Raw genomic sequence first — 70,713 nt, forward strand, 5'->3', positions numbered from 1 at the left:
CAAGCAAATCTGCTGAGGTGGGTGACAGAGCCCAGCCCCAAAGGGTGCCTGAAGGCAACAAAGGGCACACTCCTGTGGAAGTTTAGCCAAGGCAGGGTATTGGGGATACCATCCATCCACCCTTCCCCATATCTCATTAGCTGAGGGCTTCTTGCACTCTAATTCCTCAGCCCAAAGCTAAAGCACTGGAAGCTTTCAGGAGAGTCATGGGTGTTTGCAGAAGGCTTCTCAGTCATGGAAAGGTAAACATCGAGGGGATCAAGGTGTGACAGATACCGTGTGCACCATGGGAGACAGACTGGAGCGAGAGGCATGGCAGAAGAGGAAAGCCCTGGTCCACACACCTAATGAATAAGGAAGTAGACAGGCCCCTCTGGGAAGCCAAGTGTGTGTGTGGTGGCAGGGAGGCAAGTCTGTTACATCCTGGGCCCAAGACATCCTAGGACCTCTGTGGAGCTGTCCAGATAAGTGCATGAAATGTCTGCAGAGGTGTCACGTAATTCTCAACTATAGGTGGACCTGTACTGAGCAAGTATTATTAAATGAATGGATGGGTGAATGAATGAATGAATGAATGAATGAATGAATGAAATACTATACGCCCTAGCCAACTCACTCCAGTCTTCTATAGGCTTCTCCTGTTACCTCTCCTGGATGCCCCCACAGCCCTGGATTCTAAAACTCAAGTGACTTTATGAAAATTCCTTCTTTTCTAGTCTACCTGTGCACCGCCTGAAGGTTCCTGACATCATCCTCAACCTCAACCAGTCTCTGCCTCAGTGAGTGCTGGGTAATGAGCGAATGAACACAACAACCCAACTGCTCACACCAGTAAATGTGAGGCAGGAGACCTTGGACCCAGTATGCATGCTACAACTCACGAGACCTACCATTCGTCCTTGCCGCCTGAACATTACATGTACGCATGAAATGGTTTGTTTACCCTTAACAAGCTAACCCCTCGTACAGGTGTTGTGATCATAACCCTTGACTGTCAACTTGATGGACTTGGAATCACCATGGAAACAAGCCTCGGACATATCTGTGGAAGGATTTCTGGGTTAATTGGGGTGAGGGAGCCTACCCTAAACATGAATGGTATTATCCCGTGGGCTGGGTCCCACACCGAATAAAAGGAAGAAAGCAAAGTGAGTGCCATGGTTCGCTCTCCCAACTGCAGATGACATGTGACCAGCTCCCTCCAGCTCCCTAGCTTCTCTGTCAAGGACTATACCTTCAAACTGTGAGTTGCTTCTATCAGGCATTGCTGGCAGCAACAGGAAAAACGACTGACACACCTGTCACTCCCCAGGAACCACGTGTATTAGCCAATTTAAGCTTCAGTACACAATTTCCATCTGCATTTTAAAGATGAGGAGACTGAAGCTCTAAGTGATTCTGCAGTTTGCTAAAGTTGCATAAGTGAAAGGCGCAGCCCACAGGCTCGACTCCAGCTTTTGTGGCTCACCGAACTATCCTGCCACCTCACCGGCAGTGGTCATAAAAACGACAAAGGGAGACTTTGTTCTTTCCTGCTTCTGCTCAGCCATCTTGTCCTTGGGCAGGTATCGGTGACTGACCCCAGATTGGGAGACACACAGCAGCTCGTGGGCTTGCTCCTCCAGAGCCAGGACACAGAGGTTTTTCTCCTCGCTTCCACGGGCTCAGCTCTCCACCCCTGTCCCCTTCTATCCTTCACTCTTCAGTACAAAGACTGGCAGCCACATTCAGGCTCCACATGCCTGTCCCCCATCCACCATGATCTACTGTCCCCTCCTGATGGAAAACTTTTCAATCCATCTCTTCTCTCCTCAGTCAATTACCAAGGGATCAACTTGACTGTGAACATATTTTGGAAATATTTTCACTGTTGTTTTTCCATTTCGCCCTTTGTTTGAAAGAATGTCACAACTTCTAACAGCAGAAGGGGGAAAAAAAAACCACACTACCCCAGGCTGGACACAAAACCAGAAATGACTTGTTCAATAATCGAAACTGAAAACCACCCAGACAATAGCTCACGTCATCACGCTGGCTTCAGAAGACTTAGACCTTTGGGGACTCTTCTCCTTGGGGTACGCCTGGGAGTTGCAAACCCAGGAGGTGAAACAGGGTCCTACTTGTGTGATGGCTTCTGAATCTTTCCCTGACACCTGGACCTTTTCCAAGGAATGTTCAATCTTCTGGTTCACTGCTTCCTGGACAGATGAGCTAACCCTGGGGGAAGATGGGTGGCAGGAGAGGTGGCATCTAAGTCAGAGGTCCCCAATGTGCTTAGACAGTGGCTGCAGTTAGCACTCAGCATGGTGCCAAGCTCTAGAGTCAACATGGGGTCAGTGTTAGATTCAGTCTGTCTCAAGGATTAGGGATCAGTGTACCATAAATATCAAAGCCCATTCTGGGACTGGCGTCAAGGGTCAGTGAAAAATAGCATTCGAGGTTCTGAGTTCCACCTAAGATTGGGATTCTTAGCATGACTTCAGTCTATAATTAATAATGCGGCCAGAACTCTCCCTTGGAGCGTGTTCACTGCAGTAATGTGATGGCTAATTTTGCTTGTCAGCTTGACATACCTGGAAAGCCAGAACCCAAGCTGGGGAATTGCTTCTATGAAACAGAGTGTGTGAGCGTGTCTATGGAGCTCCTTCTTGATTACTAATTGATGTAAGAGGGACCAGCTCACTATGGGCTGGTGATACCATCCCTGGCCAGGCAGCCTGGGCTATATAAGAAACACAGTTAACATGAACACAGAACACAGAACACAGAGCAAAACCAGTAATCAGTGTTCCTCCATGGTTTCTGCTTGAAGCTCCTGCCTTGAGTTTCTGCCCAAATGTTGGTTATGACCTGTAAGATTAAATAAACTGTCCCTCTGCCAAGCCGCCTTGGACATGACATCCAGCACAGCAGCAGGAAGCAAACTGGGACATTCTGGATAGGATTGGGTTCAAGCTTCAATGTTTGACAAGGCTCAGGATCCATCCTGGGTCCCCAGTCAAAATGGAGCCCGACTCTTGTCCTTTTGAGACCATGAGCCAGTTTGCCTGCCAGATGCTAGTTCATTGTGACCCTGGAGAAGAGTTGGAATGTCACTTAGGTTTGCCTCATTCCTTAAAGCTTCTGCTTCCTCTTCTACCTGTGAAACTAGCAGTAGCTTAAGTCCCATAGCATGGTCCGGGGCTGCCCTCTACGAACTTTGTTATATATTTAGCCAATGTGATTTTCTCCTACCATTTTTTTCTGAAGGTTCTGGGGCTCAAAGTCAGGTTATCAGGCATTCACAGCGAAGACTTAACCCACTGAGCCATTTCATCTGTCCATTACTGCAACCTCATGGACTGATACTATCCTTGTTTTCTGTGGAGAAACCGAGGCAGAGATCAGTTAAGTCACTTGTTTGAAGCCATACATACATACATAGGGAACCTTTGCTTCAATGGGGGAGCCTGGCTTCTGAGCCTATGCTGACTGTGGGAACCGAGAAAGGAGGTGGGAAGTGGGCCTTGGGGATCCTTCATAGCACAGAGGGTAGACATGAATCAACGAGAGCCCTAGAGGTGACCATGGCTCCTCGCAGTCTGTCTTTGTCTGAGAGGCCATGTCAAGGCAGACTCCACACCAACACAGGACACTAAAGTTTAAGAGAGTCTGAGGGTGGTACTAAGGCATCTCATCAAACTTGTTTGTTTATGGAAAGAAATTTCAAGTAAGATGCTCAAAACCTGTATTTTGTGGGTAATTTTTCAATTTATTTCACACTGGTATTAAAATAACAACAAGCGAATCAATGGCGGGTGGAGGCTGGGATTCCTCAGGGGTTAGCACAGGAGGGGCAGGCTGGCTTGAAGCTATGTGCTTGAATACCCCATAAGGAGGGCCTGGCTCTTTCTCCCTCCCTACCCCCGAAAAGTTAGACACAGGGAATGAAGATGGCGGTTGAGGGTGTTGGTTGAATAGGGACTGCCATGAAGTCCTGAAGAGAGGTGGGAGGTCCGATGTCTCTGTTTACAGACTTTGAGCAGATAAAGGTAAGGACCATACACAGTGAGGTCCTTCCCTGGGCTGGCAGTTGCTCCCAGCTCACCTGCACTACCTGTCACTTATCCTGAGAACTACTCTCGTTCTGCCTTGGTCTAGATCTGGAAGCAGATCCTGACTTCAAGAGTTGGGGGTCAAGTTCATGTGGAAACCAATCCCCTAAAACATGGCGCAGGACAGGAAACAGGCCCGAGACAGAAAGGAAGTTGACCCTTGAAGGTCAGCTGCTCAGTGAGAACCACCTGCAGCCAAGCTCAAAATTCTCAGTTCCTCCTGGCTTTGGCGGACGGGAGACAGTGGCTGGGAAATGCCTTGGGCCACCCTGTCCCTTGGGAGAGGGACCTGGGGTTTGTCCATCACTGCTCATTACTACTCTATTACTGGGTCTATTAGCAAGTTGTTTTTTCCAATTATCATTATTTTTTTTCAGCTTCGTAACTTCTTTTTGGTTCCTTTTTTTTTTTCTTTGTCATGGTTTTCTATGCTTTTATTTGTTTCAAGAGAATTTGTAATTTCCTACGAGAACATTGTTATGATGGTTGCTTGAAAATCCTCGTCAGATGATTTCAACATCTTAATTATCTTGATATTAGCATCAGTTGAGTGTACTTTCTCGTTAAAATTGTGGTTATCCTGATTCTCGTTATGACAAATAATTCTCTATTATATCCTAGACATTTGGGCTTTTATGTCAGGAAGCTTCAAGTCTTATTACATCTTTGCTTTTTATGTATTCGTGTATTTGTTTGTTTGCTCTTATGTGCTGGGGATCAAAACCAGGACGTTAGGACACACTGGGTAAGTGGTACTCCATCATCAAGTCACCACTTCAGCCTTTATGCCTCTCGATTTAACAGTCTTCGCTGCTGGAGTGGAGCACAGGGATCCTGTTGACCTTCAGGTACTGAGTTACAATGACGGGGTAAAGCCAGAGTGGCTGTGCACACCTTTAATCCCAGCACTTTCGGAGGCAAGTGGATCTCTGTGAGTTCAAAGACAGCGTGCTCTACATAGTGAGTTCCAGAACACCTGGGGCTACATGGAGAGACTCGGTTTTGAATAACCTAATTAATCAATCCATCGATCAATTAAACCATAAAGGTCAGGGTGGCCATCAGAGCCTGTGCAATTCCATTCTGTCTGCTTTGCTCTTCTGGGGTTTCCAAGACTGTGTTAAGCAATGGATCAGATCAAGAGAGAACACAAAGAAAAGCTACAGGCACTACCCTTAATAAATATACTCACAGAAGTTCTTAAAAAACATTCAGAAAAAGGGACTAAGAAAACCATGCGCAAGTGGGGCTTGTGCCACTTCAGGAGGTAATGTATGGTATCTATCGGTATTTTTTAAAAAACTGAATGAATATCAGTGTACACAAAAAAATGAAAATTCAAAAAAATCCATTCATAATTTTAACAACCAGTAAACAGCATCCAGAAGACTTTCCACAACTTGATGAAAAACATCCCCAAAGGCCTGACTGGTCATATCGTACTCACTGGTAAGGACTGGATGCCTTCCCACTCAGACTGGGAACAAGACAGGGATGTGTATTCTCCTCTGTCCTCTTCGGCCTCGTGCTAGAAGTCCCCACCAGTTCAGTAAGGCAAAAACAAAGGAAGAGAGGGCACTGCATTCAGAAAGAAAGGGAAGTGCTCCCTAGTTGGAGGCAACACAACTGTCTGTAAAAAAGAGTGTATATGCAGAATACTTGTGTGTGTGTGTGTGTGTGTGTGTGTGTGTGTGTTAGCTCTGTGAGTATATACACACTCATGGATCTAATAAAGCAAGTTTAACAAGGGAAAAGATATAAGACCAACACACAAAATTGTCTATATTTCTACATGTTAGTAATGAGGATGGAGACAGCAAAATAAAAATCCAACAGGTGGGGCTGGAGGGATGGCTCAGTGGTTAAGAGCACTGACTGCTCTTCCAGAGGTCCTGAGTTCAATTCCCAGCAAACATATGGTGGTTCACAACCATCTGTAATGGGATCTGATGCTCTCTTCTGCTGTGTCTGAAAAGAATGATGGTGTGCTCACATACATAAAATAAATACATTTTTTAAAAAAAATCCAACAGCATTTAAATTTGTCAATAGAACAAAGCAATGGAATAGCCTTGAACCTGACAAAACATGGATGTGAACACTATGCTGAAATAATGGAATCTGACTTAAGAAACCAAAGGCTGGACCGGGAAACACAAACTTTCAATGCCAGGGTGGAGGCAGAGGCAAGTGGATCTCTGCGAGTTCAAAGCCAGCCTGGTCTACCAAGTGCTCCCAAAAGCCATGACTCTGCTACACAAAGAAACCCTATCTCAAAAAACAAAACAAAGCAAAACAGAAGCAAAAAAAAAAAAAAGGAAAGAATAAAAAAAAGAAAAGAAACCAAAGGATGCGATGTAGACAGAGACTCGTGCCATGTTTGTGGATGAGACAACTCAGTAGATTGAAGATATTTCTCCCAAAAGTAATATGATTCTCAGTAAGACTTTTTATGGATACAAATAAGCACATTGTAAGAGTCTGTTTCCATGCATGCAGGAAGACAAAAGAAACAAAATAGCTAAAATAATTTTGAAAAAAGCATTAAGAGGATTGGACCTAACTAAATTTAAGACTTACATATAGCCACAGTAATCAAGACAATATAGTAGTACTAGTAGAGAGTGTGTGTGTGTGTGTGTGTGTGTGTGTGAGTGTGTGTGTGAGTGAGTGAGTGTGTATGTGTGTGTGAGTGTGTGTGAGTGTGTGGGTGTGTGAGTGTATGTGTATGTGCGTATGTGTGAGTGGGAGTGAGTGTGAGTGTGTGTGAGTGAGTGAGTGTGTATGTGTATGTGTGAGTGGGAGTGTGTGTGTGTATGTGTGAGTGGGAGTGAGTGTGTGTGAGTGTGAGTGTGTGAGTGTGTGTGTGAGTCTAAGTGAGTGTGTGTGTGTATGTGTGAGTGTGTGTGTGAGTATGTGTGTATGTGTGAGTGTGTGTGAGAGTGTGTGTATGTGTTTGTGTGAGTGTGTGTGTGAGTCTGAGTGAGTGTGTGTGTGTATGTGTGAGTGTGTGTGTGAGTATGTGTGTATGTGTAGTGTGTGTGAGAGTGTGTGTATGTGTTTGTGTGTGAGTGTGTGTGAGTGAGTGTATGTGAGTATGTGAGTGTGTGAGTGTGTGTGAGTGTGTGGGTATGTGTGAGAGTGTGAGTGTGAGTGTGTGTGAGTGTGTATGTGAGTGTGTATGTGAGAGTGTGTGTGTGTGTGTAAGTGTGAGTGAGTGTGTGTGTGTGTACTTTGCATGTAGAGACCAGGGGTTAATGGTTTGGGGTCTTAAACCTAAGCATACTGACTGGGCTGAATCCCCAGGGAACTGCCTCCACTTCCCCAGCTCTGCAATTACAGACATGCTGAGTTCAGCTTCATACACGGATGCTGAGGATCTGAACTCAGGACCACACGCTTGTACTGAAAGCCCAAATTGATTTAGCCCCCTCCCAAGCCCCAACAATGTAGTGTTGCTAGGCACAAAGATATCCTGTCCGCAGAACGGGACGGAAAATTCCAAAATAGATCCATGTGAATGTCCAATTATTTCTGATAAAAGAGTTAAAGAAGTCCAACGGAGGCGGAATGCTGAATCACATAGCATATGGGAGCAACTGGATGTCCCCGAACGGAAGATGAACCTTGACCTAAACCCCAGACTTCTCACAAAAACAAACTCAAAATGAATCATGAACGTAAATAAAGGCATAATGTTTTCATTTTTTGTTTTTGTTATTCCAGTCAGAGTTTCTTTGTGTAGGATTGGCTGTCCACCTGGTACTAGCTCTGTAGACCAGGCTGGCCCCGAAGTCAGAAAGATCCTCCTGCCTCTGCCTACTGCATGCTGGGATTAAAGGCACATGCCACCACCAGGTGTCACATCATTTCTAGGAAATCATAGGAGAAAGCCCTTGACACTTGGCATTAGAAAAGGTTCTTGGACTTGAGTGTTAAAATAAAGATTAGTGATTAGTGATAGCTAATCTCGGTTGTCAACTGGACACACCTAGGAGGAGGGAAGCTCAGTTGAGGAGTTGCCTCCATGAGATTGGACATTTTCTTAGTCATTAATTGATGTAAGAGGGCCTAGCTCTCTATGGCAATACCATCCCTCCATTGTACAACAAAGCTAGCATGGCAAGCCAATAAGTGGTGTTCCTCCATGGTTTTTCTTCAAGCTCCTGCTTTGAGCTTCTGCCCTGATCCCCTTCAGCACTGGATTGTAACCTATACAGTTGAAATAAATAAACCCTTTCTTCCCCAGGTTGCTTTTGAAAGGTCATGGGGTCTGTCACAGCAATAGGAATGCAAACTAGAACACAAAGTATAATTTACGACAAGGAAAAGTTGATAAAGTAGACCCACTGAAGTTAAAAACCTTTGCTCTGTCAGAGAGTCTGGTAATGAAATGAAAAGACAAATTACAGAGCAGGGGAAAACATTTGACAATCACGATAGCCAACACAGCACTTTTTATCTGGTATTTTTTTTTAAGGCAGTGAGTGACTTTATTCTTAATAAGCAAGTTTTGGAAAATGTTACAAATGTTTCTAACAGAGGGAACGGCTAGACGGCTACATCTAATGTCCATCACCATGGAAGACACTCAGCAGTAAACAGCGACTGATTGTAGCACATGGGCAAAAACGGGGTGACTCTCAAGGAAATTATGCTGAGTGCGGAAAGCCTCTCTCAAACTGTACACACTTCACAATCCCATTACATAATATTTGTGTAACAACATAATTACAGAGATGGAGAACAGATGAGTGGTTGCTAGGGATTAGTGCTGAGGAGGGAGAGGACGGGCAGAGCCATGAGGGTACCATGTGGGAGTCCTGTGGTGGTGGCTCTGTTAAGAATCTCGACTGTGGTGATGCTGAAACCAAGCCCCATGCGGTGAGATAACACAGCATTCTGGAAACAATACAGTCACTGGCAAACCTGGGCTGCTGGCCATCTGAGCAGGAGCCATCTGAGCTCTGGGGAGCCTGGACTTGACCTGATGGAAAGCCCAGGTGTTCTGGTTGCAGATGTCCTCCCACTCTTCCTGTTCCTACTATGCGGACTCCAGCTACTGGACTAGACTACGTTTCCCAGCAACCCCTGCACAGAAGCAGAGTTCCAGTCAACAGAACATAAATGAACACCTCTGTCCACTCCATAAACCCTTGCCCATCTCAAGAAACTTGAAACCACGTAGAGTAGTGACTTCCCCACGATGCCTATCCGAAAGATGCCTAGTGCACATCTGAAACAAGATATACCACACCTATATATACTGTTTTTTCTATACACCCAACCCATGATAAAGTTTCATGTCTAAGTTAGGCACAGTACAAGATTAACAATACCAGCTAATAAAAAGGCAAAAAACATGTAAAACTATACTTTAATAAGTTACATGAATAAAATATACTCTCCATCTCAAGATATCCTATATTACGTTTGCCTCTCTACTTAAAGGAAGTGCTTCCTGGCTTCTCTCTGGCATATGTGAATCACTAGTGTCATTACTTGGGACCATTAACAAATGGCACGAGGCTGACTTGAGCACAAGCACGAAATGTTTAACAGGAAGCTGATGTACACTGAAGGGATATACTAGAAAATGGCATTATTCAAGTCCAGGACCAGGTTTAACAGGAGGTGGGCACTACGTAAAACAGGCTACAACTTAAAAGTTATGAATACCTGTTTCTATAATTTTCCATTTTATATTTGCAGACCCTCTCAACCGGCATAACCCGAAACCATGGAAAAGAAAACCATGGTCGGGAAGGGACTCCTGTGTGGAAGAGGGGAAGCCTGAGCCCATAGGTCTGAGGAGATTTAGTCTGGAGCATGTGCTGTAAGTCACTGTCCTTGACAGGGCCCAGAATCCCCTCACTAATATCCTCGGGCCCACAGTTCCTACACAGACCATCAGCATCCGCAGCCTCAATGTCTTCCCTGGGTAGCTGGTTCCAGATGGCAGGCTAAAGTGTCCAGACTAGCCCTCAAGAAACTGCAGCCCCCCTGAGCACCTAAGGGAGGGAAAAGTTCCTGAGTTTTGGACCTTAAATCCTCAAAAGCAGACTCTGGGGGTCCCAGAAAGTCCACAGGGCTCACAAGATTAGAAAATCTTTGAGGTTTTGCTTTTCTATAGCTGTGATAAAACACCATGGCAGAGACGACTTACAAAAGGAAGGGTTTATTTGGTCGTAGGGATCCAGAATCTAATCCATAACAGTGGAAACAAGATGGCAGAAATGGTGGCCACGCTGGAAGTTGAGCACTGAGGACTCACATTACAGAGAGTGAGCAGAAGCTTGGAGTGGTGCCTGGTTTTTAAACCCAAGGGCTAACCCCAGTGGTACAGCCCTCAACATGGCCACACCTCCTAAACCTACTCAAACAGCACCACCAGCTGGGGACCAAGTACTCGAACATCTGAGTCCATGGGGTCATTCTCATTTTTAAAAAAAAGCAGGTCCCACAATAAATCTGGGGGTTAGTGAATGCTCGGTCACTCACTCATTCATCTCACTCACTCATACATTCATTCATTTCAAAAGTATGGAGCACTCATTTCATGCCCTGGGCACATGGAGAATACACAGATGATAGCTCACACGCAGGCAAGCGGCAGCCCAAAGCAAGCCAGTGGTGCACGACACTGTGGCGAGCGGAAGGGAGTGAGGTAACAAGCAGAAATGAGTGTTCAGTATGTCTGCCATGACGGGAGTGGGTCTGGGGTAGGCCATGCTGGAGCCAAGTCCTGGGGAGATGGAGAGAATTTCTAGACAGAGCCACAGCAAAGCCCTGTAAAGGACCTGTACCTTAAGAGTGGGAAGCAAGGGGAGGCATAGATAACTGGGGCAAAGAGGGAGACAGAAGTAACTATGCTTACCAATGTGTTAAGAGGAAATGTGGGTGCCCAGGAGAGGTAAGGAACTGAGAAAAAGGAAGAACTTCCTGGAAGAGGGTCAAATTATGACTGACTTCTGAAAGAGTCAGTGGAGGAATGGAACTAGGCTGCCAATCCATGGAGAGGCCAGGACAAAATAAAATGCTCAGGATATGAGAGGAAGCAGGAAGTGGTATTACACACCTGGAAGGTCAGCACTGGGAAAATGGAGGGAAGACACAGTTCAATGTCATCCTTAGCTACATAACGAGTTCCTAAGATACATAAGATATTGTCTCTGAAACACAGACACAAACAAACAACCCATAGAAGGGGCTTGGAAAGCTTGCAAAATACTGTAAAATACCGTGAGAAGTTGGAGACTTGGGCTGAAAGGGAGAAGACAGACACCAGAGACGTCAGAACCTGGCTGGTCACAGTGCCCGTGGGCTGGGGGTGTGGAATGGGCAGGACAGCAGCTTCAGGACCCCTATCGAGTCACACGTGTAGCAAACAGGAAGCGAGATTGTCCTTTGGGCTTCCAAGGCTCTCTTCCACCCCTCTCTGATGAGACTGTGTACTGAGCTGAGAAAGGGTCTGCTGTGCAACTTTGGGCAAATTACTTGGTCTCTCTGGATATCCCGTCCCGCTTCGAATGAACAATTAGTGAAAATAAACGTCAGTTACTCTGAAGCTTATGTAACGTAATTAGCAGAAGGCCAAGTTCATGGCTCTCAAACATTCTCTGAGGCAGCATCACTGAGATTGGGCTTGGTTCACAGGGTAACAGGAGGCAGGAGAATAGTTTTATTGGAGGAGCAATTTGGCACTGAAAAGGTTAAAAACAACCCAATCCTGGAGATAAGGCTGGAAGAAATACACCCAGGGGCCCAGGCCCCTAAGTAAGAAAATGTATGAGATGTTGGACACCGGGTCCAAGAGTAGGGGCTCCCCAAGGCTGCAGCAGGGAAAGTTCTGAATCTGCGACTAGAAAGTGTTCGGGATACCTAGAAAGAAAAGGAAACAGAGCGGAGCAGCATACTCAACACTTCCACCCTGAAGAGAGAGGAGGAGAAGGCCAGACACTAGAGAACCCAAGCCTAGACAGGTGGGGACAGTGAGCCAGAGCGAGGCAAGAGTCCGGTGTTGGAGGTGAGGCAGTCAGATTAGCAGAAAAACAAGCCAGGAGGGTCCTGGGGGCAGGAGGAAGGAGAAGAGCAGAAGTGGCAAAGGGAGGGTCTGTCCCGGTGAGTGTACAGTACTGCGTGTGCCGGTGTGTACCTAGAGCCGGCCTGTGCACGTGCGCGGCGGGCGGCGTGGGGCGGCGTGGGGCGGCGTGGAGCCGGCAGGACCGCTAGCACCCGCACTGGCCCCCCGAGGGTTAAGCACCGCCCAGCGTCCGGCTCCTCCCCGCCCGGGCCGCGCGGCCGCGCTGACGCCCTCACTCGACCCACCGCGCCCTGGGCGCACCGGCGGGTCCCTGGTGACTGCAGCGACCAGCGACCAGCGACCCGCGGATGCTCAACGCGTGCCAGAAGCTGTCGCCTCACAGGGGCTGCCGGGCCGTCGGGGAGCCAGGAGCACCAGACTGCCCAGATGCGGGCGCCACTCTGCCTGCTGCTGCTCCTCGCCCACGCAGTGGACATGCTCGCCCTGTACCGAAGGAAGAAGCAAGGTACAGATGTGGCCGGGCTGGTGATGGGTAGGCACTACGAGGCAGACTCGTGGTAGCCTAGTGGATATGGGCATTTGTCTGGTGCCTGACGCCTGGACTCAGGGTCAGCATGGGGAGCTGTCGAGCAACCTGGACCTAGGAAACACTACCAGGAAGGGACTAGAGGTAGGGCTCACTGGCCCCAGCCTCCCAGCTGCGTCCCAAGAGTAACTCCACAGACACCAAAAACCCAAGGAAACATCCTTGGGAACAGTGTACTAAAAGACAGGGCTAGTGACTTAGAAGCCAGCCCAGGCATCCACGTTGGGCCAGGGGAGGTCACATGAAAATCAATGACTCCAGGGCCCATGTGGGGCTCTATCACTATTTTTAACCCCTGCTGTCACCCCCAGAATTGATCTGGGTAAACCTCTCTGGAGGTCTCAGCCTGACTGAGACTTATGTTCAAGTTGCAGTCTTCCGGGGATGACCCGGAAGACGTTTGTCCTCTCTCACAGCTTTGAGATTTTTCCTTTGGGAACTCCTGGAGCCATTAGGAAACTTAAACCTGAGACTAACTGTGCCTGGGCCCTGTAAACATTGGGGTCTATGCCACAGTTCCTCAGTACCACAGTCAGATGTATTTTGGAGGTGAGTTGCGACTGCCCCTGCAGAGCCAGAGTTGACAGAACCTTAGCTGGTGGGGAGGGCCAGAGGACCAGCAAGCCCTATGTCTGAACATGGCAGGTCCTGGGACTCCAGATGTATGTGAATCAACAGCCAAAGCCTGACCGCCGTGCCAAGAGTCTGCCATACACGCTTTCCTCAGATCCCTATGATGCCCTAATGACAGTGGCTAGCTCACTCTGTAGAGCAGGAACCCAACATTCATGCAGGTGTTTTTGCTGATCTGTCCCACAGGCAGGTGGAAGCTCTGATTTGGTCTGGCTGAGAGCCTGGGTCTGAGAATACTGAATGGTAGATTTCAGGAGTGGCCTTACCCATAGGGACTTCTAGTCCATCTGCATAGAAAGCCTTTCCTACTCCTGTAAGGAAGCAGGGAACATGGGCAAGCAGGTATGGGTGGGGTGGGATAGCAGGCCATGGTCTAGGGATCCAACTGCCAAGGGAGTTGGACAAAGAACAGAGAGAATGGAGGTGTAGGGGGACCTCAGGCAAGCTGCAGGGACTTGGGGGTCCTGAAGGTGGAAGGAAACCTTGAATGACTTTCACTCTGCTGTCCAGAGCCGGTCACTGGAGCCAGCCTAGCTGGATCCATGGCCCTCCTTTGAAGGCTCCAGCTAAGTGACCTCCAGGAATGACCTCAGACTTCCGTTTGACCTATATGAGATCCTTTACTTTAGTCCTCCAAGATACTTCTCCATTCCGAAACGATGTTTTAAATCCCTTCTTTTTGCCAACTTGTCTTTAAGGTGGAAGCCATATACTTCGGTCTTCCACTCATCAGGAGAACCATAGCTAAGATGAAGTAAACCGTTAGCTGCCTTTGCAGGTGCCTTGGGGTGCCTGTTGCTATTAACCATCCCAGCTTCTTGGCGGGAATGTCGTTCACTGCTTACAAAAGCCCAGCGAGTGCAGAGGAGTGTGCTTACATTTCAGAGAGGAAGCAAGTTCATTGTCTACGCTCGCACAGCAGATAAGCAAAACAGCGGGCTCAGCTCTTACCTGGTAGGTGTTGTGAGAGCCTATGAGCTGGGTTAGTCTTCTTTTCTTGGAACCTCAGTTTGGAGGGAAGCAGAGTTAGCTTTCTAAGAGGACAAGGGGGCAGGGGACATGAAAACCATTTGTCCTTCCCCTTAGCCCTGCTCGCCAGCACCTCCTAAGGAATTTGAGAGCAGAGTGTTGCTCCTTGCATTGGCCCAGTTAGATGACGAGGCTGCTTTCGGGCCTCAGGTGTGCACACCTGCCTAGCGTCTTCAGCGAGGTTGTGACTGTTCATAGGATACAAAGGAGACGACAGCCTTGGGCTTCATTCCCTCTCCTGAACCATTCGTGCCGTGTGACCTTGGACGAAAGGGTTTCTTCTCTGCTTCTGCCCATAGCCTCAGTTTCCCTGTTAGTGCTGATATGGAGGCTATATGTCCGTAGAGCCTGTTCTGCAAGGCGATCACAGTTCTTGTGGGCAAATGTTCTGGGGCAGTGCTGGGTTTGGCTGAGTTCTTGGCTTATCTAGGGCTTTGAGAATTGGGAGGCTGTGCATGTGGTCCCCGGGGTCCTTTCGACACTGTCCCTCTGATCTGACGTTGGCTAGAGAATGTGTCCTTGAGATGCATGGATACTAGCACAGCCTTACTCGCTTGCTTACTCATTTGTCTGTTTATGTAGCGTCACAGGGCAGCCTCCTTCCCTGCCAGGTTGTGTTGAAGCCTGGGGGATGCTAAGCTGAGACATCCAAGCCAACACGGACTCACCTTCCCCTGCTTTCCTCCTCCACACCCCGCCCTCGACCTCAGCCTTTGGCCCAATATCCTGCCTGCCCCAGACATGCCTGGTCTGCGCTGCCTCCCTTGGGGTCTGCTTCTCATGGACCTGGGCTCCTCTGACTCCAGCGTCATCACTGGTTTTTGATGAAACCTAATTTTTCTGTTTCTACAAAATAGAATGAAAGGAAAGGGCTTGAAAGGGGTTCTTGGACCTCAAGGGTCTCTTACAAAACACTCTGATTAATTAAGTATAAATTAGAACCAGATGGGGACATTTCTCTTGAAATGAGCTGGTGTGCCTGGCAGTGGGGCAGTGGAGCAAAATGAGGGGACTTTAAGTTGTGTCCCCAGTTCAGAGATCTGGAGCTTCCTGTAGGTGAAGCTGAGGTTCAAAGCCTCTGTGAAGTGGGAACCACAGAACCCGTCTCCTCGGGCCGCAGGAGAAATGTACTGCCGTCCCAGAGGAAAAGTGCAAAGGCCTTAAGGCAGAGAGGCTCAGTAGAGGATACCTCCTGAACATTGGCTTCCCTGAGACATTTTGCTTGCTCCCCTGAGCCCATTTGATTACTATGAAATCACAAGGGGGTGGCATCCACTCCAGGTGCCCCTCAGGTGGGTGCAAGAAATGTCCTGTGCAAAGTGCGAATGGAAGCTCTGGCCCTACACGCAGATCCAGAGGCGAGGCCGACACTTGGACAGACAAGGGATTCGCAGAGGCTACCTGCGCCTCCTGTCTGCAGGTTGGAGCAGTGACTGGGTGCAGAGCAAGGGGTGTCCCCAAGAGCTGGTGTGCAGATGGAGCCAGGCTCAGATGGACATTGTGATGGCTCTAAAAGGGAAGCCAGTTCCCTTGAGGCGGAGGAGGGCGGTCCCTTAGTATGTGCTGAGGAATGGTGTGGGGGAGTCTTGACCAGACCTCTTGGTGAAACAGCAGCCGGTTGAATCTAGAAAGCAGAAGCCTGCACAGAAAGGCAAGCAGGCAGCTTTCTGAGCTCTGCACCTGGCCTGTCCCTTCTCGGCCTCTGTGAAACCAGCCTGGGTACAAAGAGAGGTGTTTTCCACTTACCCTGCCATGGCACTGGGAAGCCATCCAGCCACCCTCTCCATCCCCAGGGATTCAGAGACCACAGAGATGAGGGTTGGCCATGTACCAGAGCACTGCACAGGGGACTTCTTCTGCCGTGCCTTGTGGAATACCCATTTCTCAGGCAAGGAAGTTGAGGTCAAGTGGCCTATGGAAAACTCCCAGCAGCTGAGTTGGGGCACAGAACCGTAGCCTTGGAGAGACCCTGGCCTGTGCCTAGAGCTAGCAAGGGACTCTATTGGGACTGACGGCCATGTCTAGGAGGAGCCTCATCAAGTCAGCAAGTAGGACATCAGTGTGGCAAGCTGTAGGAGAAGGGAGCCCGGCCACTCTAGGGAGCACGTGATGGGGAGAAGATGGAAATCACACTGTGGTCAGGGCCAGTGTGGGTCATGGAGGGATTTTGGATACCACATTTGCTGGGCTCCCCTGTCCAGGCTCTGATGGGTCCAAAGGACCGCATGTCACTGATGCCACAATACCCAGCATGTCCCTGAAGAATGCCACAACAGGACCTTCAGTACTCTTCAGCCCAGCCTTTGATAGGCAGGCTGTGTGTCGTTCTAATCTCAGCTGAGGACTCCATGAAGGGACACTGCTGAGTTGGGTGTGACAGGTATGAGGTTTGCTGTGTCTTATGAGGGTGCTCATACCGAGACCTGAAGCCCTTGGCAGTCACAGTCAGCTGAGTAAGGTACAGTCAGAGTTTTTAATGGAATGACATGGAATGGGATGGGATGGAAGAAAGGAGAGTGGAGTTCCGGGTGTTTCTGTAAAGAACCAGAGTAAATATTCTAGGTTCTGTGGACCACATGGGATCATGTCAGAAGCCGTGGCATACCATCCCCCTCGAAAAGAACAGAGTGCTTCTTAAGTATTAAGAAGTATATTACTGCTTGCCTGTGTGTAGGGGTGTGTGCACAGGTATGAGAGCATGCATGCAAATATGTGTAATGGCACATGTATGTGAGTATAATATGTGGTGTGGGTACCCGTGAGTTTGGGTGTGGGTACAATGCAAATATATTTCGTGTGTGTGTGTGTGTGTGTGTGTGTGTGTGTGTGTTCATGTATGTATAGTATACATGCCTTCGTGGTGTGCATGTATATCTGTATGCATACTCACGTGTGTGCATGAGTGTGAAGGCCTGAAGCTGATGCCAGGTGTCTTGCACAATGATTCTCCTTTATTGGAGCAGAGTCTCTCTCCAAAAGTCTAGCTTGCTTGGAGGAGCCCCTGTTTCTACTTCCTGAGTGCTGGGATTATAAGCTGGCTGCCTCACCTGCCTGGGTTTTCCATCGGTTTAAAGACCTGAACCCGGTCACTAGACTTGCACACCAACTGCTTCATCTATCTTACTAGCTTCTGAACATGTATTCTTCCTGTTACTGGAATCTGAATGCCATTCCCCAAGCTCTGCCTGTCTGAAACACTCGACCCTTTCGATCTGGCCTAATATAGGACAGATGTAAGACACAGGACCTTATGAAGGTAACAGGTCTCTATTTTCCCAGGGGGCGCTGAGGGCAGTGAGCCACACAGCACTAATCTTTTGCTTCTAGTCGCCCTGAGCCTGGTGCTGTGCCCTCCACAGTGTACTTGGATGTTAGCTCCTGGAAGGTTGGAGTCATCTGTCTGGGCGCTGGGGGTCTTTCTGCATTAGATACCCCAAAGCTGTGACAAACACCATCATGTTCTCTTCACACTGGCCTTCATCCCAGCCCTGTCTGGTGGATACAGTTCCTCCTCCCTACTGTACACAGGAAGAAAACTGATTCAGAGGGGATCGAGTCACATAGTGTGTGTGTGTGTGTGTGTGTGTGTGTGTGTGTGTGTGTGTGTGTGTGTGTCTTGGATCTTTCTGGTTCCAAAATTCAATTCACAGGATCAAATCCCACTTACTGTGGAGTGCCGAGTGCTGTCATTAACTAGCCTCTTGCACAGAATTTTACAGTTTGCAGAGCAGTCCATGCTTAACCCTCTCTCTGGAGTTCCTGATTGTAATTATAGAATTTTGGAGGGTGGGGACGCAAAAAAAGGAAACCTGGGATCAACACGTGTAAAAATGGAGGTGTCAGCCGGGAAAGGCCAGCGTCAGGTCATCAGCTAACGATGGTTATGGAGGTCAGGAGGACAAGTGCCAAGGACATCATAAGACAACCTGCTCCAGAGTCTGGGGAGACTAAGATGGCTTCTTAGAGCCTCTGTTGCCACTGTGTAGCTGAGGGCTGCTAGCCTGCTCTGGCCTTCCCCAGGCAGCATCAGTGTCAGAAGGCATCAGGAGACCTCCCACAGAGGGAGGGAGGCAGCCAGCAGCCAGGGTCAGGAGCCTTCCCAGGGTTTCCCAGTGATCTGGGGGTGTGCAGCTACCACACGGGGTCTGGGGGCTTGGTTAAGGTCTGCGTTAAAGGTGTCATAATTTCAGGGCTGGTCATTCATCCAGAGCCACGTCTGTGGACACTGTCGCGACGTGAAATGGCCTGGCGTGGTAACTCCTAGAACATGCACCTTGCCCAGCACTTTCCACACAAAATCTGCCCATTGCCAAACATCACATGGTCCTTAGTCTCCTTGAGGGACTGCCTAATTTTTTGACCTACGGGAATGACAATTTCTAATGCTTCAACCAGTGATCCTCTCCACTGCATTCTGCCTCTGCAGACGGGGTAAGAGCAGTTCCTTCTCAAGCCCTCAACAACGCTGGGAGACTGTTCACTGAGCCATGTTGAGAGGACAAGCCAGAGGCTGAGAGACCTTGACTCCAAGGTGCTCATGGGATTAATAACCCCGTGACATGTGATATAATTACATAAAGGAGAAAATATGTGACCCAGAGAGGCTGGGTAACTTATCCAAGGCCACACAGTTAAGGTTCAGATCCTTCGTGGCCCTGGCACCTAAGCTCTAACTCCTGAGCACAGCAGCCTCACAGCCACCACTCACGGAGATTGAGTTACCCACATCCCACAGAGCAGCAAACAGAATTAGAGCAGGGGCACTAATTGCAGCATATGCAGTTGCCATTTTTGTAGGTTGAAAACAGCCAAATACCAGCAAATTTCATGTTTCAAAACAATAGCTTGACAAAGTAAGGTTTGCCAAACCGGACTTAAATCCAGATGATTGATGGCTGAGCTCAGGTCCGGTGCCAGCATGCCAGCCCTCTCCTGGCCCGATCATAGTATGGCTTCTGAGATGAGTTGGTCCTGCAGACCTCTTTGCTTGAGGAACAGGGGGCAGGCATCTGGTAGCCAAGGCCACACACAGATAGGGAGAGATGGGATATCCCCAGGCAATCTGAGAATCCAAGCCTTCTTTCTTAGGCTAAGTCACGTATCCCGCCCCAGATCCCTCTGCTCATGTCTGGCCTCTGCTGTGGAGACCTGCTCCCTTAGGTGCTGATGCCCAAGCTGGACCACCACCATAGCCTGGATTGATTTCTTCTAGGGCCCAGACTCCACTCTGTGACTCTTGGGGAGGCTTTGAGGCCTGTTTCAGAAGGGGCTGTACCCTAGCAATGCAAGAGGAAATCAAGCTAAGTCTGAGACCCCAGACCACATGGGGGATCATCCGTGTCTCCTCCACCTTCCCTGCAGCTGATGGCAGAAACAGAGAGACATGTTGGAAGGGGTTCTGGCGTTGAGTGGCACAGCTGTCCAGTGAGTTCAGGCAAGCTCTAGGGCTAATAGCAAGGGGGACATAGATGCTGCTACTCTTGATGCCCTGCCCAGTTCATGCCCTCTTCTGTGGCTGTCTCTGTGGCTGTTTCACAAGGCAGACTTGCAATGAAGTGAGCACACTAGCACACAGGGCTGTTCAACAGAATGGCCAGTGTCAGACCCAGGCAAGGACCTGGGTTCACATCCTCCTGAATGTCACTGCTGTCCATCAGGATAACAGGGCCAGTGAGAGCACCTGACAGTTCTGAGGGTCACTGGCTGTGGCCCATCTGGAAGACACAGAGCACTCAGCTACTGCTGATGGCAGCCATATATCCCAGGAGGTTGGCTTCTCTAGTGTTTGGAATGCTCAAAACTAATGCCGTGCAGGGCTCTAACTCTGGCTGAAGATCTTAAACGGATCTGATGAGTCAAAGGGAGGTAACTTTGAGAAACCCAGGTTCTGAGGATAAAGTTGGTGCTTAATGATGCGCCTTAGTGAGCCACCCTCGAGGAGCTTCTGTGTAGGGATCTGGAGGGTGGTAGTGAGTTTAGTGACACACACTAGGGGCAGGGCTCATCCCAGACCTGCAAGGCATGCGCTCTGCACACCTCATCCACACAGACGAGAGGGGCTCAGAGTGGTCAAGGGCTGATCAGAGCATGCACAGAAAACAGACAGGTGGGATGCAGATCGGAGTAAAGACTCCCAACCTCTCCCTGTCCATTTCTGCCTGGTGGTCCCCTAAAAGAGGAGACTGCAACAAAAAAAAATGGACTGGGAGGAGTGAGAGTGGCTGGGGCACGGAAGAATGGTCATGAGTATCTTAGTTAGGGTTCCTGTTGTTGTGATGAAACACTGCGACCCAGCAGCATACAGTTCCATATCAGTTGGTCATTGAAGGAAGTCAGGACAGGAACTCAAGCAGGGCAGGAACCTGGAGGCAGGAGCTGATACAGAAGCCATAGAGGAGTGCTCACCTACAGCCTCTAATGGGGACATTTTGTTAATTGAGCTTCTTTCCTCTCAGATGACTTTAGCTCTGTCAAGCTGAGGTGAAACTAGCTAGCGCAGTGGATTTCAAAGTCCATTTGAAGCTGAGGACAAGAGGTAAAAGATCTGTCATCTGTTGGGTATGACACTGGACAGAGCCATATGCCCTTTCATTCTTTTGACACACAAGCAGACTTGATGGTTCCTCTTCCCTGAGTCTGCTGTTCCTCCCAGCTACATGGATAACCACCATGTCTGCTGGGGCTCTCAGTCTCCCTCCCCACGTCACCTCTCCTGTCCCTTCTCCTCAATGCCTGGGGTAGAGGGTGGGGTGTGTGCTTGGGATAGCAGACTGGTTTGAGCGTGCCTGGCCAGTGACTTCCGAGCTCAGGAAAATTAAAATGATCCTGGCGTATTGTCTTAAGGTCATATACAAGGCCACATACGATGTAACTGTTTGTAGCTAGATCTGTTTTATTGTTTAGGGAATAGCAAAAAGTCCCTGCCTGCTTTGTCAACACGTTGTGTGTGTGTGTGTGTGTGTGTGTGTGTGTGTGTGTGTGTGTGTGTGTGTGTATGTGTGTGTGTGTGTGTGTCTGTCTGTCTGTCTGTGTGTGTAATATATTTAATGCAAAACCTAGACAAGTCAATTACAGGAAGCCCATTCTAATGCTCTGCGCCTCTGACCTCTGACCTCAGCATCCATTCCTCCTCTCCTGGTCACTGCTGTCTGATTCCTCCAGCCTGAGGACCTTTATACTTGCTGATCCCTCTACCAAGAATGTATATTCCAAAGAGGTGTGGGAATCCCACTTCCTTCAGGATGGAAACCTTCACTGTGAATTGGCTATCGTGTTCACTAAGGTCTCTCTCTGCCTTGTACAGTATTTGACACAAAACAATCGCTCTGTGCTATTCCACCACCTCGAGACCCCAGTCTGCAGGTGTTAAGCCTCTTGCATAACATAGCATATGGACCTATTTGGTGGTTTGAGTGAGAATAGCCACTGTAGGTTCATGGATTTGAATGCTTGGTCCCTAGTTAGTGGAACTGTTTGGAAAGGATTGGGAGGTGTGGCTTTGGGGGAGGTGTGCCATAGAGGCAGGCTTGGAGGTTTCCAAAAGCCCACACTATTTCCAGTTAGTTCTCTCTGCCCCGCGCTTATGAATAAAAATGTAAGTAGGTTCTCAGTTACTGCTCCTGTGCCGAGCCTTCCTGCCTGCTGCCATGCTCCCCACCATGATGGTCATGGACTCAACACTCTCAAACCATGGGCCACACATTAAACGCCTTGTTTGTAAGTTGCTTTGGTCATTGTGTTTTGTCACAGCAATTGAAACGTAACTAAGACACCATATAAGCTTGAGGTCACAGAGGAGGCCACAGACAACGTAACTGTTTGTAAATAATCCCATTGTGTTCTTTATGGGGTAACAAGGGGAGACTCCCGGTGTGTTCTGTGCAGGGGTATTTTTTTTCTTAATGTTTTTAGTGCAGGACCTGAACAAGTCAACTACAGTAAGTCCTCTGGAGACATCTACATGTGGCCTGCCTCTTCTGCATGTCCACACATTGAGGTCAGGCTGGAGTGGCAAAGCCTCAATCTTTGTTAGTTCCAACAGGCAATGGGTGTGGCAGTGCTGGCCTCTGAGTCAGGGGATGTGCCTGTGTCCAGATGGGGAGACAACGGTAGCTGGAAGATGAAAAGCAAGAAGAAGCACGTGTTCAGATCCAAGGTCCCAACCCTGGACTCCAAGGACTCACCGTGTGCCTCTGAAACGTTCCCCTCCTCCACTGAGGACCCTTTACTGAAGGGTCGCCCTCAGTAAAATGCTGTTTCCTGCCAGGCTGCCCACCTCCTAGCATAGAGTGGCAGGTGTTGCTGGTCATTTTCAGTTTGCCTGCACAATAGATCACAGTAATATTCTGTCTGTTTTGATTTTTTTAACATGTGTGTGCATGGTCTATGGAGACCCCTGGTTGGGTACAGAGCAGCAATAGTGGAGAAGCCCATGATAGGGGAAACTGTTCACAGGAGAAGCTGAAGAGAAAGATGGAGAGGCCAAACGTGTGCTCCAGTAACTGACAACTTTGCATTAGGCCCTGCCCCCAAACGGCTCCCCCACCTCTCATTAGAGGACGGAGTCTTTCACATACATACACCTCGGCGTTCTTCTTCACATGCTTACCCACCTTCTTCTCCAAGACTGTGCTCCTCACTGACTTGAACTCACCAGGGATCCTCTTGTCTCGACCTCTGCAGCACCAGGAACAAAAGCTTATGCCTTCATCTGTGACCATTTAAAACGTAGATTCTGGAGATCAAGTGCAGGTCCTGAGGTGTGTGAGGTCGGCGCTCACCAGCTGAGCCATCTTTCCAGCCTTTGTCCTGGTTCTAATCTTCAGCTTGAAAACTGGCAGGGATAGAGAGCCACTTGCTATGTAGGAACTGTCCTGTTGGTCATCTTTCCTTGAGTTGCTTGGAATCTCTTTGCTGCCCTTTGAGTTGTATTCCCCTTATTGATTTATAAAAGCTGTTCATAGTCAGATGGTGGTGACGAATGCCTTTAAGCCCAACACTCAGAGGCAGAGGCAGGCAGATCACTGAGTTAAAGGCCAGCCTGGTCTACAGAGCAAGTTCCAGGATAGCCAAGACTATGCAAAGTAACCCTGTCTTGGAAAAACTGTGTTTTTAAAGTTGTTTGTGTACTACAGATGGCTGTCCGTGGCCTGCTCTGAAGCTGGTTTCATGACCAGGCTGAGCATGCAATAGGAAATTTTCACTTCTTTTTCTCTCTAATTCAATTTCACTCTAAAACCCAATCTTTGGTAACTGAGCAGTTCTCAAAACTTTCTGGTAAATTTAAGGTTAACCAAAACAAAACAACAAAACAGGACCCAGACCGGTGCTTACATTTTAAAGCATGGGTCTGATTCAGAGTTCTCTCCTGTGCAGGAGGCCAGATGCCAAACTCCGGTTCTCTTCCCCACATACCAGTGCCCCTTGTCACAGGCAGGCCCCATCCCATGGGGACCTAGCTGGATCAGGCTGGTTTTTCCCGTAACCACAGGGAAATACCTGAGATAAATGACTTACAACTGAAAAGTTTAGGTCACAGTTCTGGAGGTCCCAGTCCCCTCTGGGCAGCTCCACTGTGCTCCTGGTGGGGTATGTGACAGTTATGGTGGAGAGGTAGGGAAAACTATTCCCCTCACAAGGGAGAAGCTGAGAAAGAGGCCAAACATGTGCCCCAGTAACCTAGATCTTGCTTCCAAAAGGCTCCCCCACATCTCATTAGGGGACTGGGTCTCTCACATACAGGTCTTTGGAGGTGATGTCCGAACTGTTATTGCCTGTGCATTGTGAGCAGAAATAGTGGGGACCAAATTAGCTACAGCTGTCATGTCAAAATTCCCAGAGCTCGAAAACTCAGTGCCTGTCCCAGGGAGTAGAGAGGAAGAGCTGTCCCAGGTGTACCTGTGCTGTGTGGACGGCAGGTGCCCCATTGTGGGACCCCAAAGCCTTGAACCCCTCCGGGTAGAAACCTTCAGCTTAAACCAATCAGTCACCTCCATTGGCGTCCCTACACTGGGGTGATAAATTAGTCAAATGATGACAATATGGCTGTTCCACCTGCCCCATCCCTTTCTTCTCTCTCTAGTTTGCTTGTCCTCAGTGGATCAAGTTCGACAACAGATGTGGGTGTAGTTGGGGTGTGGTGTTCCAGACACCCCATCCTCCAGACCCCTCCAAACCAGAAGCCCACCTGCATGTGGGAGCAGGGGCCATGGCTGCTGCCACAGTCACAGTGGGGCTGTCCTTCAGTGCTCTGTGGAAGGCACCCCAAGCTAGAGAGGTACAAGGGAAGGGATGAAAGGTACTAAAGAGAGCTGGTCCCCTCCCAGGAGGGGGTGGACCCCAATTCTAGACTAAGGGAAGAGCACAGGGAGTTTAGTTTTACTTTTTAGAGGACCGAGGTTATTCAACGGAATACCCACAAAGCATGCTCGCACAGCAGGCTCTGTGGGGGCTGGGGTGGGGGCGAGGGCCACTGGTAAACAAAGTGGAGTCTGGCGGAAGCTTACATTTCTAGTCTAGTACTGTTTCATGTAATGTTTTCAAAATCTGTTTTGCCTCTACCTTTCTTTAATAAATCCAGTATAAACAAGGGAGGGCCTTGTTTCTTGTTTTCACACCCACCCCCTGGATTCCTATAGCCTAGAAACAGTATTCAGGTATGGAGGAAGTGTTCAAGAAATACTGAATGGACAAATGCATGGACGCACGGATGAGTGGATGAGTGGACAGATGGGTAGAAGGGTGGGTAGATGTGTGGATGGATGAACAGATGTGTAAATGGAAGGACAGTAATATGAATGGATGGGGGGATGGATGACGGATGGACGGACGGACGGATGGATGGATGGATGGATGGATGGATGGATAGGTGGATGGATAAGTGGACCTCGTCCTTAGAAGCATAGTTTAACTATCAGGCAGGGACTTGCCCAAGAACACACAGCCCTAGAAAAGAGGTCACATCAAGGCTTTTCCTAATTCCAGGATTTGAGAGGAGGAGGGAGCCCACAGGGAGAGGTCAGATAAAAATCAGATTCTAAATGTGCTCCCAGGAGCGGGTGTGGTGCGGAGCCAAGTGTGGCTCTCAGCTCTGCCACCCTTTGCCGTCTCCCCAGGCCTGATGGACAGGGTCCACCCTTGGCTCACCCTGGGCCTGACAGACAGGGTCCACCCTGGCATCAACCTGGGCCTGACCATGAGGCTTTCCCTGCCGCTCACTGGCAGTGGGGCCAGATTCCCTCAACACTGAAAGCAAATGCTCCAAAGCCGCCTTCTGCCTCACGAGGGGCGGATGTTCAGATAGAAGCTACATGGGGTCTGCATTCTCAGCACCTAAAATAGTGACCTCCGGTTTCTAAGACTGCCTGGCTCCACACCCACTCACTATGTAGCCCCCAGCAACTCGCTCTCCGGTGTGCCTTAGCCTCCTTGTCTGTGAGTTAATAAAACCCAAGTACAAGGGTTATGTTCACAGCTCCCATTGCCGGCCGCCTGCCAGATGTTCTGAGCGTAGGCTCACATAGGCCGCCACGCTGGACCTCGCATATGGGGACAGGGATCCCTCTTTTACAGGAAGGGAAACCGAGACTTAGGGAGACTCATCTGGGTCGTCTGCCTCTGCAGCCTATGCCCCTGGCTGCCCTGAGCACAGCCCTCCTCTGCTCCTGCCATCAGCCCAGCTGGATTTCAGCTCAACCTCTGGGCTGCTCTAGAGATAGATGGAAGGAACCGAAGGGCTCGGCATGAGCTCCTCCCTTTCCCCACCCTGCCCTCAGCATCTCATGGCTGGGAAAGGCCAGTGGAGTCAATGCCCACAGTGAGCAGCTGGAGGGCTCTGGCCCCCGAGTTGCTGAGCCCCATGCAACAGCTGCTGCAGTCTGTGATGACCTAGGGCCACGCGCATACTCATACGGGTTCCCAAGTGGGTGTGCAGGTACACACACGTGTCTGTGTATGGGGAGGGTATAGGTCAACCTCGTATCATTCCTCAAGAGGCATCCATCTTGGCTTTTTGACACAGGGTCTCTAAAGGAACCTGGGTTTCTCCAGTTAGACTAGGCTGGTTGACCAGCATGCTCCTGGGATCCGTCCCCCTGTCTGTCTCCACTTGTCAACACTTTATAAGATTACAAGCTTGCACCATGTCCTACTTTTTATGTGGGTTCTAGGATTAGCCTGCGTCTCCATGCTTATGCCTCGGGCACTTTACTGACCAAGCTGTCTCCGTGGCCCATTTTTCAGTTCCTTCTTACACATTTGACATGTAGGGCAGGCTGGTGGATTCTCCAACAGTTTCCCCTCAGGGCAGCTCTCTGATGATTCCGCACTGGCGGCTAACAAAAGGCTGGGCTTCGGGGAGACAATCTGGGAGAAGCCTGCTGGTGGCTCCCATATTACCCACCTTCCTATCTCAGTATGTCCACACCAGTGAGGCCCCAAGAAGAGGGATCCGGTCTCTACATTGCTGGTTCCGAGGATGACTGGCTCTGCTGCAAACCTCCCACCCTTCCCACCAGGGACACCAATCTAGCTTCTCCTATTGAGCAGCAAACAGGGCAGAACACATCTGGTGGTCCAGGCTGGGTCTGCAGAGATGGGAGAAGAAATAGGCTTCGGTGTTGGGTATAAGCAGCCTCTTCTAGTCTATATCCTGCACCCCACCAGAAGGCCAGGCAGGGGCACCGCTGAGCAAAGGCCAAAGGCTTTTCTCCATGCTGCATCCAGGGTCATCTCAGTCTGTTAGAGGTGGTCACAGATACACCAACTGGGAGAACACAGGGACCCAACTAACCCTTTTCTTTCCTGTAATATGAGGCATGGGAGGAACTGTCCACAACTGAAGTTCCTCTTGTAGACAGAGTGATCCCAAGCCACTGTCCCCTCATTTCAGAAGCCCTTACCGACCTGTTCCATGGCTCCTGGGAGAGACTGAGATTAGAAAGGCAGATGTTGGGTCAGGCCTGAGGTAGCCAGAACTGTCCCTTCCCTCATTTGGCAGGTTTTCTACCTCCATTAAGGTCAGGTTAACACTGGAGAAGACAGTCAACTTAGCATGCCATTAGGAAGGCTCTCAGGACCTTAGTGAAGGGCCTGCGGCTCTCACTGAGTGTTGACTTGAAGGAGCAGGTGATGGACTGACACCAGGGTTAAGCCCTTGGATTCTGCTGAGTGTGTAACCTCTAGATGTCCCATCCTGGTGCTGAGAAGGGACTTAGAAGCCTCTAAGCCTGCACTCTTTGGGAGCCTCCAAGCCGGGAGCTATCTCCAGAGTCTGGATGGTGCAATCTTCCCCCCAGGCTGGAATGTGCTGGCCCTGGGAGCCAGCCTCCAGCGGTGGCAACTGCCTCCCATATGTGGCAGTCAGAGCGGGCAGGCGGGCGCCCAGATGTTGTTCATTTCCCTTGGTCATCAATGACATGCATCCCTCATTGCCAGGGGAATAACTGAGATGTGCTAACCAACCCTCTCTTTGCAGCTCCTCTTTTGGGGTTCTGGACCCTTCCCAAGGGCAGGGGAGGGGCAAGGACCACGATCTTTCTCTGCCTGCCCTCCTCCCCCACCTTCTCGCCCTGGGAGTCCTGAGGACGGCTGTATTAAATCTTTTATCCACCATGACAAACCATGTTCTCATGCAAGGCGTACTTCACTGGGCACACCCAAATTATGAAGAAACTCTGCCCCCAAAACCATTGGCGTTGAAATAAACAGCTCTGCAGTGATTGTCAGAAACAGGAGCCACAGTTGGTGGAGGCCAGGCAGGTGGTAAACGTCATAGCCAAACAGCGATATCACTGAGAACCTCTTATCTGTCAGTCCTGCCCAGCAGCTCCATGCATCGTATCTGTGAGCTGAACTCACAGGATTCCTGCCTTACAAATGAAAAGCTGGTTCTCAGAGAGGTAAGGATGCTGGCTTGTGGTAACACAGATAAGAAGGGAGGGTCCAAACCAGGATTTGAACCTATGTAGTCTACTCTTGAACCTGATCTGCACTAGTAGATTTAAAAGTGGAGCTTGAAGACTATAAGGAAGGATCCATAAGCCATGTGTGCATTCCAGGTCCTGACAGGCCCTCCCAAAGTATAGATTCGACAGCTAGAGAGGATCCACAAACCTTCAGGAGAAACCATGTATGCCCAAAGGGAATGGATCCTGCTTAGCACAGTGTAGCGGCCCACACCTGTTGTTCCATAGACTTGGAAGACTGAAGGGGGGGGGTTCCCAAGAATTCAAGGTCCGCCTGAGCAGCACAGCAAAAACTTCCCCGCTTTAAATCAAAAGTAACGGAAGATCCTTCGCTTCCCGTTGTCACTGAGAGGGTAGTGGGTGCGACTGACTCCCCGGTCACAGTGAGACCTGGAGCTTCTTCCCTCATGCCTGGCACCAGGATGGGTATCGGACTTGGAGGGTCTGCAAATGGCACCTGAGAGCATCACTGTGGGCCGCCTCAGTCACGGCCACCCTGAGTATGTAGCGTGAACTGGCAGATGCCCTAGATTTTTCCAGAAGTCCAAATTACAGCTTATTATGTGAAATCTCTTGATTTTATAAATCTGACCATCTGTTCCAATTACTCTTTTTAAAAAAAAAAAGTGTAGGGCTGCAGACTTGGCTTGGGTACCGTAGGCATTTTAATGTCAAACACACTGTGGGCTACTGAGATGAACCTGACTGGGCCAGCTTGTCATTGTCGGAGTCCCAGGTGTCCACAGGAGCCCTAGGGAAAAGATGGCCGTGGTGTATGTTGATATTGAGGTGACCTAAAGTCTGCTCAGTTTCTAAATGGCCAAGTCTAACAGGAATTGGCTCCTGGGACACAGATGACTCTGACCCTAGGGTCATTCCTTGTCCCCGAAGGAAAGAGCAAACCTGCCCTTCATCTAAGACTAAAGTTACCTGATAAGATCAGTGGTGACAGAAAGCCATGTCTCCAGTCCTTGACCTCTACCTTCTAGGCTTTCCCATGTCCGTGTCCGACACGAGACAGGGGGCTACACGGTGGTTCACAGTTCCACTGTGGGTCGTGTCGGTATAGAGACAGGAGGGCACTTCAGTGTGTAGATGAGCTATGTGTGGGGCAGTCTGCTGGTTTGTGCCCCTCTAAGGTTGCAGGGCTGGGAGTTGCTACTTCAAGTCATCGAGTGGGGAAACCAAGGCACCAGTGAGAAGGGACTTGTAAAGGTCGTTCACCGAGCAGAGGAAGCAGGACGTCCACCTGGTCACCTGCACACATCTGTAAATATTTTTGAAGACAGAAATGACACCATCCTCTTCAAGATGCTAACCATGGCTTCAGTTTCACAAATGCTGACCGTGTGCTGGGCTCTGAGCTCACAGCACACACTGTCTCCCTCCATCACGGCAGCCCTGCAAGATGAGTGCCATCGTGTCATTTTCGACCTAGAAAAGGTGGGGCTCAGGGTGGTAACAGATCTTGCCCAGGTGCACACCGTGCCACCCCCAAAGCATGTATCCATCGACTCCCTTGCATTCCCCCACCAAAAAACGTCTCAAAGGGTCCGGCAACTGTTTATTGAGTGAGTGTCTGGACTGGGTTTCTTAGTGCACTCAGAGTTGTAAGCCAAAGTTACCTTGTAAACGGTCGAGCCTAAAGCAGTTGTCATGCTCTACGGAGTGAAGTTCCAAGTGCTAACTTGTTCCCCAGTACTGGGAGAAAGATAGGTGACTCGGTGTGCTTCAGACCCCTTCAGCTGTTAGCCCACGGTGGAGCAATACCTGTGGGGTCAACTGGCATTTCCCCTGGGGGAAGCCGGTCTCAATTGTGAGAGACAGTTGTTCAGGAGAATCACATGGGCGTTGACTCTGATGTGCCAAGAAAGATCATGAGGTTGCAATTAGAGCCCAAATGTGCTTATTTATACGCGGATGCCTGATCCAGGATAGGGTAGGGGTTCCACCTGACATAAAGAAAGACCCAGGGTTTCCCCGGGGTGCACGGAGGGCAGTGGTACTGCAGGCCCCTCTGTCTTGCAGAAGCATAGCTGCCGACCAGGGCCTTTTTCCTATTGGGGTCTTTTTCTGATTACAGGCTAACAGAGAAGCATTAGTGGAAAAGTGCCTTTCTTCAGAGCCATGAGGAAGCCAAGCCCTGGGAGGGCCCGGATGGCCCTTAGAAGCCTTGCTGCCTTTTGGAGCTCGTGAGGTTCCTGGCTGATGCGTCTCTCTCTGCATCTCATTTGTTTATTTCTCTTTCTTCCTCTGCTTCTGTATTAGTCAGAAATCATTTGGTTGCAAGTGACAGAAATGCTAACTGAAAATGCCGTGAGAAATGAGAAGAGTGGACGGGACCTCTGCGGCGGGCCAGTGGGGTGAAGGCTCCCTTTGAAGCTCAGATACAGCTCCTGGCTCTGCTGCTGTGTGCTCTTCACTGTCAGGAGGGTCTTGGTTTGGGTAGCACTCACCAGCATCCACCGTCCAGAGCTTCATAGAACCAAAGAGCAGAAAAGAAGACGTGCATGAAATACCACACACACACACCACACACCACACACCACACCACACACCACACACCACACAAACACGTACACCCCACATTACACACTGCATACCACACCACACAAATAGCACATACACTCATGCACACACCACAGACCATACCACACAAACAACACACCTCATTCTCTCTCTCTCTCTCTCTCTCTCTCTCTCTCTCTCTCTCTCTCTCTCAAACACACACACACACACACACACACACACACACACACACACACACCACCACCACCACACAAACAGCACGTGCACTCACATACAACATATAACACTAACACACATAAAATAAAACAACACACACCCCTATTGAGTTAAAGAAAAGGAAAACCCCATGTTGGGACACATGCCTGGATCTGGACCAGTGGTCACTCAGGTCAAGGATGCATGGTGGATCTTTCTACTCAAGCCAGATAATGTGTTCCAGAGTATAGATGGCTCCACATGTGTCAAAAGTCAAGTGAGCTGAGGGCTGGCCTTTGCTAGAAAAGATGTCAGTGCCCACCAGTGGCCACTTTACCTTGGGGAAGACCCCACCCCCACCTGCCACTGTCCTTAGCTACCGAGCACAGCCCTGACCACCAGCTCTCATCCAAAGTCACTCTCCAGAGTTATGTCTGACTGGCCTGGGTAAGCCAGACCCAAGCCAGGACCAGACAGCACGTGCCTGGTGGCCAGCTCCTTTGCTCAAGGAAAGGAAACTGTAACAAGAAAGACACTGTGAAATGTGAAAGGCCCAGTGTGCTTGTTTCAGACTTGGACCCAAACTAACCACTTCCTGAGCCTCACTGGGACTTTGATACAGTCAGGTTTAAGAACCATCCTGTCTGGGTCTTTCTGGAGCAGCACTGTCCAAACTCCAGTAGTCATCACTTTTCATTCATAAAGTGAGCACTGCTGTTCCTACTCCCATGAGCTTGAGGGGGCACCAGTGTTCTGTCTAATGATACCTTGAAAAATCAAAAGATGCCATTACAATGTAGAAACACTAGAGGGCACTCTAGTCGATTGCTGAGTCAAGGATGCAGTCAGAAGGCCCCCCTTCTCTCTATCTCTGTCTCTGTCTCTCTGTCTCCCTCCCTCCTTCCCTCCCTCACCCCTCCCACACACACCTCCCAGGGGAAGGATCCTATGGTGTTCTTTTGCCTCCAGCAAAACTCAGTATCTTCAAAGGGTGCTGTGGCTCTAGTAGGGATTTCTGTAGATTTGAGACTTTGTTTTTCCCTGGAGGAAGTCCCTGCCCCTTGTCATCTCAGGGTCTGCAGTGAAACTGCAAGTGTCAGGTTGAGAGATCTGTTAAGTTCTTCTGGCATTGGAGACAGTTTTGCCCTGCCCAGGTCTCCAGGTACTTTTGTCTCCTCAGACATTATTTTTGTGGTGTCTGCCACTCCTGCTACGTTGAATCCCCTGGAAGCCAGGCCACAGCTTCATCTCCTGCTGCTGGTCACAAACAAGACCTGCACTCTGGGTTGGGGGTTAGGAGGTGACAACAGCGGGAGGTCGCCGCCTCCTCCTGATTCTGGATTGCCCTGAGCCATTCCTTCAAAGCTTGGGTTTCCTCAGCTGGAAAATGGCAACTCCCCCCTCCCCCATAGCAGGGTATCTCAGTCCACAAATTCAGTTTGCAAAGAAAACCAGTTTTGCACTCCGATGGCAGGATGTAACTTGCAGTGTGTCTAGGTTTCCATGGCAACACTTTTGTGTCAATTGAGGGCCCCTTGCCCTTCATCACTGGGGTGTCAGCTCAGCTCCACGGGTCTTCCCTGGTGTGTGGCACAGAGCGAGCACCTCATTGCCACCCACGCCACTGTGCTGACCTGCCCAGCAACACAGGCCTTGCTGAATTGGCAAGGCCCAGTGACCTGAACAGGGTGCATGAGATTTTCTCCTCCTCCTATTAAAGCCCTGGGCTCCTGTGGTGAATGTATTGGTGGTGCCTTTCTCACGATTCCTCTGCCACAGGGATCACCATTGAAACCCCAACTCTAACAGCAGAAGACAGAGGAGAGAAGAGTGATGTGGTCCTTTCTTGGCCCATGACATACCCATCTCACTGACCAGGGTTACACATGTGACCACTTTACAGTGCAAGGGGGCCTAGGAAATGACCTTTCTTAGACAAATCTGTTAAAACTCAGCGGCCCCTTCCTGAGGACAGGGGGAATGAATGTGAGAGGTGAGTAGCCCAGGGCCTGAGGCTGGGTCTCCACTGCTCCCAAAGCCCCTCCTCCAGATCGTTTCCTTCCCTACCTATCACCTAAATGTGAGGGCAGGGTGGGGCAGGAGGGGATCCGGAGGACATGGGGAAGAATGAATACACTCCTATGAAACTAGAGAGGTGGCTCAGGGGTGAAGATCATTGGCCACTGTTTTAGGGGACCCTGGTTCAATTCCCAGCACCGACGTGACAGGCTCACAAATATCTGTTAACTGTAGTCCCAGGGAACTCAGCACCCTCTTCTGACCTCAGTGGGCACTAGGCCTGCACACGGTGCGTGAACACACACACATACAGGCAAAACAGTCATACACACAAAGCAATCATCTTCTTTTAAAGCTGTAGTACTCCCCTCCTCCGGTACACCAGAGAAGCTAAATTCTTTTTCCTTTAAATGGATTTTACCGCAAACTGTTTCAAGTCTCTACTAAAAATTAAAAATGAATATAATTAACTTTCTGGTGTATATACGTATGCTTGTGCTGTGTGTGCTTTCGTGTGTGAGCATGTGGAAGCCAGAGGTCAACACTGGAAGTCTTCCTCAGTCACTCTCTATGTCGTTTGATTGCTTGTTTGTTTGTGTTTGTTTGTTTGTTAGCAGAGTCTCTTGGTGATTCCAGAGCCCTCTAATTTGGCCAGACTGCCTGGCTAGCAAGCCCGTGTCTCTGCCTCCCTGGCACTGAGGTTACCACCACGCTCCACACTGCTGGCTTTTTGTTTGGCTGCTGAAAGTCAGAACTTGGTTCCCCATGCTTTCACGGCAGGCACTTCACCGACTGAGCCATCTTCCCACCCACCACCCTCGTCTGCCACTTTGGCCAGATCTCTCCATGTCCACATTTGCTTCAGATTAGATACGATAACTATGAGGGAGGTCTCTCGTCCTTCCCAACTCCTCCCGCCTCTGCCCCAGAGGTGCCCCCATCCTGAATTAAGCGTGCGTGCCCCTTACGTGTCTCATCCCTCAGATACCTCAGATAGGCAACGCTACAAATCATGGTTCTGCTGTTGAACTTGATACAGATGGTGTCTTCCACATGACTCACCACACAGCTCGCTCTTTCTTCTCCGCGTTGGCTTTGAGCTGCATCCACAATGATAACTAGCTCTGCCTCAGCCGGTGATCGTGGCCGCGCTGTGTGTGTGGTGTACGGCTGTGGTATGACTACCCCACCACATGTTTATCTGTTCTTCCCACAGCGGGGTTCTCTTTTGTGACTGTGTGCTATCAAGCCGCCCTGCGTAAACATCTCTGTCAGGGTCTCTTGGCACAGACAGGCAAGACTTTCTTGGCCTTGTGGTTTCCCAAGTGAGGTCTGCTGACACGCGGTAGCCGGTCACCTGGTAGAAAAGTGGGTCCTCAAGCTTCATCCTAGACCTCCTGCTACGATTTGAATCTGAAATGTCCCCCACAGCTTGGTGTTTTGAGAGCCGTCCCATAGCTAGAGAAACTGTAGAGGCTGTCGAACTGATAGGAGTCAGGGCCAGCCTGGTAGACGTCTGTCATTGAAAGTACCCTTTGAAGATTTTCCTTACTCCAACTTCCCGTCTCCCTCTGTGCTTCCTGGCCCACTGTGATGGGAACAGCCTCTGCCGTAGGCTGTCACAGTCAGGAACTGCTCTGCTCCACCACGATTTCTCTGCCATCATGGATGGAACTGGTTTGACACTTTGGGCTGAGGTAAACCTTTCCTCCTTTTGAGTCATCAGCTGTTGTGGAATAGAGGACCTCCTCCCCCCAGAATCATTGTTGGCATCTAAGAAGTTCCCTTAATCTCATCTTAGATAAAACCAGACCCTTGGCTTCAACACAGAAAAGCATTTCAGGACAGTCTAGTATGAAATGGAGCCGGAATTTAATTAAAAAAAGAAAGGCACTCGAGGAAATAATATGACACTCCCAAGATCATTGCGGGAGGGAAGTTTCTCAAAGAAGTCACACCGAAGTGTCCTAATGTTGACAATAGAAAGGACTTTGGGAGCTTCTGTGTGTGTGTGTATCTCCGTGTGTTTGTGTATGTGTTTGTGCCTGTATGCGTGTGTGTTTGTCTGTATGTGTTTATGTGTATTATGTGTGTATGTATGTATGTGTGTGTGCTTATGTGTATGTGTGTAGTGTGTTATGTGCATATGTCTCTGAGTGTATGTGTGAGTGTGTGTGTATGTATGTGTGTGTATGTATGTATGTGTTTATGTGTATGTGTGTGTTATGTGTATGTGTCTGTGTGTTTATGTGTATTTGAGTATGTGTATTATGTGTATATCTCTCTCTGTGTGTGTGTGTGTGTGTGTGTGTGTGTGTGTGTGTGTGTGTGTGATGCACATCTATTCAGTGGGCTGAAGAGGAGATCAAGTATCTTCTATTACCTTCCGTTTTGTCTTTTCAAGACAGGGTCTTTCACGGAACCCAGAGCTCACCATTGGCCAGGCCAGCCGGCCTCAAACTCCTGGGATCTGCTTGTCTCTGCCCCTTAGTGCTAAAGTTACATGGCCAGATGTAGCTTTTCTGTGAGTGCTGAAGATTTGAATCAGTTCTCTTGCTTTCACAGCAAATGCTCTTGTCCATTAAACCATCTCCCTAGTCCCTGCTAAATGGGCTCATAAGGTACCAGACTCTCCCATATATCTAGTCCCGCTTTTGATCACTGAGATTCTAGGGTGTCTCTTCGGTGGGGTTATAATCTGATAAAGTAAAACCACAAGCCCCTGGAGCTGCACAAGGAGGTTCTAGAAAATTTCAGGTTTCCATCTGGAAGGAGAGAAGCCCTCAAGTCAACGCTGCTGATTATACTGGGATTAATGCTTCTCAGCTAGTGAGTCTCTAGCTAGACCCCAGAGGGTGGGGTTCCTTCCCCTTCTCATGTCCCCATATTCTTTTTTCTGTCCTACTTCAACTCAACATGAAACTAACCAACCACACAGCCATTCTGTAGTGAGGCTCAGATGCTGAACTACGGAGCGTTAAGAAGGCAAGCCTTCAATTGACTGGATGCTGTTGGGTTTTTCTTCAGGGCTTACACACATAGCAGAAAGAAGGGCTTCCTCTCATTGCTGTCTGTCCTTGGTGTTATCTGAATTGAGCAGGTTTTGCTGGGTGTGGGAAGGACCTGGCTCTGTCTGGCTCTAATGATGTGGCTTGCCCTCTCTAGTCCAGGGCCCTCTCATGGCTTCCCACTTTCGGAGGTGCCAAATCTTTACTTTTCCATCCCACTGCACAGTCTTTTCCTGGAAGAAGAGCATCCAGGTCACTGGCACCCTTGCCTGGTATCCAGGGTGTGTCACAGGGTGCTCATGTGCTACAGGGTGACCCTCTGAGGGCCAACCACATCAGTCAGCTTCTTAGGTGTAAGCAACAGAAACGGGTGGCAAAGTGGAAGGCTCTCAGGTTGCTAAGTTGGGAGAAAGGAGAGAGGGACAGAAACCAACCAAGGCTAAGCAGAGACAGCAGACAGTTCCACAGTCCCTCACTGTGTATGGGGAATCTGATATCAGCCAGGCCTTGAGAGGACTGCCCTCTGCCGGCAGGAGGAAGGGTGGCCCCTGGTTTCTACTCTAGGGAGATCCTGGTACCTCACACACCAGAGGCACCTCAGTGGGGAAAATGCACACTAAGGGGACTGGGAGGGCTGGGAGCTAGAGAGCCAAAAATGTCCTCTTGTGGGGAGTCATGGGGTCAGGTGGGCCAGGGTGGACAACCAGCTTGTTCAGTATCCCAGCTTAATAAGATGTAAACATAGAACAATTTAATGCACTCTGAGCAACTTCTGTATCCGTCCTTAGTGACTCCTGCAAGAATGAATCCTGCCTAGTGATTCCAGCTCTTTCCACATCCTCACCCCTGTGGTCTACAGCATTCCCTCTCTTCTGGGCACGTGCCTCTGAAAGACATAGCCAGACCCTATGGCCTGAGTCCTCCATGGATCCCCTTGCTGCAAGTTCCTCAGGCTTAACTTCTCCATGAGTTCCCTCGGTGCAAGTCCCTCGTGTTTGCCATGAAGTCTCTTTGGCTTCCTGCTGCTGCTCTCTGCCCCACTCTTCAGGATCCCTTTCTGCTCAGAGAGGCACAAGAAGAGACTGGTGGCAGCTTTAGGGCATGAAGACTAGCACCCCACTTGATTTAGCAAAGATCTCCGTGAGAACCTTGGCGTAGAGCATCCAGCCCTGCTACTGAACATTGTTCACCTTCTCCCCAGCTTCCTCCCCGTGACTTCTGAACCTGATGGTAACAGTGGGGACTGGAGTATTGTTCAGAAACTGGGCAAGAAGGTGATGGTCCCACCCGTCCCTATGTGCGCGCGCGCACACACACACATACACACACACACACACACACACACACACACACACACACACACACACAAAATTGCTTTAGTAAAGAGGAAATGTGTTTATAACAAAAAAAAAAGTCCAGGTAACAGTGGGAGAGCAAAGAACACATTGATTTTTCTCATCTCAGTGGTCTGTAAATGCCTACTTTTATGTTCCGCTGGCCAGATTTTGATCGTGTGTTATCTAGTAGCTAAAGATGTTTGGAAATGTAGTCTTCTGTTGTATGCAGCTAAGAGCCCAATGAGTCCATCTAAGTAGCTCACGTGTGTGATTTGACACTCTCTCCCTCTCTCTCTCTCACCCCCTCACCCTCACCCCCTCCTCCTCCCCCTCCCTCCCCCTCTCCTCCCCCTCTCTCCTGGTCTGGCTGCAGCAGGCACTGGTCTGGGGGGCAACTGCACAGGCTGTGTCATATGCTCGGAGGAGAATGGCTGCTCCACCTGCCAGCAAAGGCTTTTCCTCTTCATCCGCCGGGAAGGTATCCGTCAGTACGGCAAGTGTGTGCATGACTGTCCCCTTGGCTTCTTCGGAATCCGTGGCCAGGAGGCCAACAGGTGCAAAAGTACGTATTTCCTCCAATGTCGTAGGCAACCTTAGATAGATGCGTCCTGCATCCCACCCTCTCCTTAAATGTACCCTAGGAGGAAGCAGAGCCCTGCCCAACCCCAAGCTCGCTAGTTCTAGCTGTTCCTGCAGCCCAAGGCCAGATAGACGCCTCTCTGGTTCCTTCAGCCCTAAGAGGACACCATCAGTCTCAGCACAAATAGGGCAGGGAACTTTTACTTCGACCTGGGTTCTGTATGGCCTCTAGCCGGTTCCTCGCCTCCTCTGGGTCTAGCTCCAGGAGGAGAAGTAGCCCTAAGCTTTCCTCCATCTTCACTGTGTCCTAGGACAAATGAATCTTAGTCTTGTAGGTAAAGGGTGAAGGAGCCTCACTCCCAGCCTAGATTTGCTATGTGATGTTTATAGTGTTATCACTTCCCATGCTCAGCCTAGCTCGGATGAGAAAGGACGGCTTCCTCACATGGAGCCCAGCTCAACAGTGGCCAAGGCTGGGCTGCTGACATGGTACTGTATCCCGACCCCAGTGTTCCAGAGCTTGGGGCTGCACAGAGCCCTCCTACCTCAGGCAGAGCTATGGGGCCCACCACACGCAGCTCATTTGTGTTGTCCCTGACTCTGTTGCAGAATGCGGGGCCACATGCGAGAGCTGTTTCAGCCAGGACTTCTGTATCCGCTGCAAAAGGCGGTTTCACCTCTACAAAGGGAAGTGTCTGCCCACCTGTCCGCCAGGCACCTTGACCCACCAGAGTACCCGGGAGTGCCAGGGTGAGTGAGGCCCTGGCCTCCTGTCCTAGTGTTGGGGGAAAAGGACATGAGACTTGGAAACCGTGAAATGTTATGGAGTGGTGGGCAGCCTGACTCCACGTTGGTACTTAGAGAATCTTCAGGGTTCTGGTGCCTTTGTAACCATCAGGATTGTGGATACTGTGTCACCAACTCTGACACTGCTTTTGTCACCAAGGGTCTTCTCACCAACAAGGCACCAAGAAACAGAGTAGCCATCTCAAGAAAGTCACTTCATCTGAAGATTTTTTTTTTAAGTAGCTGTGTGAGGCCAGGGGAGTGGCTCTGTGAGGAAAGGGCTTGCTGTGCAGGTGCAGACCTCCAGCACCAGTAAAAGCCAGGCACGGCGGGCACTCCCTGGGACTCCAGCAGTGTGAGAGACAGGTGGATCCCTGGAGGGGCTAAGACTGTCCTTACACGTCAGGGGGAGACAGAAGGGACATGCAGTTGGTCCCCAGCACTTTAGGTACCGAATCTTTGAGAGGAATTCTGAAGCACTGCAAAGTTCCCCCCATCAAACACGTCCTACATCTTTTTCCTTTGGTGTGGGCTCCTGGGTCTGCCTCTGAGCCTGCAGGCCCACCTGTGCCTCTGCTGTTCAAGGCCCTTCTGTGGCTCCTGTTGGACGCTGGCAGAGCCTGGGCCTGAAGGTCTCCATCTGTGACCTTTTCATCCCTCTTCAGCGTCCTGGGGACTTTGTGGGGGGACTCCATCCCCTGGAAGCACCTCCTGCCTCTCTTTCCTACTCCCCTGGAGACTTAGAAACACAGTCTCCCCCAAGAAGTCTTCCTGCACCCAAGGGTATGGCCCATGCCTCTTCTGGGCTCCCACCACTTCTGTGCCCTCCAAACACCCTGCCTTCCTGGTGCAGTGTCTCAACATGGTGCATTCTGGGAGCAGGCGGGTTTCTCTTAAATGCAACTGCCCCTCTATACCAACAACCTCAAGTCTAACAATAAATGTTCAATCTTGACTGGTCAGGTGAAACCCCTGGGTGGTGACAGAATAGCTACCTGAGGCCTGGAGACCTCTTCTCAGCCCTGCTGTGTACACCTGTTCCTGCCCCAGGTCTCAGCACTTAGGACTTTAAGATGGGACATTCCTGTCCCCTGGGCTGGGTGTTGCCTCCCATTCAGAAATGAGTGGAATGTATCTGTAATTCCCTCTTCTGAGAACTTTCTGCCCATGAGCACATTGTCTCCCTCACAGCACCACTTAGGTGGCTTTGGCCTTCTACAGTTGATCAAAGGCATGTGGTCAAGTTCAAAGCTAGAACCCTGCTCTTGGGGACCTTTTAGCAGCCAGCTACTTCATGTCCAACTCCTGCACCTTTCTGAATTCTATCCATCTGGACTCTCAAATCCTGCTGGCCAGGGATGCTTAATTCAGCTCTGTTACCTCCTGTGAAGCCTTCCGCTTCACTCACAGGAGCCAGCTCTAGCTTCTAGCACAGCCTTCCTTGCGTTCTCTGCAAGCTCCTGTGAAATGCAGTTCTCTGCTCCCAGCAACGGACTGAGCTCCTTGCATGTAGAGATGGTATCCTTAGAGCCCTGTTCACTGAATCCAAGAGGCACACACTGCCAGTTGACTCACCTGTCTGTCTCTCCCTTTGCCCACAGAGGAGTGCGAGCCGAGCCCTTGGGGCAGCTGGAGCCCCTGCATACACAATGGGAAGACCTGTGGCTCAGGCTGGGGCCTAGAGACCCGGGTGCGGGAGGCTGGCCCAGCCAAGCAGGAAGAGATGGCAAGTTGCCGAGTGATATCTGAGTCCAGGAAATGTCCTATAAAGAGGCCCTGCCCAGGAGGTGAGCAACTGGGCTGGCAGGGTTCCTCTGGGAAAGACCCAGAGGTAAATGGGTCCAGGGAAAGAGACACCACCCATGGCTGATATCTGCAAGGCCACTTGAAAGGCCCCCACCTGCCAACTCTTTCTGTGAGCTAATTATCACCCTGTCAGGTACTTCTAGAGAAGTGTCCCAGACATAGTAGGAACACTGGTCTGCATTGCCCAGACCTCCGTACTGTAAGGACTTAGTCTGTTTTCTCTAGTGGAGTCCCCAGGAAAGCCTGGGAAGTGTGGCTGTGACTGCAGTGCAGTGTGGCACCTACTGGAATACAAAAGGCAAGAGGTGCCAAGAAGGCGGTGCTTGACCCAACATAAATGGGTCAGTGAAGGCAGATCCAAGGATGCAGAAAGCCAGGGTAGCCATAGACATTTGAGTGAAACACTCTAAAACCATAGGCAAAGAGCTCTCAGCTGCCGTGTCGATGGTGTCAACTATGCAACAGTAGAACGGGGGCCTGTGGCTATACCACCCCACCAAGTAGGACCCAGTCACTGGGTAAGGCCACAGATTTCCAATGGAGACCAGTAAAAACCACAAAAGAGAGGGCCAGCCGCGTGGGTCGTGAAGTGTGAGGGAGTTGGCATTAACACGGAAAAGCAGTGTTAACCACGTGAGCATGGTGTGTTAAATTTTCTATAGTCACTGGTGCCTTTGAACCAGTGACTGTGATGGGTGTGAGGCCCATGCCCCTGGGTCACACAGCCAGGGCTAGGAGAGCCTAGATCTTGATCAGTAGGCCAAAGAAGAATCTAAGTTGTAGTCAATAGTGAAAGACCCGGAACCAGGACACATGGGACACACAGCTGCCACATGCTGGAGGCAGAATTTGAGCCTGGGGACTCTACCCACACACACCCAGTGAGCAGTTGGGACAGAGAATGGTGCCTAGATGAGACTAGATATCCAGAACTCAAAGAAAGCCCTTTTTCAAATGAAGGCTATCTCTGGTGCTGGAACAGGACCCAGATGTGGGATGGGTAGTTCTTGGGTAGAGGGAGGATAGGTAGGTGGGTGGGATGAGTAGCTAGGCAGTTGTATGAGTGGGTGAGCATATGGGTGGGAGGTGAGAGGTTGCATGGGTGGGTAAGTAGAAAATTAGGTAAGTGGGTGGATATATGGTTGGAGGGTGCGGGGATGAGTGGATAGGATGATGGAAAGGTGTAGTTTTGGGAGTCCATAGCTAGATGGTTGGAAAGGTATATGGGTGGGTGGGAGATTACCTAGGTAGGTGGGAGGATGTGTGGGTGGGATGGAGCGTAGGTGAGTGGAATCGTGGTGGTATGAATGGAGGTGTGCACAGTCAGTTAGCAGACTGACATAGGGGAAGGTCGAAAACACAAATCACTCATCTCTCCCAATCCCAGCCCTCAAAGCTGACAAGGACTCCTCAGGCAATGCTCTTCGATGTCCCCAGATCCAGTCCTCGCCTGTGATGTGCGCAGTGCCTCCAAGGATTTAGATTTGGTGGGGAGCCTCTAGTCTGTGAGGTAACACTGAGTCTGCCTTGAAAAGGGAGATGCTGAGACCCTGGCTCCTTGCAAAAGCACAGTTAGTTATCCCTGGAGAGATAGTGTGCCCCGTCTGCGTACATCCTTGGAAGGCAGTGCCCTGAGTGGAACCATTAGTTCCAAGGACACACAGCTCCCCAGGAGACTTCCTTGAGATAAAGAACGTGTGAAAATGGCTTGGGTGAGGAGATACCTTATAAACTAGAAATTTAGGCTCATTATGGCTCCAAGACGAACCTCGGCCTTTCCTCCTGTCAATCAGTAACAGCAGCTAGCAGCTGGGAAGAGAGTGCCCCAGGGGACAGGTAGATTCCCACAGAGGCTGGTGAGCAGTGTGGATCACTAGGGGAAGCACAGCCTGGCCTAGTGACCATGAGCAAAAACCGAGGTACTGAGGGAGGCCGGCAGAGGACCCTGCCAGGGTCCTCCTAAAGACAGCATGCTGGAATTCTGTCCACACACTCAGCCGTCGGCCACTGGTCACCCAGCAACCTCAGCCCAGATGAGCTTCTCTAAGGGGAGCTCAGTACCGGCTCCAGGAACTCCAGGGTCCTGAGCAAGCTAATCATCTGGCCTTCTCTGAGAAAAGAGACCAATCAGACATCGGACATGTGGCGTACTCATCCAGGGCTTGTAGGACACACCAGGGTCTGGGATTTGCAGCCAAATATCCCCCCGCCCCAGCTCTGCCCAGGCTCTTTCTCTGCCTGTGAATGGGATGAGATTGTAGCTTTTGCTCCCATGGCGTGGATTTACTCTCCGGGACATCCTGCCCACACCAAGCAGCAGCTAAACCTCAGGGTCGAGCAGAAGAAACTCAGTCTCCAGCAGGAAGCCTTATTAACAGTGAGGTAGTACATGGGGTGGGAGGCGGACATACAGACCCCCATGAGGCCATCCTAAGTCCTGATGGGGAGCTGACCCAAGTGGTCCTTCAGCCCTTGCAGGCTGTTTCCCAGCTCCACTCAACTTCAGCCACTCCCTCAGGCCAGTGTCCTCCCAGCCCCCTAGGATCACCAAGGAGTTTTCTGGAACAATTTCACCTCCAGGCCCAAATTTAAAACAGGGTGACTCTGAGCCCAGCACTCCAGGTCTGCAGTCTGCAGGGACAACTGGGGCTTTCCTCGGCTCTCAGCACCTCCCTGGACAGGACCTGCGTTCTCTTGCAGAAAGAAATCCCAGGCAGAAGAACCGGAAGGATCGGCGCCAGCGCAAGGACAGGAAGTTGGAGCGCAGGCTGCACCAGCATGGCTCCCAGTGACCATCTCAAGCTCTGGCCTCTGCCTTTGGCTTGCTGCACTTCCACTGTGGGCTCCTTCCTTCTCCCCTGCCCCGCTCTTTCTCCACATCCTTCCCTCTTTCTGTCGGCTACTTTTCCCATCTGCCCGGTCTTTGCGTTATATTTTATCGATCTCCCTTTTCCTCTCCCCGTCACTTCCTTCTTCACATCCTTATTTCTTCTTTGGAACTTCCCTTCTCTCCGTATACGTTTTTCTTCATTTCCTTCTGTTTTCCTTTCTGCTCTTCACTGTCCATATCAGACATAAGAGACTGAGCTTGTGTCCCCCGTGTGGCTCTCTGCACCTCAAAACAAACTTTTTCTTCTAGATCTTTTTGTGACTCTGTCCTGACTCCGTCTTTGCAAAGCTACAATTTAGGAGGTATAGGTTTGGGTGCAACTTGACAAGTCCTGAGAGCTCTGCTTCTAGCCAGAGAGACCCTGCAGCTGGAGTTAAGAACTGCTCACCAGGCCAGTCCCTCAAGGCCGATTCTACAGCATTCAGCCATTGCCTCTTCGATGAGGCCACCAGAGACAGGTTCTGGAACCTCCGAGGGCCCGGCCTGAACCCCTTATCCAGGATGGTGGCATAGGAGCCACTAGGGGTCCTTTGGCTAGACAGTGGCCTCGGGCCCACCACCACACCCCCTTGGAAGTGCCTGCAACACCCGCTCTGATCACCCTCCCACCGCTCCACCCACACCTCCTACCCCACCCCCACCCCACTCTGCTCTCCCTATCGTAGTGCCACGACCTTGCAACAACTGACCAGCCTCCCAAGGCCTTTGGAGACCCAAGCACAGGATCAGATGGCACTGTGATTCCTGTTATTCAATAATCCCGAAGGCTACTGAAGCTAAATGGAACTTAAGAGGTGGTCGCGCCCACCCCATTCACCACCCTGCTACCTTACGGCCCATCGTCCCCATAGAGACTGACGTCTAAGGAAGTGATGGGTACTCTGTCTTCGGTCCGCACATCACGTCTATGAAGAAGTTCAAGTGTGTTTGGGGAGTAGAGAGGATTGCTGGGTTAGCAGTTGGGATGGCCTCCCACTTACCCACCCTCCACGTGGATACCCTGAGTGTTTTCTTTTACTGTGATGCCCCCAACTCCAGGCAGGAAGGATACTGGGAGGAGCCTTCAGGTAAAACAAACCAAATGGCAAGTCTGTCCTCACCCTGCCATTGGCCAATGAGCTGCCATTGTTGCTGGGAGGAGTCTGGGCATTAGGACCAGAGACAGCTGGGGAGGATGTGGTATAGGCAAGGGAGAAGCTCCATGTGATATAATGTCACTCTCTCACACAGTGACCTGCACAGCCACCCTACACTTGGCAGGTGGGGGTCCCCACCACCACTGCTGACCCTGTAGCTGTGCTCCTCGTTGGCGCCCCACGAGAACATCTGGATACCCAGCTTGTCAGGCCAGGGGCCCAGGTTTCTGCAGAAGTTCGCACCTCTGAAATGCTTCCCTGTTGTTTTGAGACTCCCAGCTACTTTTTAAAGAAAGATAAAATGAAAGAAACTTGTGAAGACTTCTTGGGCATCAGATAGTGTTAGGAACCACCATGCCCAGAGGTTCACAATGGTGGACTTCCCGGGGCAGCTTCTGCAGAGTGTTCTGGCTGAGAGTAGCCAAGGTTCATGGGGACTGACTGAGAACAGACAGGGTTCCTGCTGGAGTGCTGACCAGTTCCTCCTAAGAAGGAGGCTTTCAGGAGCTCCATCATTAAAGTGCTTGCTTTGCAAGCAAAGGACCTGAGTTTGACCCCCAGCACCCACATGAAAAAGCCAGATATAGTGGCATGCCCTTGTGTCTCAGCACTGGGGAGGTAGAGACACAGATGCCTGGGCCTTGCTGGCCAGTCGGCCTGCCCCAAGGGGCAAGATCCAGGCCAGTAAAGAGCCTTGTTTCAAAAAATGTTAGCCAGCACTGAGCGACACCTGAGTTATCCTCTGGCCTCTATACACTTGTACAGAACACATACACATGCATGTGCACACACACGCACATATACAGAGAGAGGGAAGGAGGGAGGGAGGGAGGGAGGGAGAGAGAGAGAGAGAGAGAGAGAGAGAGAGAGAGAGAGAGAACACTTGAGCTTTAGCCAGATGCAAAAGTCAGAAACTCTTAGACTCCTGAATTAGATAGAGCCCAGGCCTCAACTTGTGAAGCACGGTCTCATTGACTCATGGGAATAACCTGGGCTTCTGGTGACCTGATGTAAACCCAGCCTGTGAGCAGTTAGCTGGGAGTCTGCGCCTGCGCCTGTTCTGGACTTCTGTTTTACCTTGTGATGGATGAGGAAGAGACAAGGCTGGTCTGGCTCCATTGTATGCATCTGGAAGGTTCTGCACTGTGCTGGGCTTTAAGGGAGTTTCACAGCTTCAGATTTCAGGGTCCCACCCAGACTTATACATTATGAACAAGCTGAGAAATGACTAAGAAGAACTTATTCTAGAATAAGTTGGGGGGAAGGGCACCTAGGTTTCCAGGATTTGGATTAAGGACCACAGCACGAGCTCTGACCGCAGAGCTCAAAGGTCTGAGTCTGGATAGATGGGAAATCCAGGTATGTTCTGTCTGGAGTTTCCCGCTAAGTTCAAACCCTATGATACTGGAGGCTCTAAATTCCATAGTTGTTACAGGGCAAGAGTGGAAGGTCTTGGGCCTGCAATTATCTAGCTATGCTCTCCCTTGTGAGGTGAGGGACCTGATACCTGATACTCTTTTCCTAACCCAGGGCTCTGGATATTTTTTAAATATTTTTTAATGTTTTAAAGTTTAAAAAATTCTCCCAGAGCCCTCACTGTAACCTAAGGCTTCAGATAAGCCTTCATGCTACATCTCTCCCACCCTCCTGGTAAGAAAAGATCCAGGCCCAGACAATGCAAGGAACATTCAGAGATGTCCTACAGCTGGCTGGAGTCATGGAGTCGTTGTTTGGTCCCTTGATAATGTTCTAGTGACTGACAATGTCGCTTTGCCCTTCCTACTCCGTTCCTGCAAGGCTGTACCAGTCTTCAGAGTCACCCCTCCCATCTCAACCCAATCCTTCACCTTGGGCTGCCTGGTGTTCCCATATACAGCCACTAGAGGGTGTCGCTCAATCAGTAACTGCCAGCCTGGTCGTTGCCCACTCTCTTCAATTTGGGGACATATTGTAGTCCTGGGGTGGGGGGATAGGGAGAGCAGTGACTTCAGTGAAATGGCCTTCACTGCAGCACACAATGTCTAGGTCCCAAGCCATTCCAAGCCCAGAACAGAAACCTGACTCAGAAGACAAGAGTTCAACATTCCAGGAGAGCCATGAATGACCTGCAGACACCAGCCCCCAGGCAACAGTGAACACTCCAGATAATTTTAAGACGGTTTCATTCATCCCGTGGGACCCTTCTGACTTGGGAATGTGTATATTCTAAAAATAAAAACGATAGTGATGGTGGAGATGGTGTCCGCTATCAGCTCAGCACCTACTGTATGGTAGAGTGCTAAGAGCCCTACAGTCGTGTTTCAGCTTGTTTAATCCGTCCCTTCAACAGATACCATAACTCACATTTCCCTGACCCCCATTATATACCTAAAATTTTTCAGCCTTTATCACCTGCAGGTTCACACACCCGTCAGCCACCTTACCGAAGAAACAAACTCATCCAGATCCGTCAGCCCCATCCACTCAGAAAAAAAAAAAAAAGCATAAGATGCCTACTATGTACCTCATACTGCAGAATTCTGGTGACCTTTTCCTCCTGTGTGTTCAGTCAACTCCAGTAGTAAAAGGCCTTTTGCAAAGGAGACAGGCATTCTGAGAAGAAAGTGAAAACATCTGTCTATAGCCCATTGGTCAGAGAGCAGAAGGCATGGGGGGAGGAGGGATGTGTGGAGTCACTGTTTATACAAAGGGCCCAAGGATCAGTTCCCATCCCAACTTAAAGCCTCAGAAACTGCTAGATCTTGGCTCAATCCTGAGGCTGCCGCTCCTGTTCTGGGTCTCCATCAGTCAGCCCACTCCACAGCCCTGGGTTTCTACCCATCTTCCTCTCTTCCTTGAGGTGGAACACACATACCCTGTCTCGCGGTGGCAAAAGCCAGTTGGGTAGTGGCTCCAGCCCCCAGCTTGGAGTCCACCAGCGAAGGCTGCCTTCCTGCCCTGCCTGGGTCCTGACCCTCAGAACCCATGAACATGGTCATTCAACATGAATAAAATGAGCGTGACAACAGGAAATCCAAGGCTTAGGAAGTAAGCCATAGAGTTGGAACATTAAAACAACGAACAGCTCTACCACAGCCACATCATACACTGACCAGAACTAGACCCTCACGGGGCATTCCATGGCCCTTCCTGCCACGTGTCACAGTGTTCCTAAGATGAGGTCTGCTTTGCATGGCATGGGAGAGAGCAGGACAGTTCCTCCCACTGGCAATCCAAATCACGATGACACATCACACAGATACCATTTCCACAGAGTCAGAACGGTGACTAGGCAGGCCTCCATTCTCCATGCCTTCCTCAGAGGAGGGAGACTCCGCTCTGCTGTTGTAGAAGGCATCTGACAGCGTCCATCAAAATGGCCGCGCACACGCCCTCTGGCCCCCGCATCCTTAAGTTCCCCTTTCACTTAGGCTGTCCCACAAGTGAAACTTCAAAGCTTCCTGGGTCCATGCTGCTCCCTCCAGCCCCGTATGTTTTCGCACACAAGAAAACCGGAAATACCCAGAAGTAAAGGGGGGTCGGGTAAAATGTGCATTGTGTGGCCTGATAGCGTCCTGACGGGCCTTGGGATGGATCACACAGCTAACTGATGTGCTGCGGAGAGAAAAAGCATGTATGTCAGAGTGCAGGGTGAGGCACCCGTGCAGAGGAAAGGAACACCCCTCATGTGCAGGGTGGGCGTGCGTGCACCAAGCCTGTGTGAAAGAAGGCATTAGAACGAGTGCCCTGATGGCTCTAGGGACCTGGGCAAAGGCTGGAGCTGGAAGGAGGCCGAAAGGGGCCTACGTTTTCACATTTGCACCTTTTGAGTTTAAGCCCTTTGACCAACATCGGGTCAAGAAAATATTGTGAAAACTGGTCTTAAGATGCCCTTAGGGGCTGGGGATTTAGTTCAGTGGTAGAGCGCTTACCTAGGAAGCGCAAGGCCCTGGGTTCGGTCCCCAGCTCCGAAAAAAAAGAACCAAAAAAAAAAAAAAAAAAGATGCCCTTAAAAAGAACTCCAAAGGCTTTGGCATAAAGTCCAAAAGGATACATCTTTCAGACGATATGTGGAACTTAAGGGGGACAGCCCTCTCCCCAGCGTGCTGCTCCAGCTGCCTATCAAAGACTCAGCGTCCATGCTTGAAGGTTGTACCATCAGCTGCTTCCCAGCAAGCCTGCTCTTGTCCAGCTGCTAAGACAGGGTCCAGATGCCCAGACTGCTGGACTGTGCCTCCACACCCTGGACCCCTCTGTCCTCCCCGAAGTGGAGCCACAGAGCGTACCAGCAAGTCACCCGGCATGTCTCCAGCGCTGTGCCTGGTTGGCCGCTTGATCTTGAGCAAGCATGTTATCCTAGTGGCCTTGCAACTTGGTGAGTTGTGAACCCCGGGCATACAATGGTGTTCCTCAAGGTGGGTAGCTTTGTCTGTCATCACTTCATCCATCCTTCCATTTTCTCACAACCCCTGAGTGAAACCATGTGTCTTTAGCACAGACACTCCTTAAAAGAGTCTCATCTGCTCCACCATTCTGTCCTCCGGTGACTCCCTTCTACCCTTGCCTCGTCCTATACCTGTCTAGGCCACTAGAGGGCAACAGTGTCTGGGAAGCTGGGAAAGGAAACCTTGAGGCTGAACTGGACAAGGGTGCTCTAGAGAGCCCTGTCCACAATCATCCTTTTCTCCACCAGCACCCGACGACACAGTCCACCATTTAGGGAAATCAAGACAGGAACTCACGCAGTAACCTGGAAGCAGGAACTGAAACAAAGACCACAAGGAACGCTGCTTCCTGGCTTCCTTTCTCTGGTTTGCTCAGATACTTTTTTTAAATACACCTGCCGAGGGATGGCCCCTCCCACAGTGGGCTGGGCCCGCCCACATCAATCATGGATGGAGATCGTGCCCACACAGAATGCTCACAGGTTGACCTGATGGTGGGAATTCCTCGACTGAGGTTCCTCTTCCCAGGTGACTCCAGTTTGTGACAAGTTTACAAAACTGAACAGCACAGACTAATACCACCTTTTTCTCTCATACGAGGAATCTGGTTAAATACAGGCGCACACACACCCGTGAGTGTAGGACACGAAAATGGAAATGAAGCTATGAGAGGGCAGAAGAAGTCTAAAGAGAGGAGGGGCAAACCAGAGTAATGGAATATATGTGACACGGAAGGAGAGGAGACCTGCATGGTGTGGGGAGGAGATCGGGGCAATGGGGGACTAATGGTGAGCGCCTTTAAGAATATCGCAGCAGGGGGTTGGGGATTTAGCTCAGTGGTAGAGCGCTTGCCTAGGAAGCGCAAGGCCCTGGGTTCAGTCCCCAGCTCCGAAAAAAAAGAACCAAAAAAAAAAAAAAAAAGAAAGAAAGAAAGAATATCGCAGCAGAATCACTTCTTTTTTTTGGGGGGGTCTTTTTTCGGAGCTGGGGACCGAATCACTTCTTTTTTTTTTTTTCTTTTCTTTTCTTTTTTTCGGAGCTGGGGACCGAACCCAGGGCCTTGCGCTTGCTAGACGAATCACTTCTTTTTGTTGTTACGGTTTTTGTTTTGCTCAGTCAGAGTCTTTCTATGTAGCCCCAGCTGCCTGGAACTCTTGGAGATCGCCTGCCTCAGCCTCCCCAGTGCTGCTGGGATTAAAGATGTATGCCAGCACACCCGATTTAAAGCTCTTTTTTGTGTGCCAGCCAATCATCATCGTCGTCGTCGTCGTCGTCGTCGTCGTCGTCGTCGTCGTCATCACAGTCACCATGAAGAAAAATAAATACTGGGGAAGAAAGGAAGCTGGGAGGGAGGAGGAGCTGAGGGGGAGGAGGGATGGAAGGAGGGAGGCAATGGAGCTGCCAGATCACTGCGTCTCTGAGCACCGCCTCTGTGCTTTGCAGTCTCCTCAGACACAGAAAGAGCCACTTTACAGAGGAGCAAAGTGAGCCGCTGCTAGGCCACACAACTCTTTGAAATCACAGCAGTAACCATTCCTCCTGGGTTCTCCTTCCCACCTCCTTCTTTGTCCCTCCTCCTTCTCTCCCTCCCTCTCCCCTTCCCTTTTTTCCCTACTCCCTCCATCCTGGCTACAATGATGTGAACTTCTTTGCTTCCCCACTGCAGTGCGCCAAAACTTCCAAAACCCATGAGCAAAGTGAACTTCCTCCTCCCAGTTGTTTCTGCTGTGGGTGTTCACCGGAGATGACTAATCAGACTTGGGTTTAAACCAATAGAAAGTCTTTGTTAGCGGTGAGGAACTACACTGAACGGTTGGGATCCCAACGTAGCGCCGAGCCTTTCTCAGGTGAGCTTTTAGGCACAAAAAAATATGTCCTGGGGTGCTGCACTTCAGTTAACAGGAACAGTTAGGCAGACTCAGAACTACAGAAGCTGAAAAGCAAGATCAGTTCATTTAGAGACCTCCTCGGAACTATGGAACTGGATGGATTAGGTCTTTGTTTCCATTTTTGTAGGTCCTGCTATGTTATGTGTGCTTAGCTTTACGGCCTGCAAGGTCCTTCTGTCCTGGTGTTAATTGTGTGAAGGTCTGGGGCCTTGTTATAATTTATCTGTTACAATTCTGTCAGGCATTTTGTCCCATCCACAGGAAAAGTAACCATCATGAAAGTTGTTATCAGGTCATGGATGGAACTAAGTCGGACCATGTGGTTTCTAAATCTTTGGACTTGGTTTTTGAAGGAATTAGGGAAGCTTTAGGTCAGCAAGCTACAGAAAAGTCTAGAACACTCTTTGTAGAACTCACCAGCTGATTCCCTGGCTCCTCAGAAGGCCAGAACGCCAAGAGGAATGGAAGCAGGGGGTCAACTGGTAACTGGATTATAACCCATGGAGGTTACCTTCTGGCAAAGAGTTTGCCAGCATTTTTCCTGCATCCTGAGACTGACTGTGGGAGGCTGTAATTAAATGTGATATCTGGCAGAGGATATGCCAAGGTAGCCCAGTGTGGTGGTTTAAGTGAGAATGTCCCCACAGGGTCAGATGTTTTCTCCCTAATTGATGTCTCTGTTTGGCAGGCTTACGAGGTGCGGTGTTCCTGAAGGAAGTGTGTCAGTGGGCCATGCTTTGGGGCTTCAAAGCCTCTCACCACTCCCGGCACTTCTTTCTCTGCTGTTTGGTTTGAGACGTGAGCTCTCAGCTTGCTGCTCCAACTGCCATTCCCGCCTGCTGCCACCATACTGCTGTTTTCCTACCATAATGCTTCCTCACTGTTTTGGTGACAGATTCTTAGCCCTCTGTAACCATGAGCCCAAATAAAGCCTTCCTCTATAAAACGCCTTGACCATGATGTCTTTATCACAGCAATAGAAAAGTAACTACTACACCCAGAATTCAAGCTGCGTTGTCAGACCTGGCTGCTGGCTGCATTGAGCCAAGTTTATGGTTAAAATAAGGAGCAGAAAGAAAATTTGACAGCTTAGTCAGAAAAGATAAGGAAGGCATAGATTCACAGGAAGTTAGCAGAAAAGAAGTCAGGGGGGCTTAGATGGCTCAGAACGCTGGCTGCTCTTCCAGAGGACTTGGTTTTGATTTCCAGCACTCACGTTCACAACCATCTAACCTCACCTGTAACCCTAGTTCCAGGGGGATCCGATACACTTTTCTAGCCTCTAAGACCATCGGGTACCCATATGGTACACAGATATATGTGCAGGCAAAACATCCCTACACATAAAATAAGGTATTTCTTTTTAATTTAAAGAACATGAAAGAATAAAGTCACCCGAAAGACACTCCCTTGCCTGAAGAGCACCTGGGCACCTGCGCACACAGGATCACCAGGGGAAGGTGTTTCTCGAAGATTGACTCTGTTCAGCGCCCAAGCAGTTGGAAGTTAAGCTGGTGGCAGACCTTGGTGTTGGTCAAGTGATACTCATAAGAAGGCTATGAAAGGCTAAAATTATGGGGTCATGACTTCCACCTAGATTCAAATGGAAGGCCTTGGGGAATCAGAAGATATGTGTTAGGGTCAGAGTCCCTACTGGCAGCCCCCAAGAGGCTGACTTATAAACCCATGAGGCTGAAGCCTCAGTTGTCATGGAGACTACGGGATGTTGAAGGTGCCAAGACTGTGAAGTTGCTGAGTAAAAGGTGGGCATTGGGTACCAGCCCAAGATAGAAGCTATGTGGACCACAGTGGGCAAGGCCACAGGGCAGGTCTGCCCACGCCCTTTCAAACTCGCATCCCATCAGTGTGTGTGCGCATCCGTGAGGGAGCACGATGCTACAGGACTTCACGATTCCCCTGCAGGCTGTCCATCTTGCTTGGGTCCGTTTTCTCCTAATGCCTGCTGTTTGGTATGGGAGTGCTTATTCCATGCTTTTGTGTGGTTTTGACCCTTGTGTTTGATGTTACAGGCATCTGCCTTTAGTCTCAGAGGAGACTCTGGACTTACCCTTTTGAACAGCGTGACAGCTGCCCAAAGCAGCTGTGAAGACTTCCCGGATGGACCAAATGCATTTTGCGTTACGAGATGGAGAGGAGACATTGAGGGCTTGGAGCATGATGTAATGGTTTAAATAAGAGTCAATAAAGGGGTGGTCAGCTCATGACACTATTCGGGGAAGATCTGGAAATGTTAGGATGCGAGGCCCATCTGGACGAATTAAGGTCACTGGGGCATGTTCTTGAGTCCTCCCTTTTCTCCTCCTTCTCCCTTCCCGCTCTGTCTCCCTCCTCCTCTCTGCCTCTGGACACCATGAAGTGAGGATTCCACATACATGCACTCCTGCTGCCACCATGTTCTGTCCAGACACAAGGAGCTGAGCAACCACAAACTGAAGCCTCCAAGCCATGAACCAAATAAAAAGAGGCCTCCAGGGGTTGGGGATTTAGCTCAGTAGTAGAGCATTTGCCTAGCAAGCACAAGGCCCTGGGTTCGGTCCCCAGCTCCAAAAAAAAAAAAAAAAAAAAAAAAAAGAAGCCTCCATAAGTCCTGTTCTCAGGGGTTTCCTCACAATGATAAAAATGCTATGAATACAGTCTCTCGGGGCTAGAGAGATGGCTCAGTGGTTAAGAGCACTGGCTGCTCTTGCAGAGGTCCTGAGTTCAATTCCCAGCAACCACATGGTGGTAGCTGCAGTTCCAGGGGATTCTCACACACTTTGATGGCCTCCACAGGCACTAGCCAGGCTCATGGCACATCAACATACACACACACACATACATACATACATACATACATACATACATACATACATAAATACATACATACAAACATACATACATACCTAAAGATAATAAATATAGTATCTTTTTAAATATTTTGTCTGTTTTATTGGATTATTTTCTTCTTACTGAGTTGTGAAAGCTTTCTCTCTTTTCTTTCTCTACATAGACAAAGATCAAGTATAGAAATGGAGATGGGCCTGGGTTCGGTCCCCAGCCCCAGGGAAAAAAAAAAAAAGAAATGGAGATGGGGGGAGTTGGGGATTTAGCTCAGCGGTAGAGCACTTGCCTAGCAAGCGCAAGGCCCTGGGTTCGGTCCCCAGCTCTGAAAAAAAGAAAAAAGAAAAAAAAAAAAGAAATGGAGATGGGGCTGGAGAGATGGCTCAGTGGTTAGGAGCACTGACTGCTCTTCCAGAGGCCCTGAGTTCAAATCCCAGCAACCACATGGTGGCTCACAACCATCTGTAATGGGATCTGATGCCTTCTTCTGGTGTGTCTGAAGACAGCGACAGTGTATTCACATACATTAAATAAATAAATAAATAAATAAATAAATAAATAAATAAATAAAATTTTAGAAAAAGAAATGGAGACAAATAAATGGACAGATAGATAATAGGAACCTTCTAGATGCAAGCCTTCTACCCATGCTGGTTTTGCCTGCACATCCTAATATCTGGTTTACCTTTTCATGTCTTTAACAGCCAATGCCATTAGAGTGCTGCTTTCATATTGTGTTACTGTCTGTGTTTGGGGGTTGTTTGTTGGTTTGTTGGTTTGTTTGTTTGTTTGACACAGGATCTTATGCTTCCCTGACGTTGCTGTGCAGCTGAGGATGACCTTGAACTCCTAATCCTCCTGCCTCTACCTCCTGAATCCTAAGCCACCAGGAAAGGTTCCAAACCTTTATATTTTAAGTCAAAAGTTTCCAGTTTTTATCTCATAGTTTTTGTGTCTTGTCTAAAACTTCTTGGCTTGACCAAAAGTCACAGTGAGATTTCTCTTGTTTTACGTCTAGACATTGTAAGGCTCTAGGTTTTCCACTTAGCTCTTGGCTCTCTCCTTCAAGGTGCATGAGGGAAGGTGATGGAAGCTTGTCTTCCTTTCTTGATTTCCTTTTTCTTAATTTCTAATTTCTTAAAAATTGTCCTTTTTTCTTAATGCGCGTGCGTGTGTGTGTGTGTGTGTGTGTGTGTGTGTGGTCATTGACTTGAATGTATGGAGGTCAGAGAACAACTCATAGGCGTCAGTTTTCTCCCTCCTTCTCCTGTGTGAGTTCCAGGGATTGAACTCGGGCCCTCGGGCTTGGTAGTCAGTGCCTTTGCCTGCTGTGCCATCTCTCGGGTCTTTCTGTTTAATATGAGAGTAAAATGCAGTTTTACTCCTAGAAAAATCATCCTCCATGGGTGCTGGGAGGTAAAGAGAAGATATAGTTTGGATGCCCAGAACCCATGTAGACACAGTAGCATGTCTACAATCCTAGAACTCTTATGCCAAGATGGGAGGCAGAAGTGGGGATGCCAGAAAGTTCTCAGGCAGGACTACACAGTAGCAACGAGAGGCCCTTTTTAAAAAGGAGATGGAAGATGAGGACTAAAACCCAGGGCTGGCCTCTGCCTCTACAGATATGCTGCCATACATGCATAAAAGAGAAGGAAGGGAGGAGGCAAGGAGGGAGGGAGGGAGGGAAGGGAGGGAGGGAGGGAGGGAAGGAGGGAAGGAGGGAAAGAGGGAAGGAGGGAGGGAAGGAGGGAGGGAGGGAAGGAGGGAAGGAGGGAGGGAGGGAAGGGAGGGAAGGAAGGAAAGAAGGAAGGAAGGAAAGAAGGAAGGAGGGAGGGAGGGAAGGGAGGGAGAGAGGGAGAGAGAAGGAAGGAAGGAGGGAGGGAGGGAGGAAGGAAGGAAGGAAGGGAGGGAGGAAGGAAGGGAGGGAGGGAAGGAAGGAAGGAAGGGAGGAAGGAAGGAAGGGAGGAAGGAAGGAAGGAAGGGAGGAAGGGAGGGAGGGAGGAAGGAAGGGAGGGAGGGAAGGAAGGAAGGAAGGAAGGAAGGGAGGAAGGAAGGGAGGAAGGGAGGGAGGGAGGGAGGAAGGAAGGAAGGGAGAGAGGGAAGGAAGGGAGGAAGGAAGGGAGGGAGGGAGGGAAGGAAGGAAGGAAGGGAGGAAAGAAGGAAGGGAGGGAGGGAAGGAAGGAAGGAGGGAAAGAAGGAAGGAAGGAGGGAGGGAAGGAAGGGAGGAAGGAAGGGAGGGAGGGAGGGAAGGAAGGAAGGAAGGGAGGAAAGAAGGAAGGGAGGGAGGGAAGGAAGGAAGGAGGGAAAGAAGGAAGGAAGGAGGGAGGGAGGGAAGGAAGGAAGGAAGGAAGGAGGGAGGGAGGAAGGAAGGAAGGAAGGGAGGGAGGGAGGAAGGAAGGAAGGGAGGGAGGGAAGGAAGGAAGGAAGGAAGGGAGGGAGGGAAGGAAGGAAGGGAAGAAGGAAGGAAGGGAGGAAGGAAGGGAGGAAGGAAGGGAGGGAGGGAAGGAAGGAAGGAAGGGAGGAAGGAAGGGAGGAAGGAAGGAAGGGAGGGAGGGAGGAAGGAAGGAAGGAAGGGAGGGAAGGAAGGAAGGGAAGAAGGAAGGAAGGGAGGAAGGAAGGGAGGAAGGAAGGGAGGGAGGGAAGGAAGGAAGGAAGGAAGGGAGGAAGGAAGGGAGGAAGGAAGGGAGGAAGGGAGGGAGGGAGGGAGGAAGGAAGGGAGGGAGGGAAGGAAGGAAGGAAGGGAGGGAGGAAGGAAGGGAGGGAGGGAGGGAGGGAGGGAGGAAGGGAGGGAGGGAGGGAAGGAAGGAAGGAAGGAAGGAAGGAAGGAAGGAAGGAAGGAAGGGAGAAGATTACCCTCTGCTGTGTTTAAAGTCACATGCTTGTGATCCTAACACTGTGGAGACTGAGGCAGGATGATTGGGAGTTCAAGGGTATTTTAGACTAAGTATCAAAAAGAGAGAGGCAGGGAAAGAAGAAAGAGAGAGGGAGGGAGAGAGGGAGGGGGAGAGGAAGGGAGGGAGGGAAAATGTTGTCCACCTTCCCACAAACATACAAGATGGTATTTGTTGCAACTTGGACTCAAAGGGAAAGCACCGGAAGCCACCTGTGCCCTGGCCTGCAGACTGCCTGGGGCATGCTGGCCTGCCAGGGCTGTGAAAAACTACAGCAGCAGCACTGGTATTGGCTGTCAGCCATGTCCATGTGCAGAGGCTGGACGGAATCCACTCTGGCTGATCAGTGCCCATGCTGAACTCTGTGTTTTGAAACCATCTTCACTGGGCCTCAGAAAGAATGCGGTTGTCCTAGTGGGAGATATAGATGATAGATATAGATATAGATATAGATATAGATATAGATATAGATATAGATATAGATATAGATATAGATATAGATATAGATATAGATATGAAGAGTTCTGTTGGGACAGCAAAGGACAGCACAGGCCCGTGTGTGGATAAAACATACCTAGGAAGTTTGACAGGGAACCGGCCATGATGTGGCCTCAGGGGCTGGAGGCAGGGGCACGTGTCCCTTCGTAACCCTGAGACCAAGCTATACTTGGGGAGTACATCCTCAGAAAACACATGTAAAGTAGAAGCTGCTTCCTCAGAGGTGGTTACTGGGGCAGGCCATCCCCTCTTGCTTCCTAAGACACATCACTGGGGAGATCAGCTTGAAGGAGGGACCACTGGGGCTGAACCAAGGTGTTGTGTCAGGAAGCCGCTGGGACCAGGAGCAATCAGCTCAGCCTGCCCCTGAGGAGACCCTGACAAAGTTGCTTTAGGGCCAGCTCCATGGCCTGCCCATCTGGAAGCTATCTGTGCCCCGGGCAGAGAGGAGGACAGTGGAAGAGGGTGGTGGGGGAGGGGGGAGGAGTGTGGGAGGAGGGCGAGTGGACCTGGGTTCACATCTGCTCCTCATCAAGCCTGAACTGTGGACTGGGCCCCAGCCCTGGAAACCTCGTATACCAGCCAGAGCCAGCCACCCTCCTGACAGGGACAGAGCAGCCCCACATAAGATCCACAAGGAGAGGGTGGAGGTGAAGGTTGGGGAGCAGACAGCCTGGCTGCAGCCCCATACCTCACAGATCCCCTGGTTCCCTTCCAGGTAGGGATTCCATAAGTTGAACAAGCCTCTCACTAATCACTTTCCCCGACACACACACACACACACACACACACACACACACACACACACACCCCTCCTCCTCTCTGTACCACAGGGCAGATGACTACACCAGAAGCTGAAGCATCCAATTCCAGCAATATCCGCTCACTCATTTACCGTGCGTAGCAGCCATCTGAACCAGGCACCCCTACTACCTTGGCACGTCTCATGATCCCACCAAGGCTCAGAGACATTGAGTAACTTGCCCAGAGTCACACAGCCTGCAAATGTCAGAGGCTGGATGTGAACCTGGGTGCCTGGCTGCAGAAATCCCACATCAAAGCTCTACTGAACCATCCTTTGCACCTGTGCACCCAGGTTCTGTCGGTATTTGTGGCAGTGTCCCCTAAGATGGGGGTGAGAACTTGTTTCTACTAGACCTGATTGCCAAGGCCACAGGACAATAGCCACCTCTTAACAATTGGATATGAACAAGGCAAGTGGCCTGGTGGTTGGGGAAGGCCAGTGGGACTGCTGGATTTTATTGTCAGCCTGATGTTTGGGGATTGCCTAGGAGACAGGTCTCCAAGGAGAATCAGGGAAGAAGGGAAAGCTCAGTCTGAGTATAGGCAGCACCATCCCATGGGCTAGGCTCTTAGAGAAAGAAGAGGGGAGGGGAGGGTGAGAACAAGCATGAGACCCTGAGGTCAAGTCCCCTGAACTTAAAAGTTCAAATTCCCCTTAAAAAAAAAGAGGAAAGAGCTGAGCAGGGCAGTCCACACCTATAATCCCGTCCAGCTGAAGCTGCAGGTTCAGTGAAAGAGCCCATCTCATAAAATCAAGGTGGGGAGAGATTGAAGACAGCTAATGTTAACCTCTGGTCTCCTCTCCCCTCTCTCTCTCTCTCTCTCTCTCTCTCTCTCTCTCTCTCTCTCTCTCTCTCTCTGTGTGTGTATATGTGTGTGTGTGTGTATGTATGTATACACACACACTCTCACACATTCTAATTCACTATATATATATGTGTGTGTGTGTGTGTGTGATATATACATATACATACACACATGCACACACTCTCACACATTCTGATTCTCTCTCTCTCTCTCTCTCACACACACACACACACATTCATACATTCTGATTCTCTCTCTCCCTCCCCCAGCACACGCACATGTCATGTCTATGCACGCCAGCACACACAAGTGTTCACACACATCCTCAAATACATTCATACGCAGCAGCATTCATCTGACGCAGCTCCCTGCCGGCGGTGACAAGGCCACCTCTTGCCCCTGCAGTCATGAATGCCCTTGCCTTCGTGGACTCTAACTTTGAACTGTGAGCCCAAATATACCCTTACTCCTATAAGCTGCCTCTACTCTTGTGTTTGATCACAGCAGTGAGAAAAGTCACTCGTGGAAGCGGGGTCGGGGGGAGGGGAGGGCTTGGGAACTCCACACCAGGACACAGTCTGGACCAGTTTAGGTGGGATGTGGCTGAGCCCAGCAATAAAGAATACGGTGCCCACTGGCCTCTAGGACGCTGCCTTTGAGAAGCAGGCCTGCGAGGACACCGTGGCACCAACAAGGACTTTCCCCACAGCCCTGCTAGTAACAGGACACTAGCCCCAGCTCGGCTGCCCAGCAACAGCAGCCGTGTGGCCCAGCCACAGTGCCGAAAACGATGCAGTGATGAAAACGTCTGACGCACAGGCCCTGCGCTGACAGGCTCTGCGCTGACAGGCTCTGCGCGGAGCCCATTGTTCCAGGGACAAAGGAAACTGCTGGCCCTCGTGTGCAGTGTGAATCCTGGGGAACGACATGTCTGCGTAAGGAGCTGGGAATGAGCAGGAAGCGGGGCCAACTCGCCACCTTATGCCTTCCAGCCCGTTCCCCGCTGAGTCAGCAATGGCATATCAGGATTTTTTGAAGAGCTGTGTTAAGCACACAATAGGAGCAGAGCTCAGGTTCGATGAGGGTGTTTTCAGCCCTTGTAACTGTTTGGGAGTACAGCGTGTGCACTGAGCATCCTAGGGAACTGCGAGCTGAGGATGGGAAGGAAATGGGTCAGAAGTGGATGCATGAGCAGAGTTTCAAATTTCCCCGGGCCCCTTCCCCAGAACCCCAAGTGTCTGGTGGGTGGTAGTGGTGGAAGAAAGGAAGGGAAGTTGGAGCGGGGAGCCTTCCAGTGGGTGTATTGAGTACTGGTTGTGGGCCAGAACCATTCTCCCGAGAGAGCTTTACCATCCCATTTTCCAGATGGGGAGCCTGATCCTAGAACACATACGTCCCTTGACGAACGGCAGCAGCACAAGCCACACGTGCTGGCTGCCATCACAGCCTGTGCTCCCAGCCTCTGCTTAGCTCTGCCCAGGAGCCGTGACCAACTGCCCTCCACTCACAGGCCAAGAGCCTGAAGCCTGGCTCCGGGTCTACACTTGTCCCTTCCAGTACAGGATGAGGGCAGCCAGCAGCCCGTGGCTACTTAGCCAAGATGCCTGGGAGTGATTAGGACCAAGCCCAGAGCTCTGGACGGGGGCGCCTCCTGAATTTTAATTGCATTTTGATGGAGCTGGGCCACAGAGCCCATAGGCAGGACACAGTTCTGCAGCAGAGCAGGCCGGCCTTCAGGAAGGTGAAGACATGGTGCCTCCCTCTGAGAGGGGAGAGGAAGGGCAAGGCCCAGGTAGAACTTTGGGACAAATGGAAAGACTCAGTCCAAAAGGAATGATCTGTCCCCATCCCCAACCCCAACCCTAGGTTGAGATCCAAGTGTCAATAGTCACCCTCCTACATACTGACTACTGAGCCATCCACCTTCTCTGAAGCCAGAAGGGACACGGGGCAAGGTCTACATAATTATCCTGATGACAGCCCTAGCAACAGCCATAGAGAGGCAAAGAATAGGAATTTCCCACCGTGACCGATGACCTCATAGTGACCTTGGGACTCTGCCAGCCTTATTCCACAGATGAGACAGGGGCTAAAGACATGCTCAGAGACAGGCAGCTGCCACATGTGGCTCCTGACTAGCCCCCTCCTGAGCAGGGAAGAGGCAGGCCCAGAGAGGACACAGAGTAGAGCCAGGTCACACCATGAGTCAGGGCAGGACTCTCAGACTGTCCCCTTTCGTACCAGGCTCTTTGGGAAGGTGAAACTGTGATCGAGGCCTGAGTCTTTGTCTTGGGGGACTCAACTTCTACTTACAAAGGACCCAGAGGCAGAAAGTGAAAACTCCAGTAAAGGCCAGGAGGGACCGGCTTGTCATACAGAGAGGAAGGAGACATCCTCATCTCCAGGATTCTCTCTCCTACACCCCCTGCAGCTGGCCTTTAGGTGAGGCCTTCTACTACTGCCCACCATGGCTAACCTTCTCGTCACAGTCAAGTTATGACAGTCACATCAGCTCCTGCCTTCTTCACTTGATCATACTGCCCTTCCTTCCATTCTATGATGACAAGCTGTGCAACCTCAGGACCTTTGCACGGCTGTTCCCTCTGCCCAGAGCAGCCTCCTCCCCAGCTCTTCCAGGGATTCCCTCTACCACAGTGTCTAAGCTCCAGGACAGAAAGTAGTCCCCGATGGGGAGGTCCCCAAGCCCTCCTTGTCTTGTGTCTTGGGGTCTCCATGACACTTATCCCCACCAAACTTCTCAGGTTCATTTTCTCACCTGTGTGCTGTGTGTCCTGCTTTCCCCTGCTGAGCCATGGGCCTCAGGAGGCCCCGGGGTCTCCTCACATCAAGTTCTTGTGAGCTTGGCTGTAAAGGTGCCAGGTGTTGGCCCACAGATCGTACTGAAGACCTGGCCTGGAGAGCACACAGTAGGAAGCTCAGGGAAGTCTCCACCCACCCATGATCTGTGTTTTCATCTGTGAAGCTGGCTGACCTCAGCACAGTCTTCCTTCTACCTCAGCCAGGACTGGATGGCCTCAGCCTTGGCCCCTCGATGCCCTTGGATGCTGCAGTAGCTCTGTGATTACTACCCTCGTCACGGTTAGTGTCCTGTCCCGTTGCCAGACCCTCTGCCTGCTCAGGCGCCGTCTGGCAGACTGAGGGAGGGCTCTAGAAACGTCTGGCCTGGGCGTCACAGAGTGGTCACCAGGCCTCTCCCAGCCACCTCTCTCGGGCATCTGGCTGCCCCACTGATGCAGTAAGGAGGCTCTGAGATGGGCTGTCACTGATCTGCAGGCCTTTGAGGGCTCCAGGCAGAAGGTACAGGGTAACGTGAGGAAACCAAAAGATGCTCTGTGCCAAACCCCACTGACTTCCCCTGCCTGTATCCAGCATGACAACCCCTGCAGAAGGAACTAGCAGTCCTGACAGGACAAGTCCAACCCTCAAACTCTGGTGCCTCCAAAGGGGAGTGTCTTCATTACAGTTTCCATCGATGTGATAAAACACCATGACCAAAAGCAGGCTGGGAAGGAATTGTTTACTTGGCTTAAAATTTCATATCTTAGTCCCTGAAGGAAGTCAGGGCAGGAACTCAAATATGGCAGGAACCTGGAGGCAGGAACTGATGCAGAGGCCATGCAGGGATGCTGCTTACTGACTTGCTCCATGTGCCTTTTTCACCCTACTGCCTTATAGAACCCAGAACCAGCAGTCCTGGGATGGCACCACCCACAATGGGCTGTGCCCCTCCCTATTAGTCACTAAATAAGGAAATGCCTTACAGGCTGGCCTACTGTCCAATCTTATGGAGGCATTTTCTCAACTGGGGCTCCCTCCTCTCAGATGATTCTAGCTTGTGTCAAGTTGACATAAAATTAGCCAGCACTGGGAGGGAGGCCTGTGAACCCAATCAGAGGCCCCTCTTCATGGAGGCAGATCCCTGGGAGACCTAGATGGGGCTGTTGCTTCCTTAGATGTTTCCAACCGTGTTCCTACAGCTGTAGGATTGCTGAACAGAGGTCAGAGCAAGTGGGGGCAGTGTGGCTGCCCCAGGGCCTCCAGGGCGGATACTTGGTGTTTCTGCTTGCCCTGCTCCCTAAGTCACAAGTGCAAACAGGTGTGTGACACAAAGACTGTCCACCTGCATGGGATGGGGATAGAGGGAGGTTTGAACTCAGACCTATTTGGTCCGGGAACTCCTAAGAAAAGGATCAAAGAGGTGAGGAGAGTAGGGAAGGGGATGACAAGGGAAGGGAGTGCAGAGAGAGGTCATTCTCAGTCTTCAGTATCCCAAGGGCTAGAGGGAAAAAACCAGTATGACTCCATGACCAAGCAAGGCAAGGCTGGACCTGGAGACCAGAAGGACACTGATGCGTCCTGCTGTCTGCTTCATGAGTCATGGCTTAAACTTTATTCCCAGGGAGGTCCCACCCAAATGGAAAGCCCGGAGGAGCCATGAGCCAGAGCCTGCACGTTCCAGGATCTGCCATAGGGGCTGGAGGACCAGGAACACAACACTAACTGTCCCCGCTGGCCCAGGGCAGGAAGTGTGGCCCCCACATCTCCCCTCTGTGGGAAGACCCTCCCTGATTTTATGCTGGGAACTGTCCACACACACTCATCTCCTCAGCTCAGGAATCCACCAGACATTGTCTTCTGTTGGTTTTCAGGAAGCCACTGACGCCACAGAGATGAGCTTTGCATAAGCATTTGTCTGTCTGAATTCTAGGCTCCTGTGGCTTGAATCTGCCTTCCCAAAGCCCATGGTGCCCCTGCTCTGTCCCAGTTTGCTGCCTCTGCCTGTGGATTGTTGGGCCAGCCACACTCTGGAGCAGGTGGGGTCTAGTGTGGGAGGAAAGGTGACTTTCCTGGTTTCACTCATCTGGGAGACAGGGATGTACCCAGGGTGTGTGAGCCCAGAGCCTGAAACATGCTACTATGGGCAGCCGGCATGGTGTGGAGAGGAGTGCAGACAGAGCCTGTGATCTGGACCCATTTGGCAATGAGACTTAGTCTTCAGTGGAGACCATTTGAGCCAGCGTTGTGGACTGAATGGGTGCTGCCCCTGGGGCTCAGTGTGGCACCATCGGGCCATCCCTGGGTTTACCCAGCTTAAGTGACTTGCACTGTCCTCAGCCACAGAGTGAATGGCCTGTCTCTGAGTCCCTAACCCATGGGAAGTCCTTGGTAAATGTTCTAGTGGCCAAAGGAAAAGATAACAATGCCCATAGCGTGATCTGGCCAACCCTCGTCCTCGTCCAAGCACTGACGGTGTTGAGCGCTGATCTAGTGACATCCACCTGAAATGACTTAAGGTTGATGAGTACAGGACTAGGCTAATTTTACAGGTAAGAAAAGTGAGGCTCATGGAAACCAGATCTAATCAGCCAAGGACCTGCTTTCCTAACCTTTCAATCTCTCCCTGTCACCATTGTCAGTGTCCATCACTGACTATGGGAGGATGGTAGACACCAGCCTGAAGTGCCAATACCCAGGATGTCATCTGAGGGTCTGGAGCTGGAAAATGTCAGTGCCTCTCAGCCCCTTGGCACTGCTGTACTGCCCCAAAGAGCTAAGCAGCATGGGAGAGAAAGTGGGCTGTGAAAAGCCAGTGAGGACAGAGTACATACCACAGTCCCGTGGACAGGAGCAGAAGGCTTCAGGGCCCGGAAGCATGACACACTGTTGGACTTTCAGGGACCTAAGACCAAACCCCTGACTGGGCCAGCCAGAGCCGGGGACAGACTGCTGGGGTGGGAAGTCTCGACAGTTCAAAGCCTTCTTGTCTCTGTTTTTTCCCCTTTCTTTGTTTCAAATTCAGGGGTTTATTTTTCCCCTCTTCGTTTTATTTACTTTACATCCTGACCACAGTTTCTCCTCCCTCCTCTCCTCCCAGTCCCTCCCCCACCCTTCCCCTCTTCCTCCTCACCCAGCCACTCCTCCATTTCCCCTAATAAAAGAGCCAGCCTCAATGGCTGTCAACCAGCCATGGCATATCAAGCTGCGGTGAGACTATTGCCCATGTTTAATGGGCTGTTCCGTTACTGGATCCGGTCGCCTCTTCGTGTGTATGTAGCTCTTTCCGTCAGAGATACGTCTTGCCAATATCTTCTCTCAGTCTGCCCTTTTCTTTTTCACTGCTTTCCACTAATAAAATTTAAAAAGCAGAATGGCGCTGGGGTATGTTTATTGTATGGGGCAGCAGAACGGTAGCGCAGGCACCAAGATTAATAATAAATTAATTAATAAATGGAACCTCACGGTGCAGAAACGCTGCTGTGGGGCAGGGGACACCATCAATAGAGCAACTCAGAGAAGCTAAGTAAACAGGGAGGGTTCAAGCAGCCTACAGAAGAGGAAAATAGCTTCACGGACCCCACATCTACAGAGAGCTAATTTCCAAAACCTGTAAAGACCTCAAGAAACTAGACATCGGCAAACCAAGTAATCCAATCTAAAAATGGGAAACAGATTCTAAACAGAGAATTCTCATAAGAGGAATCTTGAAGACTGAGAAACACTTAAAAAAAAAAAAGGTTCAACATCCTTAGTCATCAAGAAAATGCAAGTCAAAACAACTCTGAGACTCCGTCTTATACCTGTCACAGTGGCTAAGATCAAAAACACAAGTGTCAGCTCAGGTTGGCAAAGGTGTGGAGCAAGGGGAGCACCCCTCTGTTGCTGTGGAAGTGCAAACTTGCACAGCCATTTTGGAAATCAATATGGTGATTTCTCAGAAAACTGGGAATAGAGATACCTCAATACCACTCCTGGGCATGCTGCACCCTACTACAAGGACACCCGCTCAACTATATTCATAGCAGCTCTATTCATAATGGCCAGAAACTAAGAACAACCTAGACGTCCCTCAACTGAATGGACAAAGAAAATGTGGTTCATCGACACACTGGAGTATTACTCAGCTGTTAAAAATAATGACATCATGAAATTTGCAGGCAAATGGGTGGAGCTAGAAAAAAAAATCCCAAGTGAGGTAACCCGGACCCAGAAAGGCAAATATGGTATATATTCAGTTGTAAGTGGATATTAGCCTTAAAGTAAGGATAATTATGCTACAGTCTGCAGACCCAGAGGAGCTAAGTAAGGAGGGTTCCAGGGGAGACGCATGGATCTCGTGGGGAGGGGAAAGAGAATGGGTTTTTTGGTTGGACTCAGGCAATTGGTGATGGGAACAGGAGGGATCAGGTTGGAAGAGAGGATGGATGAGAGTGCTAGGAGAGACAACTGGAACTGGAGGAGTGGGTGGGGCTGTCTCTGACTCTTTTGCCTGCTTTGGGGACCCTTTACCTCCCTCTGGGTTACCTCCTCCAACCTTGATGAAGGTATGTGTCTCATCTTGTCCTAGTTTATGCCGTAGTTGCTTGATGTCCCTGGGAGGCACACTCTTTTCTGAAGGGAAACAGAGGAGGGGTGGGAAGGAGAGGAGGGAGGGGAAACTGTAGTAGGGTGTGATATCTAAGAGGAGATTAAATAAATAAATAGATTTTGAAAAATAAATTTTAAAAAGTAAAATGACTAATGTTGGTGAAGTTCAACTCATAAATCTCTCATCTTGATCACATGTCCTGTGACACGACTTTAATGTCTGAGACCACACCTGACAGAAAGACCCCCTCCCTGCCAAAGCCCAACCCTTAGGACCTGTCTCTGCCAGCCAGGCCATAATATCGCCCAAAGTCTCCACAGCCAACAGAGCCACCAGCTGGGCTCAAAGAATGAACCTGTGGGCACTCTCTGTATTCAAACTGTGACATGTGATTTGATTTTGGTGGTTTAAGACAGTCTCTATGTAGCCCTGACTGTCCTGGGACTCGCTACGTAAACCACACCAGTCTTGTACTCACAGAGATCCATCGTCCTCTGCCTCCCGAGTGCTGGGATTAATCTATGAGGTTTTTTTAACCCTATGATCCACTCTGGGATATCGAAGCCCGTGAATTTGTTACATTTTCCTATCCTGGTTGGAGGAGGAGGCTTTCAGCAGATAGCAACCAATCCCCACAAGCATGGGGAAACCCCTTCGGTTCCATGACAGCTGGCCATCCACCGCACTGGAGTCTCTCAGTGCCTGCCCCTCTGGTCTGTGCAGTGTGGGCATTGCCTGGAGAGAAGGCTGGGGCATGTGGTGGCTGCACAGTCCACAAACCAAAGAGGAACATAAACAAATGGACAAATGTGACAAACTAGCATGTGCCAAGTGCCTGGAAAGCCTCACAGACTCACCCTGTGATGACCCAAAGAGGTCCCCTCCCCTGGTGGCCATTTTAGTCAATGGATTTTGGTATGCCCCTTTCCCAGGCTACTTGAAGTACCACAAGGCCAATGCTTAAAATGACCAGGATGGCCTCCCCCAGAGCCTTGTACCAAAAGACAAGTGTTTTTGGTCTCCCTCTGGTACTGTTCTCATCCCTTCCTGGTTCTTCCAAGCTTCTGGTGGTGGCCAGGCTCCAGGTTGCCTATCACTTGTAGCCCTGTTGCTCCAGGGCTACATCTTCACAGAAAACCCTGCCTGTTGAAGGAGACCAGGTGACAGGTTAGGGAGAGAGTTGTTCTGCAGTCAGAGTGAAGGCTGTTCAGCCAGAGAAAGCTCTTCACACTCAGAGTTACCTGTCTGCACCTTCTAGAATGCTTAGTCAGACAAGAAAGTTTAGAATAGAACAATCAAGAAGAATGCTAGGAAGTAAGAAGGTGACTTACCATGTCTGAGAGGTGACAGTGACAGGAGCCATGGGGACTGAGTCCTCCCTGTGTGACCTCCACATGAATCACTCATTCCATCCCAGCCACAGTTCGGGGCATACTTATATTCGCCAAGTTACAGAGACTGAGGCTCACGGCCTGTGGACTGGCTGGACGGAACCGCCTTGGCTCCTGCTTCCTCTCAAGACACCCACAGTGGGTATCTTGAAGGACCAGTGTCCCCCTCTATGAGTCACTTGGGCTCCATTGTTCAGGGTGACTGAGTGTCAGACTGAGGTGGGGTGACAAGAAGGCTTACTTGGCCATATGTCTTGTCCTCTAGCAGGCTAGCACAGCATCACTTTCAAGGTGGCCACAGGGTTCCCAGGAAGTGAAAAAGCAAACCTCAGGGCACACGGCCAAGCCAAACCTCCACATGCCTCTGTTTGAAGGTGTCCTCCCCTCCCCCCGGCCAAAGAAAGCCACAGGGCCACAGCTATTCTCAAGGATTGCGAAGAGAGCCTACCTCTTTAACGGATGAGCTGAGGGCATGGGGGAAATGGAAGAGGAATGTGCTTCTGGACTTGCGGGGAGGTCTACCACAGAAATAACCCTCTGTCCAACATCAGGGGGCACTTAGAAATTCCCACTGGAGGCTTGGAGGCAGAGGCCACCATAAACACAATTACAGAAGATTGTGCTGGGGAGAGTAGCTCTTTGTGTCCCGAGGAAGTAGGAAGAACGAGCTAGAAAAGTGCGCAGGTCCTTGCCCAGGCACCACATTGTCACAAAGGCAAAACTGGACAATACCAGTGGCAGGTGAGCGATGACCCAGACTGGTGGGAAGTAGTCTGTACAGACAGCCACATCCCAGCAGGGACGCCCTTCCCTCAGTCCCTTAGACACATGAACCCTTGCTCTGGGCCGAGAGGCTCTTGGAGCTGGGGGAGACGATACACACAAACTCACTAGGAGAAGCAAAGGTTCCTGAATGGAGCCAGCATCTGTCTCCAAGGCTGAAGGAACGTGGGGTGTAATTACAGGATGCTGCACCTCCCACAGGAGAGAAAATGACCCTAGGCCTGGGGCCAAGCCAGGATATGCAATCCAGACAAACCTGGGAACAGTGGGCAGAAGACTGCCAGTCTGCCTTCAGAAAGTCCAGAAGTGTCTATATCCATGTGCATATCTACAGGGGCCAAGGAGCACTGTGAAGGGACTCTAGGCATGCCTGCTTTGCCCAGACTCTTCCAGTCCTTTCAGAGTTGAAGACAAATATACAAACCCTTGATCTAAGTGAGGGGTGTGTGCGTTTCAGGGCGGTTTGTTCCAATGTTTTCCCAAAAGATATATCTGAAATAAGTAAAATAAAATTTTAAAATGGTTTACAAACTAGTCCTGCGTGTTTGTGTGTGTGTGTGTGTGTGTGTGTGTGTGTGTGTGTGTGTTCCCCCTCGCGTGCATGCACATGCATACATGTGTTTTGGAAAATATCACTAAAAACCTGTGTGCATGTAGAAATGGCTGAGAGGGATGACTGTGAGGCCGACTGTGGACTCTGCCCCAGCTGGGGAGCTCTTCCCACCAGGGACATGCTGAGCTTGTTAAATGAAAATAAACAGAATCCAGAAGGGGCTGTTAGTTCTCTGGGTCACAGGCTCCTCCGGGCCTCTGCAGGGTCCCAGGTTCCAAAATAGATCTGTACTCCCACCGCCACCCACCCCGACCTGGCAGGCCTGGTCCTCCCCTCCTGGAGGAGAGCCAGAGGCAGGCTGGGGCTGAGCTCCTGGCCTGAGAAAGGACAGGCATGGCAGTGGCCCAGGCTACCCAGGGCCGACTGCTGTGGTCCTCGGGATCTCTGGCTTGGCAGGACCAAGGTAATGCTCAGGAGCTCAGGAGGGAGGCAGGTCAAGAGGATCTTCCCCAGAGCCCATGCATTGGCCACAAAAGCAGCTGAGCCTGAGGCCAATCTGCTTGGGCTGTTGTTGGCACACTAGGTGACTTAGGACAGAGCTGATGCAGTTTCCAGGCCAGTTTCTCTAACATCGTCTGGAAAGAATTCTACCTTCCATTGCACCTTCTGTGTCACAGGGGCTGAAGAACAATTGGATGCAAAGAGAGGCTGGCTCCTTCTGACATCAACACAGTGACAGCCACCTGGAGTTCTCAGATGCTAGCATTTAAGTGGAGCTGACTCACCCCACTCTGTGGTGGCCGGCACACTACCCAGAGACGGTGAGGTGCCTTCTATCCTGTTCCCCGCTAAGGATTAGGTCCCTTCTGCTTGACCTTGGCTACCATGCTGAAGCCTTAGGCTTGAGGAACTTGTGTCTTTTGTGTCCCACCCTTCCTAGGATTGTGTGTCTTGGAACCCAAAGGGCTGTATCTCGGAGCCCAGGCCACTCAAAGACCCAAGTGTAGTGTAGTGCCATGGGTTCTGCATCTCTGGGTTTGTGTTTGAGTGATGGCTACTGGAGGTAAGAAACATGTGACGTATTGTGAAAGATTCTTGAAGGTACCATAGTGCTTGATGCATGAAACTTGGTCCCTGGCTTTCTGGGGACACTAACAGACCATCCTCCAGGGCTGTTATTGTCCCCAGAGCTTCCTGCCAGGGCCTTACCATACCTATCAGTGCTGTGGGAGATGCCCGGATAATGACCTCTGGGAAGTGGGTAGCACTGTGAGGCCAGGCTGGTGGCATTTCTCACTCACTACCCAGAGGATGAAGAGCAAGAATCTGGGGGAAGTGGCTGGAAGATAAAGGGAGTTGGGGGCTGGGTAGTGGCCATCAGTGGTGCTCTAGATCGGTGATATTTGTCTTCTCTTTGCTCTAGATACTTAAGGAGACCAAATCGACAATAGCTCATTAGGGATGTTTCACTTCACAACTGAGTTGAGGTCCTGAAAGCAGAAAGATACAAAGTTTTGGACCACCAGGTCCTGTATTTGGTTTTGGGTGATGGCCTCTCACTCCTGCACTAGATGTCAGTTCTCTGTGAGATATATGCAAGGCAAGGCCCAGGGCCTTACAGGCTCACTGAGGAAGCCCAGTGACTCACATGGATGGCCAAGTTGAGGTGGAGGTGGGCAGGTGGACAATGACTTTGTGCCCCCTTGGGTTCCCGAAAAGACTACCAGGGTCTGAAGAGACCAGGACCTGTTCCACGGCTCCAGGCTTTTAGCATGCAGAACAGTGTGGCCAACCCATTCAGCCTTCC

At 50.3% G+C, this 70,713-nt stretch overlaps 1 protein-coding gene across 3 annotated transcripts; it reads left to right on the forward strand.

Moving 5' to 3' along the window:
• The first annotated feature begins 12,390 nt into the window (after positions 1 to 12,390).
• Rspo4 (R-spondin 4) lies at positions 12,391 to 46,927 on the forward strand. 3 transcript variants are annotated; one of them, XR_015683300.1, is made up of 6 exons: positions 12,412 to 12,643; positions 37,815 to 38,000; positions 38,627 to 38,767; positions 40,405 to 40,590; positions 43,310 to 44,566; positions 44,730 to 44,946. XR_015683300.1 is itself a non-coding variant. In NM_001447240.1 (5 exons), the coding sequence occupies exons 1-5, from the start codon at positions 12,565 to 12,567 to the stop codon at positions 43,399 to 43,401; spliced, it is 687 nt and encodes a 228-aa protein (NP_001434169.1). In that variant the 5' UTR covers positions 12,391 to 12,564; the 3' UTR covers positions 43,402 to 46,925. The 3 variants fall into 3 exon arrangements, 2 of the variants coding, with proteins under 2 accessions (NP_001434169.1, XP_087510039.1); NM_001447240.1 differs by having other exon boundaries at positions 12,391 to 12,643; positions 37,812 to 38,000; positions 43,310 to 46,925; XM_087653913.1 differs by having other exon boundaries at positions 43,310 to 46,927.
• The last annotated feature ends 23,786 nt before the right edge of the window (positions 46,928 to 70,713 follow it).

The sequence above is a fragment of the Rattus norvegicus genome, chromosome 3, assembly GCF_021556685.1.
Source record: "Rattus norvegicus strain SHRSP/BbbUtx chromosome 3, alternate assembly SHRSP_T2T, whole genome shotgun sequence".
In the NCBI taxonomy this organism is placed as follows: Eukaryota; Metazoa; Chordata; class Mammalia; order Rodentia; family Muridae; genus Rattus; species Rattus norvegicus.

What these genes read in the sequence shown, in the direction of transcription:
- Rspo4 (NM_001447240.1), top strand. Translation starts at nt 12,565, where the DNA reads ATGCGGGCGCCACTCTGCCTGCTGCTGCTCCTCGCCCACGCAGTGGAC. An exon ending in GTACCGAAGGAAGAAGCAAG is followed by an intron (nt 12,644 to 37,811) that starts GTACAGATGTGG and finishes GTCTGGCTGCAG; the next exon opens with CAGGCACTGGTCTGGGGGGC. An exon ending in AAAGAGGCCCTGCCCAGGAG is followed by an intron (nt 40,591 to 43,309) that starts GTGAGCAACTGG and finishes GTTCTCTTGCAG; the next exon opens with AAAGAAATCCCAGGCAGAAG.